General features: G+C 34.3%; 4 protein-coding genes and 1 long non-coding RNA gene across 5 annotated transcripts; 1 reads left to right on the top strand and 4 right to left on the bottom strand.

Annotated features, from left to right (window-relative positions):
- Positions 1-15774: 15774 nt before the first annotated feature.
- On the top strand, positions 15775-16706 carry LOC114412637 (protein MAIN-LIKE 2-like). Its single transcript, XM_028376639.1, has 2 exons — positions 15775-16356; positions 16437-16706. The coding sequence occupies exons 1-2, from the start codon at positions 15775-15777 to the stop codon at positions 16704-16706; spliced, it is 852 nt and encodes a 283-aa protein (XP_028232440.1).
- Positions 16707-35996: 19290 nt separating this feature from the next.
- LOC114404835 lies at positions 35997-36401 on the bottom strand. Its single transcript, XR_003665149.1, has 2 exons — positions 36359-36401; positions 35997-36277 (listed from the first exon to the last, which is right to left on the bottom strand). It is a non-coding gene; the product is annotated as an uncharacterized LOC114404835 (long non-coding RNA).
- A 736-nt stretch (positions 36402-37137) lies between these two features.
- On the bottom strand, positions 37138-38233 carry LOC114404824. The gene is made up of 2 exons (XM_028367583.1): positions 37461-38233; positions 37138-37371 (listed from the first exon to the last, which is right to left on the bottom strand). Exons 1-2 carry the CDS (start codon positions 37869-37871, stop codon positions 37210-37212), a joined length of 573 nt encoding a protein of 190 aa, XP_028223384.1. The 5' UTR covers positions 37872-38233; the 3' UTR covers positions 37138-37209.
- A 1810-nt stretch (positions 38234-40043) lies between these two features.
- On the bottom strand, positions 40044-42649 carry LOC114412559. The gene is made up of 3 exons (XM_028376530.1): positions 42642-42649; positions 41496-42115; positions 40044-40107 (listed from the first exon to the last, which is right to left on the bottom strand). The coding sequence occupies exons 2-3, from the start codon at positions 42113-42115 to the stop codon at positions 40044-40046; spliced, it is 684 nt and encodes a 227-aa protein (XP_028232331.1). The 5' UTR covers positions 42642-42649.
- Positions 42650-62368: 19719 nt separating this feature from the next.
- Positions 62369-68412, bottom strand: LOC114413015 (transcription factor UNE10-like). Its single transcript, XM_028377165.1, has 6 exons — positions 67961-68412; positions 67000-67636; positions 65827-65928; positions 65641-65706; positions 63598-63981; positions 62369-62745 (listed from the first exon to the last, which is right to left on the bottom strand). The coding sequence occupies exons 1-6, from the start codon at positions 68059-68061 to the stop codon at positions 62659-62661; spliced, it is 1377 nt and encodes a 458-aa protein (XP_028232966.1). The 5' UTR covers positions 68062-68412; the 3' UTR covers positions 62369-62658.
- Between the last annotated feature and the right edge of the window lie 3677 nt (positions 68413-72089).

Raw genomic sequence — 72089 nt, 5'->3', positions numbered from 1 at the left:
AGGTACTGACACCTCCTCAGGTAAGTGTTCCCTTCCTTTAAAGATTAAAAACAAGAGCGAGGAAAGACAGTTTGCTAGATTTCTAGAGATGCTTAAAAAGATGCATATTGATATCCCCTTTGCTAAGGTGATGTGTCATCATTTTCTCATATTTCTTAACCCTTTTTGTCACCATTTTAATTACTGATTAGCCTTAATTGTCAAATTAATTATGTAGTTTTATCATTTGGGCCTACTGGATTAATTTTGTGTTTTTAATTTAATTTAAGGAGAATTATAAGCAATTGGGCTTGAATCCAGAATTGGGCTTGGACTTGAAGAGAGCAGACTATTTTATTCTACCAAATTTTATCTTATCTAGATATTATTTAGATTTGATCTCATCTAGATATTATTTCATCTAGATCTTATCTTATCTTATCTTATCTTATCTAGATTTTATTTTATTTATGGGTTTGGATTTAAAACAGATTTGTAAGCTTTGGGGCTGAAAACTATATAACAACACCAAGGTTCTAGTTTAGGCTCTCTTCTCTCTTCTCTCTCTCCTCTCCTCTCTCTCTTTTTCGTTTTAGTTTTAGAGTGCTACTCTCAATTCGTTTTAGTTTCTTTTTCGTTTTGGAGAATAATTCTAGTTTTCTTCGTTTCTACTACAATTTTGTTTTCTATTGATTAATGGAAGGCTAAGTCTCCAGCGTTGTTTTCTCTTGAGGATCAAGCACAGCTCTCTTTGAAATTCTATTATTACTATTAAATTCTGATTAGTTTTTCCTCTTCACCAATTACTCTGTATTTGTTGCTATTAATTCATGCATGCTTAGAGCTTGATTAATTGTCTCTGCGCTTAATTTACATTCATGCTTAATGATTGTTCATGATTAATTGGTGTATGTGTTGCTTAATCACATAATGAATCCCTTATGTTAAATTTCGCTTAGTAATTTAATTTAGGGTTGGATTAAGTGGTTGAACTGATAAAGGATAAACTCTCGTAATCTAGGATAAGAGACTTGCTTGTGAATCAAGGGGAAGCAATGTGTTTTAATTCTAATATTTTCTAATTCACATCTATTCGCTGTTTAATTTACAAAAGCAAACAACTCTCCGAATTCGTTACTATTTTCCTACTATCTGTTATGAGCGTTTGGTTGACCATTGCTCAATGGGAGATGACCTAGGATCACTTCCTAGATATTGCATTTTTTTTTAATGTTTATTTGATTTGGGTACAGCCTCGATCATAAGGCAATTGCTCAAAGTATGCCAAATATTTAAGAGAAATTCTTTCAAATAAAGGAAATTAGGTTATGCCTCACCCAAGTGTGAGGAGTTTTCTACAATTGGTGTCAACGAAGAATACTCTGCTATAGTTTTAAGGAAGTTGCCACCTAAGCTTAGTAACCTAGGGAGTTTTTCAGTCCCTTATACTATTGTTAACATATAAATCAATAAAGCTCTATGTTATTTGGTTCCTTGCCTTATTCTATCTATAAGAAGTTGGGGTTACAAAAACCCCAATCCACTAACATTTCAGTTTTTCTAGCAAACATGACTCTTACTTATCCGCAAGGAATAGTGGAAAATTTACTAGTTAAAGTTAGGAAATTCATTTTTCCAACTGATTTTGTGATTCTAAATATCGAGGAGGATGAAGAAATCCCAATTATTTTGGAACAATCCTTCATATACGCAAGCGGGATTTGATTGATCTTCAACAAGGAAAAATAATTTGGAGGTTGGGTGATGAGGAGGAAGTGTTTAAAGTCTTTGATCCAGCAATTAATTCCTCCTCCTTCCCTGCATGTAATTTTGTGCAGGCCACTAACAAGATGAAGACTAGTGTGGTTAAGCCTCACCCAAGTGTGGGGAAGGAAGACCCTCCAAGGAAAGTCATTCCAAAAGACCCTGGATGGAATAAGAAGAAGGGAGATAGCATCACTATTCAAGCTCTTGGCTATGGAGTGGATGATTATACTAGAGGATCAATACAAAAAGGGAAAATCACCTTGTTTAAGGGTGGTTGATTTTCTTCCCTTTTCCATCCATGAGGCTCAAGAAGTTAAACAAGTGCTTCTTTGGAGGCAACCTTATTTATGTTACAATTTTTCTTTATCTTAGTCTTTTTTATTTTTATGCTTTTTTTTAGTGCATTATCTATTTTAAGTACATTTTTCCTTTTTATTTTAGATGCATTGAGGACACTACATGTTTTAAGTGTGGGGATGGGAATCATTGCTCCCCCAACTTTGAGCTCTTAGTATATACATGATCTCTTGCATTATTCTAGTTCCATCACTGTGTGAAAATCTCTTGGGTTTAGAATTTTGTGTTTTCAGTTATTCCCTTGATAAAAAAAAAATTGTGTGTGAATTGGGGTAATTTGAGTTTTCTTTAGGAGGGAACATTAACATGCATGATTGTGAATTGTTCTTAGAGCTTGTCATACCCTAATTTTGTCTAGGGACTATCGTTCATTGATCTTTTGATCCTTGGTAATCGACTTACGGTGTTAAACGCCAATTACCGCACAAGACGAAAGATCGTTCAATGTTTTGATCAAGAATGCAAAAAATACCAAAAAAAGAGAGGCAAAAGGGTCTTTTCATTGAATTTCCTGGACCCTAGCTCGCCCAGGCTAGCCTCTGGCTCGCCTGGGTCCCCAAAAGACTTTAGCCTGAAGGAACCAGCTCACTTGGGTGACAGTTACTTCAGGAGTAAGTCTTCATGGTCCCAAGTGCCCTTTTTTCTATGAATAGGTGTGAAGGGGAGCTGAGGAAAGGGTTACAAGGGTCAAAACTTGAGAGAATTAAGAGAGAAGAAGAAGAAAGAAGAGGAAATGAAGCCGAGGCACTGCCGAATCGCGACTGTTATCAATCTCTACGTCGTTACTCATTCGGTGTTTTTCGTATGCCCGTCGATTAGTTTTTATTTTTTAGGATTGAATGTGATCTATGTACCCTTAGGGGTCCCTCTTGCTGTTTTGTGCACAATCATCTTCTCCATCCATCATTGTCGATCTCTTTTTCTTTGTAAAGTTCAATCTTAATCGATCACTAGTGTTGTAAAGTTGTCTTTAAAAAGATTAAAAGTTAATAAACAAAACCAACTCATAACTAACTTCTTTTTATCAAATATCACTTGAGATCGTTTCAAGGTCCAACGCCTTAACGATTCTCTCTGCTTTTTCAAAGTTTAAAACATCGTTTCAAGGTCCAATGCCTTAAATGACTTTTTGTCCATAGTTAAAATGAATCTTTCAAAAACATAAAGAATCGATTTAACACATAAACATTCAAACATAAAGAACTACGTAGGTATGAATTTCTCATCGCACTTGAGGATACGTAGGAGCAAGAGCAACACCCTTGTCGACCCCAAAAAAATAAAAAATATAAAAAAGTAAAATAAATAATATTGAAGTTGCATTTTTGCACACTCAATTAAAGGTTGCCATCCCTTGAGACGGGCGCGTGGGGTGCTAATACCGTCCCTATCATAAACAACTCCTGAACCCTTATTTTCAAAATTCGCAAACCTCTTTTTGGTTATTCTAACGTTTTCCTTGAATAAATGTTGGTGGCGACTCCCATGCATTTTCATTTTTTGGGAGACACACCTTTACCTTTCGCCTCACCCTCCCATCGAAGGGTAGGTTGCGAAAGATGACGACTCCACTAGGGACGTGTTAGAGAGTTAAGTCATTCGATTAGTGTGCAATGTTTTATCGTGACTTCTTCTTTATTTATGTTCCCTTTTCTCTTTTATCTTTCGTTTTGTCCATATTTGTATATAACCGTTGCTATGTTATTGTGTTTGGTGTGTGTCTGCCTATCTATTACATTCATAGCCTGGAATGTTTTTGTTCTATGCACACATGGCACTTAAACCTTTGCACACACATTGAGATATTAGTCCCTATACTCGAGTCTATGTGAGCCATAAGGAGTGGAGGTCGATATGTGGTCATGCTGGGTCTCTGACTCGCTTGATAACAGTGAAGCCTTATCTAGAGTTTTCTTCTTTTAGTGATGCATTGTCAATGATAGTCCCTATCGCCACAATGTATTACCTAAGAAGATGATATCTCTAGAAGTATGTAAATTTACATGAAACCACCCTTGGGAGTTATCACTAGAAGTGGACTTTTGGATCCTTTCCACTAGGTTCCTGAATTAGGGGGCACATAGCAAACTTACTCGGGCTTGTTCCTTGATCACATCATGCATCTTTTCATGGTATCGTAATGGACATATCAACGTGGGTTGCTCGTCCTCGCCTTCAGAGGGTTTCTTGCCCTTCCCTTCAGAGGACTACATGCCCTCGCCTTCAGAGGGCTACATGTCCTCGCCTTCAGAGGACTACACATCCTCGCCTTTAGAGGGTTGCACACCCTCTCCTTCAGAGGGCTGCACGCCCTCACCTTAATAGGGCTACACGCCCTTACCTTTAGAGGGCTACACGCCCTCGCCTTTAGAGGGCTACATGCCCTTGCCTTCAGAGGGCTGCACGCCCTTGCCTTTAGAGGGTTGCACGCCCTCACCTTCAGAGGACTACACGTCCTCACCTTCAGAGGGCTACATGCCCTTGCCTTCAGAGGGCTACACGCCCTTGTCTTCAGAGGACTACACGCCCTCGCCTTTAGAGGGCTGCATGCCCTCGCCTTCAGATGGTTGCACGCCTTCGCCTTCAGAGGACTACACGTCCTTGCCTTTAGAGGGATACATGCCCTCACCGTCAGAGGGCTACACGCCCTTGTCTTCAGAGGGCTATGTTAGTCGATGAATACGACTAACTTTTGTGTATAAAACCTGTGTAAATTGTATCACACTTCCCCAGTTTATGGTTATTTTGTAGTGTTATAAGTACCTTCTGTTAAGTATAGGTAATAAATACTTCGTACTTCCATTTTGTGTGTTCAATAATCATTTTCTCTCAATTTCAGGTTAATTAGGCGACTTTGAAAAGTGTTGTTTTTCACCTTCTCGCTAAGCCAATTTGTTGGCTTAGCGAGCATCCGCTAAGCACAACACTCATTGGCTAAGCACGAGGAAGAATCTAGAAGAAGATGAGTTTGTACAAGTTCATTGAGTGCACCGCTCCATCTCACTAAGTGTGCCGCTTCAGTCCACCCGCTGAGCGAGAAAAGCACTCGCTAAGCCGAAATTCACTAATGTGCGCTAAGCGGTTCAGAATTGCGCTAAGCGCAGGAGCATGAACAAGGCCACCTATTTAAGCCAAAAATCAGATTTTGTGAAGGGAGTTTAGGTTGGGATTCAGAGGTTTGCATGTCTAGAGATTCTAGAGAGAGAAAGGTCCAAGTTCCAGAGAGTTTTGAGAGATTTTGTTGTGTGAAGATCTGCAGAGACTAGAGCTTGAAGCAGGAGCCGTTCTGAGAGCTTGAGATGAGTTTGTGAGTGATTGTGAAATCCTAGAGGTGAAGGAGACATCCTCACCACTTGGATTTTTGCAATATTTCATCTTGTTCTTCTCTTTGTTGTAAAGAAGGCTTCCTGGTTATTGAAAGCAAAATCCTCTGTTGGATCTTCCCTATAGGTACTTGATGTAAATATATTTCTATCTATTTAATGATGTTTTGTGTGTTCTCTGTGCTATCTACTTTTCACTCCTGTATTCCTTTACCTTGATCACATAGATGCATGCTTTGTTAGGGTCATTCAACAGTGGAAACTGGTCTGATTCTAAAGTCCTTGATAGTACAGGGCTAAGTTGTCATACTATCACGAGGAATTGGGGTGCGATAATTTAGTTGTGTATGTGTGTCTTAATGCAGTCCTAGTTGAGTTTAGTCCAACAAAAGGAATCTGCGGATGATGCTTGATCAGGATTAGGCTAAATTATCATGAGGAATCGGGGTTTAGTATCTCAGGAGACACCATAGGAACACATGAGCATTGTTAGATAGAGAATATCTTTTTAGCATCAGACACCTATTAGGAAGGCCAACTTGTTTTCTACCTGTTTTTACACATCATTTCTCTCGTGTGATTTTCCATTTTGCACAGATATTTTACACACCTGTTCATATTCACACTTATCTTTACACACCAGACACCTATTTGCCGAAATAGTTTACCAAATAACACAAGTTTCCCGAGAGTTCGATACTCGGTTCTTACCATTTTATACTACTTGTGCGATCCAGTGCACTTGCAGGAAGAGAACAGGCTACACGTCCTCGCCTTCGAAGGACTACACGTCCTCGCCTTCAGAGGACTACACGTCCTCACCATCAGAGGGTTGCACGCCCTCGCCTTTAGAGAACTACATGTCCTCACCATCAGACGGCTACACGCCCACGCCTTCAGAGGGCTGCACGCCCTCGCCTTTAGAGGGTCGCACATCCTCGCCTTCATAGGGCTACACGCCCTCACCTTCAGAGGACCGCATGCCCTCTGCTTCAAAGGACTATACATCCTTGCCTTCAAAGGACTACACGTCCTCGCCTTCAGAGGGCTACATGCCCTCACCTTTAGAGGGCTACACGTCCTCACCTTTTGAGGACTACACGCCCTCGCCTTCATAGGGCTGCATGCCCTCGCCTTCAAAGGGTTGCTTGCCCTCACCTTCAAAGGACTACACGTCCTTTCCTTTAGAGGACTACACGTCCTCGCCGTTAGAGGGCTACACGCCCTCACCTTAAGAGAACTACATGTCCTCACCATCAGACGGCTACACACCCTCGCCTTCAGAGGGTTGCACGCCCTCACCTTTAGAGGGTCGCACATCCTCGCCTTCATAGGGCTACATGCCCTCACCTTCAAAGGACCGCATGCCCTCGGCTTCAAAGGACTACGTGTCCTTGCCTTCAAAGGACTACACGTCCTTGCCTTCAAAGGACTACATGTCCTCGCATTAAGAGGGCTACATGCCCTCACCTTCAGAGGGCTACATGCCCTCACCTTCTGAGGGCTACACGTCCTCGCCTTCAGAGGACTACACGCCCTCGCCTTCAGAGGGCTGGACGCCCTCGCCTTCAGAGGGTTGCTTGCCCTCGCCTTCAAAGGACTACACGTCCTCGCCTTCAGAGGGCTACATGCCCTCACCTTTAGAGGGCTACACGCCCTCTCCTTCAGAGGGCTGCACGTCCTCGCCTTCAGAGAGCTTCACGCCCTCGCCTTTAGAGGGTCGCACACCCTCGCCTTCAGAGGGTTGCTTGCCCTCGCCTTTATAGGACTACACGTCCTCACTTTTAGAGGATTTGATTCTGCATCCACACTCTTTTAGACAAGATGAGTTGATTCCAATTAAAGCACATAGGAACCAACAACGTTGCTACTTCTATTACATGTGTCTTGCTCTATAGAAAATTCTCAATAATTAACATTAAAAGTATGGCAAGCAATGAATGGCTCCAAAAACCATTAAAAATGAAAATCTATCAAGGACACGACACTCTTACAATTCAATACAAGAGATTAGTTGATTGGTTCACAGATGAATAAATATAGAAAATGACACTTTTACAATACCAAATATCGGCAAAAACCATTTAAGACAATAAGCCAACAACAAAGATTCACCAATCTGAAAAGGTTGCCTTTGGTATAGGGAGGTAACTGCTTCACAACAAATTCCTACAAGGTCATATAACTAGGCATTGTCTAGCTAATTATGGTGTCTTGCGATCAATTACAAAAGTTTCACAACAGAGACAACTATATAGGTCCTCAAAAAAGGAAAAAAGACAAAGGGAATTGAGGAAGGAGCCTGGCAGAACATATCACAAAGAATTTCAGAGAAAAAAGATAAATTAACACACCTTTGTTCCATGTTTAGCAATGCACCCATTAGCGCCCAATGTTAAAACAACCCATTGGCAGTATTTGGAAAGAAATTCTACAAGAGCTATAGGATCATCTTTCAGTTTAACACTAAAATCCATGGTAAAGTAAATTGATATCACTTATTTATGGGACAAAATATATATTAAATGAAAATAAGATAGTCAATAACTAGGAAACTAAAGATAAATTTGTATTTTCAACAAATGCATCTTGATATAAAGCTGGGTCTGATCCAAATGACAGTCAACTTAAAAGTTTAGCTGCTTCATCCTCAATGGCAAAGCAGAGGTCTATGTTACTAGATTCCAATAGCTTGAGAAGCGGTAGTTTAAAATTCCTTACCATCTTGCCAAAGAGAACAGATCACGAGTAAGAAATAAAAATACAATACCTATATAAATTATGCAAGTGACTTCTTAAAAATAAAACTTTTATAATCCTATATAATATATTGGTAGGCATCTTGAGAACTTTTAAACAATCATTATTGAATTATGTAGAAAAAATATGATCTCTTATATGTATCAAATGATAAAAAGTGGCACCTTTGGAAAAAATTTCCATGATAAATTCTAATGCGTCACTTCTTTTAATCACACAAAGTAGCTTGCCAATCTCACACAAACCTTTGTTTTCGTTGAATGGTTTCAATTTGAAAAATATGAAGTGGCTAGAAGATTATGTTACTTCTGAAATACATGGAAACCAACTAGAACAATGCAATCCCTATATGTTACATTAGTGACATCATATTCCAAATATTTATGGACTTTGACCGATGAACAATGAAGGAGCATGATAAACCCTAACAAAAAACCCCAAAACTCTTACAAAAAAACCAGAAAACCCTTGAGAGAGAAAAAAACTTGGAAAGACTTGTAGAGAAGAGTACTAACGATGTGAATGTCAAGGAAACTGGAGAGAGTGAGGGTCATAAGAAGCTCATAGCTAATTCTGCCAGTGCCAACCATAAGCACCTTGGCATCCTGAAAATTTTCCAAAATGACATTAGAGGAGGCAGATATGAAAACAACAATGAAGCGAAAAACGACACAGAGAAAAAAAGGGATGTGTTGCATTGCATGTGTGTGTGTGTGTGTGTTGTGTGGGTTGTTTTACCTTAATAACAGAGGGAGAAGAAGAAGCCATTGGAAGTGTGACTGTGAGAGAAAGAAAGGGTGAACAAGAAAACATAGAGAAAAAGAAGAATCATTGAAAAATCACATGAGAGAGAGGCTTTGGGGGGCGACGGTGAGGCTTAGGGTTGAGAGAGAGAGAGAGAGAGAGAGAGAAAAGGTACCAAGAAGTAGAAGTGAGCTTGCAAGGGTCTTTTTTTAAAAACCTTAATATCAGTTTTTAAAAACTGATGTTAAGTGAGTATTTACAACATCGATTTTAGGTTTTTCTAAAACTGATGTTAACGATGACATTTTATTTACAAAAATGCTTGTTAACATCAATTTTCATAAAACTGATGTTAAATTGATGGTGTTAAAAGCTTTTTTATAGTAGTGAATATTTGATAGACTAGTTAATCTTTAATTAATCATCCCTAGAATTTATTTTATCCTTTGACTTAAATTGATAGATCCATGATCATTGGCGTATTGATTTAAGGTAAAGAGCATCTTCTGACCTTAATCATAGGCTTTAGTTGATTTTGGGAATCAATAGTTAACCGAGGAAGGAATTTTGTTACGATTGGGATTGTAGGAAATTTGGTACTAGTGAGTCATAACCCCTAGCCATTCCTATCATAACTCAACCTCTCTTTACATTCAATTATTTGTTTTCTTATGAAAACCAAAAACCATAAAAATATTTAAACTCCCTTTTTAATTATCTTAACTGTTAGTTAATTTAATAAACTTGACTAATTGGGAATAGAACTAGTCCTTTGAATTCAATATCTGGACTTTCGAGTCCACTGTTACTATTGTGTAGGGTACACATTCCCATGTGCAAGTCTTTTATATTTTATGTTTCATCATTCACCTCAATGGTATCACCATGAAATCGTCTTGTTCCAGATCCAGGGCATTAAAGTCTGCACTTGGGAACGTTATGTCAAGCATCTCTATTATGTTTCACATGGCTATCATATTGATAAACCATACATTACACAAATGCATCTTTCTTGCCGAGGAGAAGATCCTCCACCTACAAAACCTCATACTATGGTGTTTATAACTCTTCGTGGTTGATCAATTTTTTCTTCCCTCTCTCTGGAACGACTTCTTGGCTTTTCAACCCTACTCTGCCTGCTGGTGTTTGACCTATGTCCTCTATCATGATCTTGCTACCTATTAGAGCTTTGATGCTGGGTACATGATAAGTGTCATATTTTAGTTATTTTTGGATTAAAACGTTAGCACTTATTTTTCGATTGTAATAATTTTCTTATAAACTTCCCTTAAAATTGGTTGTTTTATATATATTGTACATTTACTAATGTTTTTGTTTAAATATGAAGGAGTCATCCATGATTATGTAGGTTTTGATGGTTGTTTGTTGGATCTAGAAACCAAGTTAAAAGGAAGAACAAAATGGTCATTTTTCCAAGATTTCAGGCATCCATTCACCTAGGCTAGCAACAAACTCGCCTGGGCTAATCTAGTTTCTCCATGCATAAGTAATCAACTCGCCTAGGCAAATCTATGCCTTCAGAGTTAAGCAACAAATTCACCTGGGCGAATTTGTCTATACCTCTTTGCTCTTTTCTATAAATAGCCATGCAAATGAAGATGAAAGGGACGAAAAAAACCAAAGAAAAATGTGAGGAATGCAGCAGAAGGAAGAAAAAAGTGGCAAGTGGAGCCCATGCACTGCAGAGTTGTGACCGTGGATCGCATCCTTCTTCATTTTCTCATGTTGACTAGTGCTCTACGTAATGATCAGTTAGTTTCTCGAAAGAATTGGATGTAATCTTCATACCCTTATGTATCTCTTTTAATATTATATATATTTATGAATCTTGTCTAATCATTATTGGTGATTTCATTTTTTTCGTAATGTTTGATTCTATTTGATCACTAGTTTCATGAAATTGGATTTTAAGTTTTACTAGAAAGTACTCTTTGAATTTGAACTGAATGAATTTACTCTTTATGTTACATTGCTAGAAATAGAGCATAATATTTTGATTGCAAATAGCACGAGATTATGATTGTAATTTTGGGATATTTACTTCATATGTGAGGGATCGATATTCGGTAAATATTCTTAGGATTCTCGAGTGTGAAGGATCAATTCGGGATAATTTAATGTGTGCATCAGTAACATTAGAAAATGATTCTTATATGTTAATCTTATTAGGATACTGAGGGTATGAATGATGAAATTCAATCCTATGTTTTTCTTGAGTGAGCTGTAGTGATTATACCGAGGACCTTGAGCCTCCCGTGGTTATCTTTGGGTTTATGGGCATCTCAATCTGCCTCCTTTTTAGAGCCAGATACTTTGTTTCTTAGCTTCCAAGTGTACTTTGTTAGTTCTTCTAATTGCATATACTTTGTTGCCCTGCATCCGAGTTCATCAAGGTTGGTTGTCGATTTCTTGCAAAGGCTACTAACAAAAGAATCTGGCCATAATGTTGATACTAGATGGTGCATGGCAACCATATGACCAATGTTTCAGATATCCAAGGCTACCTTTCCGAACCTTTCCATGAAGGACCTTAATGACCCTTTCGTTTCTTGTCGTATATTGACTAGGGTGACGGACGTGAGTTGATGAGGTCGGCTAGTGGTTAACTAGATCCCAAACTTCATGGTTAGAATTTTGAAATAGTCTATAGAGTTTGATGGAAGCTAAGTAAACCAACTCAATGCATGTCCTTCAAGAGAGGTGGGGAATACTTTTCACAAGATGACAACATCCATCGTGTATAGGCCTACTTGGGCAATATAAATGTTAATATGCTTAACAAGGTCGATAGTGCCATCAGACTTTTCCAAAGTCACATGTCTATGATCCTACCACAAAGGGATTCGTGAGTCCTAGAGCTAGTGAGGTGTTAGCGAGATTGGATGGATGAGGTGTTCCTCCCAAATGATTGGCTTGCAGTATGTTGGACACCTCCACCTGGGATGGTTGGGGATGTCATTTCGAGAAGGGTGTTGTAAGTGATGTTGTGATACAGACATGGAAATGGGACAGATCGCCTTGAAGAATTTAGATTTAGAAATTGGATTAGTTTTGTTTTAAGGAAAGGATATTGATGCCACATTCAATAAATAATTGAAATGGTGAGTGATAAGTCGTAGATTTGATCACCACAAGTTGCTTTAATAAGATCAAATTCAGTTCTTTGCCCAAGAACCAAGGGAAGCTCTCACAAAAGGGAGAAAACTCAAACTTTCATTCATTTATTTTTCTTGAATATCATCTTCTCTCATTTCATTTTCTTTTTCCCTCAACTTTTTTTCTCATCTCTTTTTCTTTTAACTCATTTGTTAATGTCTTCCACCTTGGGCATTGAGAGGTCATATGCCCTTTTTTCAGAACACATGAGACATTCAAGCTCCCTACTTCTAGTTGGATGAATAGGTATAGTGAGTTTAGCACCAATAGAGAGATCCTCCCTCTTCTGTTTTATCCTCCAACCTAACCTTTCATCTCTCTCATTAGCTCTTTCGTTTCTCCCTTCTTCTATTTGTCTTCTTTTATATTCTCTCGAAACATGCCTCTTTCTCGTCTAGGTCTTCCTCTCCAACCATGTTGCCTCGGGGGTTTCATTCATTCCCTTCCTATATTTCTTTTCTTGATCCCACCAAATTTAAGCATGATCTTTAAACTCTAAAGCTGCTACCTTAACCTTTTTTGCTTCATTATATTGGCAGCATGCAAATACTTGCTCTATTTTCATCTTCCATTTTAAGAGACATTGCAGGTTAAAATCGTTGGCATTGTAAACCTAGATTAGAAAATGAACACTTATTTGAATGCACTAAAAGGATAGAAGCCATTGTTTAAAGCTTTGCATTGAAATTAAGGTGTATAATTGATGAAATTAGTGATGAATGTACGTTTTGAAATGCAATGACAAGTGAAGAAAAACACACAATGTTACATGTAATATACATAGTATTATATAATGATTATCGGGTGAAGATGGGGTTCAAAATTAGAGTTTAAATAAGATTTTAGATAGGATTTAAAGAACAATAATGATAGGATGAAAATAAGACTAACAAATATGGGGGTGTAAGATAAGGGTATAAAAGGGTAAATCTGGTAGAAAATATAAAAAATGGTAATATTGTATCTTTTCCTTTGTGTGGCACTGTATTTCAAGGCACACTCATTACTAATTTAATCTACTATATACCTTAATTGCAAAGTAAAATTTTTGATAGTGGCTTCTCTCCTATAAGTGCATTCAAATAAGTGTTGATTTTCTAATCTAGGTTTATAATATCAAAGATTACAAGTTGCAATGACTCTTAAGTGATTTGGTTAAGGTATGTTTTTATTACTACTGGAAATGTCTTTTCAAAATAACATATATTGGAAATATATTTATGGAACTATATATGTATCATAGTTTTGCAAATACATTTCTAGAATAGGTATATGTTATTTTGAAAACGACATTTCTAGAAGATAAAAAAGAGGTTCCAAGGGGTGTAATAACCCTTTAAGGAAAAATGGTATAATGGACAATTAAAAGATAAAATGGGCTTTCTTCCGTTGGCACCCGCGGAAGAACCTGTCACCTTTCTTCCGCAGGAGCCCGCGGAAGAACACCTTCTTCCGCTGGCTCCATTTTATTCTCGCAGAAGAACCTGTGGAACCTTCTTCTGCAAGCTTTCAATCCTTCTCGTGGAAGAACCTGCCAAACTTCTTCCACAGGATACATTTTGCTGTATATTGGTTTTTTTTCTTGAAAATTATGTCTGAACCAGTAATTTATTGATATTATTAGTTATTTTTTTTTATTTATTAGGTGTTACAAAGTGTATATGGTATTTAAGTTACACAAACTCCCTAATTTTGTGTTTTTTAGTTGCTATTAGGATGTCTAAATTGAATTGTTATTTGCTATCATTTTGGTGTGATTGATTTATGCATTAGGATGTCTAAATTGAATTGTTATTTGCTGTCATTTGGTTAGGATGTGTAAATAACTGTATACACTGCATAAATTGAATTGTTATGTGGAACACAACATGAAAGAGCAAAATTAAATTGGTTATCCAATTCCTTTTCATAGGAAATATGACACTATGGTGAGGAACCTCAACTACAATTTAAAAGAAATGTTGTGCTATGTCTGTTACGGGACAGAGATCGAGCATGAGACGAGTCTAGCTAGTAGCATCATGTGTTAGTAGAAGATAATATTGTAAAATACAACATAAATAGCTAGTTAACAAATTGAACACGAAATGATGGAGCACCTTGATTCCTCTAATTTGATGTATTGAGAATTTTGAATACAAAATGATGTGTTGAGAATTTTGAATACAAAATGATGCACTTGGTGATTACAAATCCAAGCACCCACATTTGTATTAGTTACAAGTATTTGTATTAGTTACAAATCCAAGCCATTCCAAACCAAATGCATATACCTTGACATAATTAGCTTAATTAAAATTTAAAAAATAAAAATAAGGCTATAAATTGGCAGGAATTATGGGTAATTAGTATTACTAATACTCAATACAAACCAAATATCCTTATTTGCTGATAAAGCCTAGCTGTCTATTTCTGACCATTAAATCCCTTCCTTGACAAGGATGAAAAGCTCTTATTGAAAGAATAATAGACAACTAGGACACATTAAATGACACATGTGAGCTATGTATCTAGCCCTTCCTAGTAAGAACAAATGCTTTGTTCGGGTGCTTACTCTTTTCTCCATACCTTACCATATGAACTAGAATATTGTAATAGTTCACTTTCATTGTAACTAAGATTCATGTGCAGTTGGTGATTACAAATCCAAGCACCCACATGGATCCCCAAGCCTTGTTCCCTTTTTGAATATTTTACCATACTCTCTATTTTTATAAATTCTCAATTCACAATCAATCAAAGTGTTTGACTTCACAATCATATAATTTCTTTGATTTAACTTGAACTTAGAGATGAATTAAAGGAATTTATATGACAGTAATTGATTCTAATAGCAATGTATAAAGGAAAGAAAAATAAACCTTCTGGTTTAATAACTAGAATTGTGTCTTGAGAGAATCATAATGACAGGATTTGAGTTCTACTAATCAATTGAATTATATTTGGTGTGATTTATATATGCATTTGTTATATATGCATTTGTATGTCAATTATTTGGATAAATTATGTTGATCTAAATATATAATCTGTGGATTTGGATAAATTATGTGGATTAGTTAGGATTCCAAAGCTTTGTTACACAAATTATTTGAGTGTTTAATTTGACGAAAAAAAGTAAATGTTCTTCATGATTTCAGGTCATGGTTAGAACACGAGGTCTACGTCGTGTGGTAGGCACAGGTAGAGGCAGAGACCTTAGTCAGGATGTGCCTAAGGATGTTCCTCGACGTCGTAGGCCCACTACCTCAGCACGTAGGCAACGGGTTACCCAGAGAGTCGAGGATGTTCCTCAGTTGCCTGAGGATGTTCCTCAGTTGGCTGAGGATGTGCCTCATGCGTCTGATGGTAGCCCAGAGAGGACAGGAGCTGCCGATGGTGCTGAGATAGATCGATTGGCTAGTGATAGGACAGCTAATGATGATGAGGGGTTCCCCGGTGGGCCACGCGATCCATCTATTTTGATAGGATTTGCTGATCATGTGGCACACAGCATATGGAGTGGACAGGTACGTACTTATTTTATTCCAATAATTAGAAATTAGTTTCTTTTATTTTCAAATACACAAATTTATAAACTGTTATTCAATTTAGGAGCGACCCAATCTCAAGTTGGTCTCCCATGGTAAAAGTAGATAAATTTGGGAGACCGGCTGCTGAGATCGAAGGTATGATTGCGGCCACCGGATTGGATCCATTGATCAGGTGTTCTGTGATCACCTCTGATCCTGGACTCATATCCGCCTTTGTTGAGAGGTGGCATAGGGAGACGAGCAGCTTGCACCTCCCAGTAGGGGAGGTGACGATCACTCTAGACGACGTTTCGTCACTGCTGCACATTTCGACTACTGGCGTGCTGCATTCATTCGAGTTGCTGGTTACATCAGACGCAGTCGCCCTGTTGACGGAGCTACTTGAGGTCACCGCAGACAAGGCTACAGCTAAGACATGTCAGGCAGGTGGGCCTCATGTTCGGTTGTCCTGTCTTCAGGACATGTACCAGAGTAGGTGTCGGGCCAGGCAGTGGGTTGCTGCAGCTCGGACATACCTACTTCATTTGGTTGGTTGCACTCTTTTCGCTAACAAGAGTGCAACCCATGTCCATGTTGTGCACCTGCAGGCATTCAGAGACTTAGGTCAGGCAGGGGCATTCTCTTGGGGAGCGGCCGCTTTGGTCCACTTGTACGATCAGCTTAACGAGGCGTCCCAGGCCCCTACATGGCAGATGGTTGGTTACATTTCACTACTTCAGGTGAGTATCGCTGCTTGTAATTTAAATTAAAGTAAAATTCAACCCATGTTTGATTGCTGATGTTGACTTTGTGTTTGTAGTGCTGGATTTACGAGCACTTTCCATCAGTCCACAGGTCTGTTGTTGACGATGGTTATGTTGAGGCTAGCCCACATGCCTGTAGGTGGCTTACGGGTAAGGCCCAGATGACCGGGATTAAGGGAGCCCCTTACAGAGCACGTATTGATGCCCTGACAGTGACCGACCTCTGTTGGATGTCGTATGCTGAGCATCGGGGAGTTCGAGGCTATGACTTGATCTCCTCCTACACGGGGCAAGTCAGATGGGGTCCGATCATCGTCTACCTTTGACCAGAGAGGGTGGTTCAGCAGATGGGGTACATTCAGACCATTCCTCCGCCACCGGTTCGTGATTCGTTGACAGGTACTAATATAGACGACCGGTGGGTACACTTTTCAGATCATGTGGCGCCTACAGGGGAGCTCTGTGTAGTTCCTGGGCAGGTGGCCCCAGACTACATGGAGTGGTTTTTTCAGATTTCACACCTCTTTGTGACGCCGACGGAGGACACTACTGAGCTGAGACCTGCGCCTCCCCCTCCCACTCATGATGATGACTTCGTCGAGCCACCTGTCGCCGAGGTTCCAGTCGCGTCAGATCCCCCTACGCATTCTGTGGTAAGTTGTGCACTTTTTGTTAACTTAATTATTTTTTATAAATTTATACTGACTTGTTATTTTCATTGAGACAGGTTGATTGCACGGCATGTGTTAGGATGGGAAGGATTGGTGAGCATTTGGAGCACGTCATCAACCTCAGGATGGTGACTGTAGGGACTGACTTATATCATATCATGGATCTTTGTCTAAGGATAGCTAGAGATGACGACCCAGATGATAGTCTTAGGCCGCGACAGAGACCCCGCATAGATTAGGATTTATCTTTTTTATTGTATTTGTTTATGAATTTAAATTTTAGTATTTGTTTTTGTATTTGTTAAAACATATTGACTTAGATAATGTCTCTATTTCTTTATGTATTTAAATTATCTTTTTACTTAAATTGTTAATTTTAGTATTTGTTTATGTATATGATAAATATAAGTTAGAAATTTTTTAAAATAAGTTAGAAATTTTAAAAAATAAGTAAGACATTTTAAAAAGTAAGTTAGAAATTTTAAAAAAATAAGTTAGAAATTTTAATTGATTGAAACAAATAAGTTAGAAATTTCAATTGAATGTAATTGAATGGACAAAATAAGTTAGAAATTTTAATTTATACTGAAAATTATTATATAATTTAAACAACAATAAGTTAGAAATTTCAAAAAAATAAGTTACAAATTTTAAAAAAATAAGTTAGAAATTTAAAATAATAAGTTAGAAATTTTAAAAAAATAAGTTAGTCATTGAAACAAATAAGTTCCAAATTTTAATTGATTGAAACAAATAAGTTAGAAATTTTAATTGATTGAAACAAATAAGTTATAAATTTTAATTAAATGTAATTGATTGGACAAAATAAGTTACAAATTTTAATTTTTACTTAAAATTATTATATAATTTAATCAACAATAAGTTACCAATTTCAAAAAAAATAAGTTAGAAATTTAAAAAAAAAATAAGTTAGAGATTTAAAAAAATAAGTTAGAAATTTCAAAAAAATAAGTTAGAAATTTTAAAAAAATAAGTTAGTCATTGAAACAAATAAGTTAGAAATTTTAATCAAATGTAATTGATTGGAAAAAATAAGTTACAAATTTTAATTTTTACTTAAAATTATTATATTATTTAATCAACAATAAGTTACAAATTTCAAAAAAATAAGTTAAAGATTTCAAAAAATAAGTTACAAATTTTTTTAAAAAAATAAGTTAGAAGTTTTAATTAAATGTAATTTATTGGACAAAATAAGTTACAAATTTTAATTGTTTTTGGTTGTGTAATTTCTTTTCAATTGCTTGTAATGCAGTGGATAAAAGTACTGTTTGCACCTTTTTTTTCTCTTTGTAACTCCTTATAAAAAATTTTGATAAAATTTGATTATAAAACTTTTATTCCTTTTTGATACATACTACACATTACAAACGGGTCACAAACATAACAAATTGACACACTAAGACATATTGCATCGACTACAACATCATGGACACAAATTTAATTTGCACGAAACAGCCTAACATTTAACTAGCATTCAATCACGCAAGGACGTAACCACATCGTCCTCATTTTCCATAACCACTTTACTAAAGAGAGCCAAAATTTCTATTGGCACAAATTGTTTCCAGTAATTGGACTCTACCAGCACCTTCAGCACGTCGTCGTCACATTTCAGCTCAATAATTTCAAATTCTAAAACTTTCTCAGAATACTCCAAATGACTAGGTTTTCGATAAAACAAACACCTTAAAACTTGGGATTCGTGAATCCCATGAGGAGGATTCCCTTTAGGTGTTACTTGCTTGATCAAATCCTTCAGTTGATCTATGCTACATCCTTTTGGAATATCAATTTTTTTTGGATTTATTCCGGTGAATGCGTAACCCACAAAGTTGTTTTGGCATGGCATGTTCCACCTTCCGTTGTAATACAGAACCGCATCATGTGTAGGGATGCTGGGGCGTTCAAGTAAGTTTAAAATTGCATCTGTTGTTCTACCAACGGTACATAACAACTCAATCGGTCCAACAAATGAAAATTGATCATTATACATTAACATGGTGTTCACATCCATGTCATTTTTCAATTGCATACTTTCAAAGTGAATGTTGTTACCTGTATCTTCCACTGGTCGCCGGTAATGAATTTCATCCACAACTTGATTGTTGTTTTGTTGAAGGCTATTGTGTATTCTGCTTTTGAGAGTTGAAAAATCGCATAGGTTTGGTACTCGCATGGGCACTGGACTATAACTTTGAAAATAAACCCCACATTCATTGTGAATGACGGTTCCATTTGGAAAAATGAATGTCAACCTCGAGTTCACGATCCTCTGGGATGAAGTCTCTCCTAAGAATGTCATTGTTTATCGAAAATTAATTTGACAAACTCTAAATACCAGTTGTTCTTGAGTACCATGGACATCCCCATCTGTCATTTATATAGATGGCCCAGCCAGGCACATGGCTTCACTTTTACTAGACCCGTGACTATTTTACATTGTGAAGCGTAAAACTAAAGCAACCTTCAGCCACGTCATTCATTGTCAGGTCACGTCAGTCATTGTCGTCTGGCGTCATTAACTATTGTGTAACATCAAATCCAGTTCACAGAACTGCTTATTTCATCAAACCTTGCGTGGAAGAGTCAGTAGAAGGAAGGCCCAAAACTCAAAAAAGTTGGTTTCGGGCCATGTAAAGTTGCCTAAGTACCCCTGTTCGGGGATTTTTAAAAATTATCTGGGAAAGCCGTGAGACTCTCCAAAGGTGCTCTGCCTCATGTTTGCGCATCAACGAATCCAAAAATAATAATAGGAGACACCGGTTCATTCAAACAGGGCCTGCAACGGAAGGCCCAAAACTCAAAAAAGTTAGTTTCGGGCCATGTAAACTTGCCTAAGTACCCCTGTTTGGGGTTTTTTAAAATTATCTGGGGAAGCCGTGAGACTCTCCAAAGGTGGCCTACCTCATATTTGCACGGCAACGAATCCAAAACAAATAACAGCAGACACCGGTTCATTCGAAAAGGGCCTGCAACAGAAGGCCCAAAACTCAAAAAAGTTGGTTTCGGGCCATGTAAACTTGCCTAAGTACCCCTATTCGGGGTTTTTTTAAAATTATCTGGGAAAGCCTTGAAACTCTCCAAAGGTGGTCTGCCTCATGTTTGCACGTCAACGAATCCAAAAAAAAATAACAACAGACACCGATTCATTCAAAAAGGGCCTGTAACAGAAGGCCCAAAACTCAAAAAAGTTAGTTTCGGGCCATGTAAACTTGCCTAAGTACCCCTGTTCGGGGTTTTTTTAAAATTATCTGGGAAATCCATGAGACTCTCCAAAGGTGGCCTACCTTGTGTTTGCAAGTCAATGAATCCAAAAAAAAATAACAGCCGACGTTCATTCGAAAAGGGCCTGCAAAAGAAGGCCCAAAACTCAAAAAATTAGTTTCGGGCCAACATTTCCTCTTTAGGGACGACATGTGGCCTGCTACTCTGGCACTTATCTGGCATGTCCATCCTTCTTGGACACCTCACTTGTTTCTCTTTCGGCCGCCATCGGTCTTGTCGTCGTCGAAGGCGCCCTTGCGCTTGCCGGCAAAACCTTTTCCGGCGACCTCCTTGCCTTTTCCTTTGGCCTTGTTCGTCATTTCTACAGAGAATGCAATGAGACCAACGCCAATTGCATGGTCAGAGTTAGAGAAATGGAGAGAGGAAGAAGTGTGTGACTGGAGTGTGTATAACTATGAAGAACGAGGAGTCCAAAATGAATTTTACTTTAAAAAATTTCAGGAAAAATGTGACCGACACATATAATGCGGTGCGTAGAAGAATCGGCCATTGGTCAACTTCTCAGAGGAAAAAATCATTTAACTAGTACAAAATAATCTTAAAATTAACAAAATAATTTAACTAAGTAACCCACGGAAGAACCTTCTTCCGTGGGACTCCACGGAAGAACCTTCTTCTGTTGAGTCTCGCGGAAGAAGGTTCTTCCGTGGAGTCCCACGGAAGAAGGTTCTTTCGTAGTTCTTCTGCAGTTGACAGTGGCGGAAGAATTCTTCCGTGGGACTCCACGGAAGAACCTTCTTCCGCAGTTGACATTATAACTGCAGAAGAAGGTTCTTCTGTGGAGTCCCACGAAAGAATTCTTCCGCCCCTGTCAACGGAACAAGTTTGCAAAAAAGCATGAAGGGCATTTTTGGGATTTTTAAAATTTGCTGGGTGCCCCTAGCAAATCCCTTTCTTTCCCACAAATATCCCTCAAAATAGACTCTCGTTCAAGCCCTTTCCAAAAATTGCATTGAATCACCGTTGTTCCCTTCAACCAGTTTGGATTCATCAATTTTGGCTTCATTTTTTGCTCCCCAAATGCATTGAAGGATGGTGAAATTTGATGCTCCCTTTAACCTAATCTCATCAAGTCATTTCATACCTTCATATTTTCCACCTCAAAGACCCATTCAATAGAGAAATCAACACTAATCAATGCAACCTCGTATTTGCCTATTGTCTGCCACTCACAACTCAAAGTGACCCTAACCCTAACCAATGTCTAACTGCCAAGCCCAACATCGTGAATTAGTAGCAACCCTGACTAAGCTAGCGATCATTCACCCGCTTTAAGATGTTGATTCACATAATTGCATGTAGCAACCTCATCATGGAGTCGCAATGATTGGGTTACTTGAAACAAGTTTTCCTCCTTGTTGATGGTGTATTGTTGCTCTTTGCTCGCACTCACAGTAGGGATTTGACGAAAGAAAATTGCAAGGAGTGAACATTGGGAATGTATTTTTAGGGATATTTTGGAAAAATATAAATAAATAGGGATTGTATTATTATAAAGGAGGAGTGCAAATAGCAATTCCCTTTCATTTTAATGAATTGGTGTGACTCAGGCTCATTTCAATTAAATTTTCACCTACCAATCAAAATTTGAAGTGAAACCCCATTTCATGTCTACTTGGTGGGAGAAGAAAATAAACTCAAGGGACCATAGGAGAAGAGGATGGGTGCTTACCAACTAGAAATCAATCAAAAATCTCTTGAGAGGGACAAGAACCAAATCTCTTCAATGTAAAATCCAACTCTCTAGCTCTAGAGATGAAGAGAAAGCTTGTAGAAGGTGGAATGAGAAAAATGAGAAATCGAAGCCCTGTTTCAGATTTTGAAGCTTTTTAGGAAAGGATTTATGTAGTGGATTGGGTTTCTCCTAAGTTGCTACCTATTTCCTCTAATATTTATATTTATTTTAATTATAATATTTTATATAATTAAAATTTATAATAAATAAATAATTTTAAATATTTACTAATACTACAATTAGAATTTGTAATATATAAATATTTTAGAACTTATAAATTTATTTTAGATTTACAGTCAATAATTTATATTATGAAACAAGGTTATCTTGAACTATAATATTTTATTGGAATTAAATTTATGAATAAGGATAAAAATCATAGATTAAGAGATAAGAAGTTAAGAAAAAAATTTCCATTGAAGAAATATTCCTAAAAAACTCTGTTATGGAAGAATAACTCCTAAAAACTCTGTTATATACAGAGAATTGAATTTCAATATTATTTTAGTTATATAAAACAAAAATTTATCCTATGCATTAAACTCATATAGGCTTAAATCCAGATAAAATATGGAGATACAAAATAAAAAAACATACTAATAAAATGAGAAAAAGTAATTAAAGATGAGGAAAAATAAAATTTAAATTAAGAGATCTTTTCACTACTTTATTTATGTGTTTAGCTTGGTCGTATTTTATTGTACTAATTGACATTCTGTTTGCATTGATTCAATAATCCTTGGTACTTGCTTCATAAATTCACTTTGACAATAAAACTATTTTATTTATAATTTATGTAACGACATACAGGGATGATTAAATAGTCCATTATCTTCATTACTTTTTTTAATCGGTAAATTTAGTTATTAGAATGTTGGTTTCGTTGACAGAAGAAATTGAAGTCGCGACCTTTTCTCCGTTTTCCTTCTCCCTTAACATGTAATCCATCTTATATCTCCCATTTTCTTCATTACTACTAGAGTCCTGTACAATGCGAACTTCCTTTTCAGCTTGGAATTGTGTGAGGAATACAAGGAATCAATGTTTCTTTAGGAATGAGTCCTTCGACAGTGAAGATCTCATTATGTTTTTAGCTTGGAATTAGCTACACGATCTGTCGGATGGGTTTTGTTACTCCTACACACAGTGGTGTATTAACCCAGGAGCTTGCTTGTGCATTAAACAGAGGTCAGGTCCCACGTGAATGCTGATTTCGCAGGAGTATACTTGAGGATGGGGATAGAAATTTTTTCATAACAGAGTCGGGATGCTTACTACAGTCTCAACGAAGGATCCTTTTCGTAACTTGATTTCGATCTGTTATTTGGTATACTGTCCAGTTCAAATGGGAGGGTGCTTTCTTTGAATTTAGTGTTTGTTTTGCTCTAAATTCCTAGTAACCAGCTGTTCATATTCTATCATTGCTGATGTATGTGGGTTGGAGATTTGCCGTAGTTGGTGGGATTTTTATCATGGGCTAAGACAATTCTGTTTTAGTGTCCGAAGTTATGTTTTTTGGCTAGGTAGGAGGCTTTTCGTTTTCAATTACTTCCTTGGGGGTAGAATCTTCGGTTATTCAAGTTTTATGTTGTTTTGTAACTGCTTGTGTTTTATATATATACTAGTAGCTAACCGTGCATACGCACGGGTCGTTCGTCAATTGATTTTCGATTAATAAATATAGTATAAAAAAATACAGTAATATAGAGGATTACTACATAGGCAAATTGGTAAACAAAGAGAACTTACGCAAAAACAAAGCAGTGAAAGAAAAACAAAAACAAAAAGGAAGAAGGAAATACCTGAAGGTGAGTGTGTTGCACTCGAGAAAGAGAAATGCAAAAAGGAAGAAGGAAATACTTGAAGGTGAGTGTGTTGCGGTGGAGAAAGAGAAATGTGAATCCGAAAGGAGAAGAGGTAAATCTGACGATGGAGGCTGAGTTATATCCTACAGGAACAACAGAGAGATAAACCATGACTACCTAACCCATCCTCAAACCCTAACCAAAATCGTAAAAAATAGAATGAAGATGAGAAGAGAGCTATATCAAGAACAGAAAATGCAACACACACAGCATAATACCCACCATAACGTTTCTGGAACCCTCCTACAAAGATGAAGAGAGACGAAAAATCTCAGTCTGTCGCTGCCACATGTCAACAACTCTGCCACGCGTCAGCAAATTACGCAAAGGGCAAAATGACCAAAAAACCAACAAATGTGCCACGTGTCAAACTGCTAGGTAGGGGCACAACAGGGTTTTCCAGGGGCTTTTTTCCACCGTTTTTTGTTGACTTTTCCACGAGTCACTATCTGATTGGCAGATTTCAATTCCCCATTTAATTTCACTCAATCAGAGCTGCGCTTGCCACATGTTGCTTCCTGATTAGCGAATTTTAAATCCCAATTTAATTTCATTTGATAATCAAAACTGTAAATAACTAAAACAAAAGATGGATGAAAACTGGAGAAAGAAAATATTAACAAAGAGAGAGAGTAATAAGGGAGAGAAAGAGATAAACGGAGGAAGAAAAGATTCAGGATTTGAGCCAAATTATTATGTGAAATTAAATGGAAAGTTGAAATCCGCCAATTAGAGAATGACACACGCTAGGAACCTCAAAGAAAAATCTCAATGTTCACTCCTTGCATTACAACATAAAAAAGGGCCTTTAGCTAGAGCATACATAATAATAATAATAATAATAATAACAATAATAATAATAATAATAATAATAATAACAGCAACACTTGTTTTCCTCGTCGTGGTTGACCATCATCTCAAGGCTATACCTGACAATGTATATAAGAGTGTAAGAAAGTGATAAATGAAAGGCACACCAATCGAGCAGGAGTGCAATAACTGCTGCCAAGGTTAACATTAGTTTTTTTGTGGCATTGAATGCAATCTGGATAACACGATGAATGGTTATCCATAACAATTCTATTAATGGTGTTGATAGTAAGACAAACTATTTATGGCCAAAAACATAGGGATCCGATTTCGGGCCAACTGGTGGAGGAATTCAATAAACAACAACACTTTGATTAGAATTAATAGAGTTTGGTTGCCACTACTTTGGATTGGACTTTCTATTGCACAAAACAAATAGGAAACATAAATAACAGGTTTAGCTCATAAATGTAGTTAATCTCATAAATGGTCTTGGACTCAACTCTTGAAATAAATACATCCTTTGACAATAATTGACTTGAGAGAATTGCTAACTAATATAGGATTATTTTCTGACTTAACAAAGTAGTAAAACACTTGCATATCATCATCTTTTTCTCCTAAGCCAACATTTCCAAAACAACCTTTATCATAGGGTAATTCAGATTCAGATCGATTAATACAATCTATATAGGAGTTCACACAGATTGGAATTAGCTAGTCAAATAGAAGGGTAACAATAATTAAATCCAAATCTAGTAATTATTATTATAGGAATTAACATAAAAAGTTTGTATATAAAAAAAACACCTATTTGAAAGGTAAGACCTGAAAATGAAGAGAAGCAAAAATTTATTATAAAAGACATAGTGAAGCCAATACATATCACATTGTATAGAAGACATAGTATATGTTCACTAAATATAGTGTAGGAGTAGAAGGTCAACATATCCAAGGATATCAGAAGTACCTTGGAATATACCTGAAGTATTTGGGTATGCTAGCAGCTTAAAAACTAAATGAGAAATCTGCTACTTTCAACTGAGGCAAAAAATATAAGTTAGTCTCATTTGTGTCCCAAATCTGCTATGGTACCTCCCTTTTCCTGCTGCATCCCAAATCTCAAACATTTTTCATGCATATCCCGAACCAAAATTGATTATCTTTCCATCTTCCCCATAAGGAAATAGGAGAGGGTATTGCAAAGCTAGACAACTAGAATGTAATTCATGGATCCTTTGTAATTGTCCATGCTGAGTTTCAACAATAATATCTCTTTTTGAATTTGCATCAAAATCGCCTGGTCTGAAGGAGTCATACACATATGTTGTTCCTTAACACAAATTTTAGAATTAACTGTCATATTGAAGAGAAGCAAATAAGAAAATGATATCAGGTTTTCTAACACAACAAGTAATTTTATACCTTAGTTTTAGGGTACCACAGAAATATGAAAAACGCCAACTTAGCTTCACTATACATTGAGACCCTTCATGAAGAAAGTAATTCAAAAATAAGAAATCATAAACTTTTTTTTGGTAATAAGCAGATCTCAGTATAAACTTTTTTTATCAATAAGAAATCCCTATGGATTACATGCTTCCATGGCAATATATAAGGGATTGGGCCAATGATGCAACATACTGCCTCTATCACAAAAGAAACATTAATTTGTCAGTCACTATGGAATTTTGTAAGCCATAAACAATAACATATGGGTAGAGGAAAAGAAGGAATGTTGTTGTATGATATATACTTACAATAGTTACACACTTACATGCCTTTTTGATGAAATATTTGCATTTTTGCAATTCCTTGTAAACATCACCTTTGGGTGCATACTCTAAAATCAAATAAACTCGTTCCTGCAATAGATAATTCATAAATCATAAATAGGGAAGTATCCCAAAATCAGGACACGCATGGAGTTCCAAGATTAAAAACCAAAACTTCATTTAGGCATCTCACTAAACACATAACTTACAACCCATTTCACCAACAATGTAACCGCATGACCATTAATGCTTCCTAAAAGGAAAATGGTTTTCTTTGTTATCACCACCTACACACACCAGGAACCTCAAAGAAAAATCTCAATGTTCACTCCCGGCATTACAACATAAAAAAGAGTCTTCTGCTAGAGCATACATAATAATAACAACAACAACAACAACAACAACAACAACAACAACAATAATAATAGTAATAATAATTAAAGTAAACAAATAAACAACACAAACTAAGAGAGAGTAGGAAAAAAACCGTACATACTTACCAACAACCCCATGCTTTCTTAGCATTTGTGTAACAATCAACACCAAGTCAGTAGCTATGACACCATCTCGTAGTTTGCCTAATAATTTGAACCCAACAACACCTGGTAAGACCATGCTCGTGGGCTGCAAAAATATGAGATAAATAAATATTTCTTACAATAGCTCCTCCATTGGTCAAAACCACGCAGGTCTATACATCATTACAAACAACATGCATACTGTTAAAAGAAATTCGAAGATACTCAGAGAATAAATTAATTTCATTCTCTAATTTTAAAAATAACTCAAAGGGTTCTATAACAAATTAACATGTTAGTTTTACCTGGCCAAGCATTGTAACTTTTGCTTCTATTTCACCAACTCCCCATCCAGCAATACCCAGGCCATCAATCATAGTTGTGTGTGAATCAGTTCTCGTCATTTGTGTTGAACACAACTCTACCAAGGTATTATAAATTAACCTGCAAAATTAAAATCACAAAACTTGATTCAGAAGACAAATTTGAATCACGGGATGAATTTTTTTTCATTGCATGTAAAATTAAAATTATTCTAAATATAAAAGTATCACCAACTCTCTCACATACTGTCAAAACAGCCACCAAAATCCTGGAATAGAGAGAATATGAAAAAAATAGTCTTTAATATATCCCAACATTTTATTTTTATACGTGGTAGCATGAGAAATAATCAGAATCCAAACACAACTATTTTCCATGTTTGCTATGGTGGCACGCCAAAGACAGTTCACTCATGCCTTCCCCTGCATTGGTAAAAAGCAATTATCCAGGTAAATTCTCTAATTTTAAAAGTAACTCAGAGGGTTCTATAACAAATTAGCATGTTAGTTTTACCTACACAAATTAAGAGAGAGAAGAAAGAAGACATGTGTCATCACAACATACAAAAGGGCCTTCAGCTAGCGTCTACATAATAATAATAATAATAATAACAACAACAACAACAACAATAATTAAAAAAAACAAAAAATAACACAAAAATCACTGCACAACGAAATTAAAATGGAATATTGAATTAGGAAAAAAGATCACATGCCTTAAAAATCACCGTACAACAAAATTAAAATGAAATATTGAATTAGGCAAAAAAAAAAATAAACCTGACTCTCTAAGACCACAGGTTCTACCAACGAGATTGCTCAAACCTGAAATTACAATCAACAAATTAGCTAGATTGAATTACTATGATAGCACACTTTTACAAATTACAAAGCAAGACGGGTGCCATTAATCATTGCATCAAAATAATCTTCAACACACCAAACGAAAGAAGATATCAGCAATGAGCATCCCATGTATTCCCACAATTAGTTTAAACTTTATCACAATTTAAAATACAAAATTTAGATACATTCAAAAGATCTTAGTAGCACAAAACATAATGTTTTCCTATGTTACAGGTTTTGCCTTAAAATTGATATAGTTCATAGTTACAATCTAGGAATCACACCGTCAAAAAGTTAGCACATAATACCTATTATATAATCGATTGATCATGACAAAACTTTAACGAATAAAATAAGATGTGTTACTGTGTCGGAGATTAAAGTATATAATACCTATTATATAATTATGTATACTATAAAATTTAATTTAACAATTGACTAAAAGATATGCAGACATCCTGGAGATATATATTATGTTGACCAACAAGGGAGAAAAAAATACCTCAATTTCAAAAACTCCATGTGCAGCATCCCCAGCTCCATCTTGCCCAGCTCCATCTTGTTGAGGTATATATCCACCAGCATTATATTGAGAAGTCAAATCATTGCGTGTTCGCTTCCCTGACGGCCTCGTGAAGAAGTCCTGCATCTTTTTAAAGCATCAATAACATCTAAATGTAATGGATTTAAGCTCAGGTTTGACATTCTAGACCAAAATACCTATAAAATGTTTTGCAACAACAGTAACAATGTTTGTTGGCTTTATAAAATAACTCTACCATGATGAGGTCTCTTCAAATTTTGACAACAGAGGAAGCATTCTTCTATCAGACCTAACTGACTTGTTTACCTGTGTATTAGAAGTTCCTTTGTCTGCCTCATCCCTCCCTTCCACATAAGCTACAGTTCCACACCATCATTACATTACTGCAAAGCGATTTGATTAAACACTTTATCTTGAATTTAAATAAAACTCACCAACATTGACATCAAGTGGAGACCTTTGGTTCATCCAAGGAGAAGGAGGTTGTTGTAGAAGATTATAAAGACAATATCAATGTACACTTAAACATGGTTATCAAATAATTTAAACAGAAGAGTTTGGGCACTGTAGAATAGCTACAGATTCAGATTAAATCAATTGCATAAGCCAATAATGGCATTTTAGAAACTTAAACATAGTTATCAATAGCACACTATAGAGCAATCATGGGCCACTACAAAGTGTATGAGATGAGAACGTAGTAATGTCTTGGAACATAATACCTGCAGTAGCAAAAAATAAAATTAAAAACATTAGGGTGTGTTTGGTTTGTATTTTCATATTCTATTTTCATTTCTTGTTTTCATTTTTTGAAAACTATTTTCATTTTCAAAAGATTAGAATTCTGAAAATATGGTTGGTTTGACTTCTTGTTTTCTGTTTTTAGGAAATAAAAACATTGAAAATTTATGATATATTGACTTCTTGTCTTTTTTGTATTTTTAAATTTGCTTAAAATTACATTCATTGTCATCTCATTTTCATTTTACCCAAAATGAGGTTCCTGTTTTCAACTGAAAGCATTGAAAGCGAAATTTTATTGTTTTCATTTTCTGGTTGTTTTCTGTTTTCATTTTCACTTAAAATGTTTTCAAAAATCCAATCAAACACATTTTCATCATCATTTTCTGTTTTCAGTGAAAATGAAAACAGAAAACAGGCAAACCAAACACCCCCTTAGCTACCAAGCTGCGTTGAAAATGTTCATATCCTTCTTATTGTCATGCTAGAAAAAAACAGCAACAGTACCGACAACAGAAATGTTTTTGCCCTTGTACCGCTTAATGAACAAATCTATTGTGTCCTTAAATGCTTAGGATCAAGCAATAGAGTAGTAATGTCTTGGAACATAATACCTGTTGTAGCAAAAAATAAAATAAAAAACATTAGATACCAAGCTGCAATGTAAATGAAATAAAAAAATGAAACCTTCATAATTTTTTTATAAAATAAATTACTTAGCCACACTTTAGAGTAGTAATGTCTTGGAACATAATACCTACCGTAGCAAAAAAATAAAATAAAAAACATTAGATACCAAGCTACAGTGAAAATGAAATACAAAATGAAACCTCCGAAGAAGACTTTCAGAAGAAAAAGAAAGCCACTAAATAGGCAACATAAAACTATCATCAAATTTTATTTGCTCTATCAGATGTGTTTTATCAATAGAAAAGAAGATGTATAATGAGGAAACATAATTAAACAAAGCAAATCTTAGGACCTTCATAAATTGAATAAATCTTATCTAACAATCACATAGTGAGAGCATCACTTAAATAACGAAATTGTAGTTAAAGGACATCCCATCAAAGATATTCAATTGGTTTGGAAATTTTGGAGATTGCATAATTTAGTTTCCAGTAGCCAAATCACCATGTCAAGAAGAGGTCCAAGGCGATCCCCAAAGCTAAGCTACATAATTGTTGCTTCACAATCTGATTCTTGATCTATTAGAACTATTGGCATAGGAACACTATTAGGATTGTCACCAGATTGCTGCATAGTAAGAATTATCCAATCAAACATCACAAAAATATATCTACATAAAAGCATGGCATACATAAAAGCATGGTATATGTAATGAATAATTAACAAAAGCTCAGATTGTTGCCAAATACATTTGTCAATTATAGCAGTCACTATCTTAGACCAGCATAACTATTGGCATAGGAACACTATCAGGATTGTCACCAGAATGTTGCGCAGTAAGAATTATCCAGTCAAACATCACAAAAATATATGAACATAAAAGCATGGCATACATAAAAGCAGGGCATATGTAATGAATAATTAACAAAAGCTCAGGTTGTTGGCAAATACATTTATCAATTATAGCAGTCACTATCTTAGACCAGCATAAACACCACCACCAACAATAGGGGTGAAAATATCAACCAAGAAAAAGAAAAGCGAGATATTATTGAAAAAGTAAAGCATGCATAGTTCCATTCTTAAATACCATATCAGGCAGCCAAGATCAATGTCACCACCGGAAAAAATGACTATTGGTTAAGAAGAAAACATGCATAACAACAGACAAAAATAAAACCTTGCAAATAGAGACAAACAGTAATGAAACAAACATGCATAACAGCAAAAGGGAAAAAAACTTGCCTGTTGGATGCTTCTTCGTCGATAGCCTGGTAAGCGGGAAAATAAAAAAGGAACGAAAAATAAAGTGGAAAAAATCAGTAAGAAAAAATAACTATTAGTTAAGAAGAAAACATGCATAACAATAAACAAAATTAAAACCTTGCAAATAGAGACAAATAGTAACGAAACAAACATGCACAACAACAAAAGGAGAAAAAACTTGCCTGCTAGATGCTTCTTCGTCGATAGTGCCTACTGGATGCTTCTTCGTCGATAGCCTGGTAAGCGGGAAAATACAAAAGGAACCAAAAACAAAGTGGAAAAATCAGTAAGAAAAAATAACTATCAGTTAAGAAGAAAACATGCATAACAACAAAAACTCAATAGAAAACCAAAGCAAAACTGGAAGAGATGGACCACAAAAATGAAGAAGAAAGAATGCACGGAGGAAACCTCGTGTAGCAAACAGAAAATGAAAAACCTCAGCAAGTGGAAAACTCAACAGGAAATAAAAGCAAAAACTGGAAATGAAGCTGGAAGAAGAAAGAAAGAAAACGAAGGAAGCATATTGAAGTTGGTGAGGAGATCACGCAAACAGAGGTAGCAGGAGTTGGTGAGGACACGACGGGTGAAGGGTGAAGGTTGAAAAAGAAGGCACATGGAGCAACCAACAGAGGTGGAAGTGTGACGCGGAAATGACTAAAAAACCAACAAAAGTGCCATGTGTCACAGCCTTATATAGGGGCATTTTTGGCTTTTCTAAGTATTTTTCTTTTATTAGATAGTATATAGATATATAAATATAGGGATCCCACACATTTTTTTTTAGAGCTAGCAAGTTACACCAAAAATATTTAACAGAAAAATCAATAAACTCTTTGTTTTAACAGATTTAATATAATGATATTACTGTTGATCTCCGTGCGTGCATGGCAACATGTTGATGACTTCAACATTCAACAACATCATTCCTTACTCGTGCAGGGGTGGAACTGTGTATTGTCGCCCCCCCTGAGAATTTTTTTTACTTAATATCTACAAAGAAAAAAACCACTGCCCCGCTTCTAATATATGTATAGGGTATGCAGAGTATGCAACTTTTATCTTTTACTAAGAAACAATCCGATTTATTTATTTGTTTCATTATAAGAAACAAAAGTTTTTCTTTTTAGGGAAAAAAGCTTTTATCTTAAAAGTTTTTTATATTTAAAAAAATATATCTTTTTTTATTTTATCTTTAAAACACAAAATAGCTTTTATCTAATAAATATTATCCAAAGGATTTCACCGATAAGCAGAAGGTTAACTTGAAGATTCAATTACAACATTATGAAATTGATTATATATTAAAATATTCTAAATTTCTAGATATATCCACACTTTCTGAGTTATGAAAAGTATTATCATCTTCAAGAAGATCCACAATTTATCGTATAATTGATAGAGTAATTAGTCTTGTGTTAACTCTTCTAATTTCAATTACTTTCATAGAACCTGCTTTTTCACCTATGATGCTTGTGAAAACAAGGCTTCACAATAAAATGGAAGATGAATTTCTTGCTAATACTTTAACAATTTATTAAAAATATATTCCAAAGACATTCACAACCGAATAAATCATGAAAGAGTTTTTAAAAAAAAATCAAGAATTGAAAAGAAATTGTTGTAGAATTGTTGTAATTTTTCAAAAGTATAGTATGCTGATTAAAAATAAAAATATAGATGTAGAATTGTTGTAATCAAGAATCAAAAATTACAGTATAATATGCTGATTAAAAATAAAAATATAGATGTAGAATTGTTGTAATTTTTTTACATATTTTGTATATTTTAAATTGCAATAAATTATTTTTAAAGAAATTAAATTAAAAAATGACTTTGACAAATAGCCACAAATTATAACATTATTAGCATAAAGAATGACAGGAATTAAAAATAGTTTTTCAAAAATTTGAAGGACTAATAGAAATAAATTCTTTTTTGAAGGACTAAGATAAATAATTATCCAACTTTAAAGGAATAAAAACATATTTAAATCCTCTTTATTTTGTCTACCATGTGAAATATTTTCCTGATTTCGTCCCTGTACTCGTGGTTCTAGAATTGTCATCTCAAAGTGAAATAAGGAAATAGGCATAATGTAGTTCTTGGGATTTTAATATTTTGGGACATTCAGGATTTGTTCCCTCCCTCATTCCATCACATGTATCCTCTATTCCCCATTCATCTTCTACCATTCCTGTCGCGAATTCATCGCAATAAGAACTCCATCTCGACAACCTGAAACCATCGCCAATGACACCTCGTCCTCGGCATCATCGTCGCGATCACTGTGCGAGGATGTGGGAAGATGAATGAAAAATTCATTCTAGTGATGTGTGAGAGAAGAAATAGGAGAGAGAGAAATAAGTGGGAAAGATAGAAATATAGTTTCTTATTTAAATTAAAAGTAAATTACAATACACACACATATTTAAGTATATGTTTGTTTGCCAAAAAAAGGAACCCTTTTGTATTTTAATTGCTTAAATATGTGGTATATCTCTCCCAAATCAAAGACAATTTTGGTGGAAAATCTCTCCCAAATAATGAAGACCATTCAAAGACAATTTTGGCGGAAAATCTCTCCCAAATCGCACATCGTACAATTGCCACAAACATATCACCGCCCTTGGATTCTAATCACTCCTGAACTTTCATCACATCATTGGCATCATTTACGACCACATTAAGCGCATGATAAAAATCTAGAAAATGGACTTTAAACCCCTTTGAATGTGTGAAGGCACGTTAAGCATGAACAATGTGACACTGAATGCCAAAACTAAATAGTTAGAGTTTGAATTTGTTGACCTATAACAATAAAATCTTCTATGTTACTTTCTATGTTAAATTAATTTTTAGGTCTCTAAATTATTTGGCAATTTTTAATTAGGTTTTAAAATTATTTTCTTATTTCAATGGGGTTCCTAAACTTGTATTTGCTTTTTTAATTAGGTCCCTGGTGGGATCTAATTAAAAAACAAATACAAGTTTTAAGACCCAACTATGGACCTAATTTAAAAAACACATGCAACTTCAAGATCCAATTAAAAAAATGGTTTAGGGGCATATTTAAGTATGACAAATAATTTAGTAACCTAGTTAAAAATTCTCAAAGTCTATGCAAGATAGTATTATCACCTGGCAAGTTGAGAATACTTAGTTTTAACTGATAGAGTTTCATAAATGAGAATAATGGCTTGGAAAGCTAAAAATACTAGCATGCATGTTAAGTCAAAAGACATTTATGTCTTAAGATGAATCAGGAGCCTTAAAATTTTGATTAAATGCAAATAAATACAAAGGTTAAAAATTGTGTCTTATGCGATATCAGACTATGTGATGGAAGCTTGCTTGTGGGGCTTTTATGGAGGCTGGATCTTTGAGCTTCAATGAGGTCCTTTAATGGTGATTTTCCACCATGGAGATGCAGCGGAAGACAAAGGAGAAGAGGTGAGAGGAGGCGCCATCCACTAGGGAATAAGCCATGGAAGAAGAAGCTTCACCACCAAGATGAGCCTTGGATAAGAAGCTTGGAAGGATGCTTCAATGGAGGAAAAGAAAGAGGGAGAGAAAGAGAGAGGGGGGAGCATGAAATTGAAGGAAAAAAAGGGAGAGAAGTTGAACTTTGAGTTGTGTCTCACAAGACTCTCATTCATCAAAGTTACAACAAGTGTTACACATGCTTCTATTTATAGACTAGGTAGCTTCCTTGAGAAGCTTTCTTGAGAAAACTTCCTTGAGAAGCTTCTTTGAGAAAACTTCCTTGAGAAGCTAGAGCTTAGCTACACACACCCCTCTCATAACTAAGCTCACCTCCTTGAGAAGCTTCCTTAAGAAGATTCCTTAAGAAGCACTATTAGAAAATATGCTTTCTACATTGGTTATTTATGACTTTCAACATCGGTTTTTCAACCGATGTTGAAAGTACCGACGTTGATAGTATTATCGTTAACATCGGTTTTTCAAAAACCGATGTTAACGTAAAATTACCAACATCGGTTATATAAATAACCGATGTGGCTAATATGAATTACACCCAGAAAATGTATATTAATGTTGAAAGTTAACATCGGTTTTTACAAAAAACCGATGTTAACGAATGTGTTACTGTTGACAGTTAACATCGGTTTTTTAAAAAAACCGATGTAAACCCACGTTAACATCGGTTGTTAACATCGGTTTTTTATAAAAAAACCGATGTTAACGAATGTGTTATTATTGACAGTTAACATCGGTTTTTTATAAAAACCGATGTTAACGAATGTGTTACTATTGACAGTTAACATCGGTTTTTATAAAAAACCGATGTTAACGAATGTGTTACTATTGAATTTTAACATCGGTTTTTTACAGAAAACCGATGTTAACGAATGTGTTATTATTGACAGTTAACATCGGTTTTTTCAAAAAACCGATGTTAACGAATGTGTTGCTATTGACAGTTAACATCGGTTTTTCTATAAAAAAACCGATGTTAACCCACGTTAACATCGGTTTTTATAAAAAACCGATGTTGTTTTCAGGAATTTTTTTATATAATGTCTTTGTTTTTACAAAAAAACCAAAATTTAACCTATAAATTTAAAATCAGACCACACAGCACACAACATATATCATTTGCATTCAGTTTTCAAATAGATTTTAGCAAAAAACTAGCTATCAACAAAGGTTGTTTAATGTTAAGATGAAACAACAATTGTAAAAAATGTAATGCAAAGTACGTAAACTAATTAATTAACCTAAAGTTACATAGTTGCCTAACATCCTATGTTTGATTTCTAACTTTTAGATAATACTGTGCCCACTGTATGCGAAGTGCCTTGAATCTCTCTGCTTCCAATGGTCTAACTTCATTAAAATACTGCATGATCAAATAAAAAAATAAATTAATAATGTAATAACAATTATAAAAAAACCAAATTTGTTTGTAATAAACAATTACCGTCTCCCAATTATTCCTGAAAGATCCTAAGATTATCGTGGACATGCAGTGCATCACGTAGTAGCCACATTCAGTGATTCCTTTTTGTCTATTACACTAAATACATAATGAAATTTGGATATTAATTAAACGTTAACTACAATTAGTGTACACACACATAAAATATATATAAGTAAAACTTTTATTTAAATCACGTACCTTAACAACAATTCACCTAGCAGCAGCCTTGGATTTCGGTTGTGGAGTATCATCAAGTCCTTTCAAAGCACTAGTGTTGAATATAAGGAACATTAAAATATTGATGTTATTGAGTTATGCCAATGAAAATGTATTGAAAACAATACGGACCTGTTAATTATTCCCTTAAGGTAGTTGTCTGGCCTGTTATGCAAAGAACAAAACCAGACAACTAGGTTTTCCTTAGGTAGAATGACGACCATTTGCCAGTGTCCACTGCAGTAGAGACGAATATGGGTTATTGTAGTAGTATAGATTATTTAAATTCAATTATTGTGTTTAACTTACCTATTCAGATAGGCTCCAAGGTAAACATCTCGTTTTGAACTCTGTATCCAACTCTTGATGTAACTTTCGGATTCAAATTGTGATTGCCCAGATCTCTGAATGGACTGTGGCTCGAGGAATCCATACACATCAGAATTCCCCGCTCGCACACTTGTGTCAGTCAGATGGCTGTGTTGTTAAGTCAAAGTTAATTATGTATGAATTTAAAACAATTACTTTGGTAATTAATAGTAATCTAAAATGACTTACAGAATCCACAACTGTATAACAGATATGCTGAGACATTGACCACCATGTGCAATTTCAGAGAGATCTTCGTGCTTTATTTACAACGGGAAGTTTTGATTAAACACCCCGAATATGGTAGCATCCCACATAACCTGGAGCGGCTTCAAAAACAGTTGTGGGATGGTCAATGTCATCAGGTACAGGGGATCATCGACCTCTTCATCCGGGCTCTCTGGAGGTTTTGTTGGAGACACAGCTGCCTATTGATAAAACATAGTTAATTAGAAAGTTTTGATTACAGTGAACAAATTAATTGAAAAAAAATAAATATATAATCAGAGTAAAATACTTGTTCTGATAAACGCTTCACAAGATGTGTTGGCCAAGCAAGGAAAGTGTTAAGTGTCTGTCCCACTAAGGTAACCTCGTCAGTGGGTACAGGAACGAGAGCCTCTGTATCTTTAACCTCCTCAACACCAACCTTGACTTGGCCATGCAACAAAGGGATGTTGTGAACTGTTGTGGATCCCTCGTAAAGTCTTCCTAGGGCAACCAAGCGGGAAGGATTTTCTTCAATATATAGGCCGCATTTGTCTGAGTCACCCGTCCCTGGATCGTTCCCTGAGGGAACAACACAACTCTCCTTTGTGCTAACACGAGGACCTGAGGGACCAACCTCTGGCTCTAGAGGTAGTGCAATTCCCTGTGATTGCATCTGAGACTGAAACTGGGACTGCATCAGGCTGAAGGATTCCATCATCTTTCGAGTCACTTTTTATGTGATTGACTCCTCCAGTTGGTCTCTGATTTGTTGGGTCAGCTGTTCTAGGTCTTCAAGAGGCATGGAGGAAGAACTGCGGGATGTTCGTGAAGCTGATCCAAAGTATTGCTTTATGGTGACACCGGCTCCAATAGCACGAACACGGCCAGGGTGCTCTGGTCGCCCAATGGCAGCAGTCAGGATATCCTGACGTCCATGAGGGACGAACGATCCCTGTGACGCCTGCTCGTCCAAAGAATCCTGTACCGAACACATATTTGTCCAAGGAATTCACAAAATACACAAAGATAATTACAATTATTAATTAAAAATGACTTACAATCCTGTCAGCTATTTCCTTTGCTGCCTCAAACGTCATCTGTCCAGTTTTCTTCGTGCGGGCCATCTTCCATTTCACGTGGCGTCTGATGGGAGATGGAGGGTCAATGATTCCCTCAGTGCTTCCAGACTGGGCAGCTTCTTCCAGTCTTTTCTTTGTCTTCTCAGCCATGAGCTTTTCTTCTAAATATTCATAACCCCCACGAGACAATACGTGGGGGGCAGTGTTTTGCTTCTGGGAGGCCTATGCCTTTTTCCGTACATCCTGCAAAAGTATAACATTAATGAAAATGATTATTACAATAAATTATAAGAAGTGATTTTGTTGTGGAAAACAACTAAAATGACAAAGTACATACCTCTCACGAGGGGTCTCTGCGAGTCTGACAAAACTGAGTCCATTTCTCCTTGCTAATGCCATATTTTTCACAGACAATGTCGTTCGCACCGTCCTTGTCGACTGCAAGTGCCCATTTCCTAGTCAAGTCAGATTTAAACTGCCTCCAGCGCTCGCCGACAATCTGAATAATTTTCTTCTTTGTCCTACTATCAGAAGCTTCAGGGATTTGAAATTCCGCCTGACAGACAATAAATTAGGTTTTATTGTAAGTAAATAACAAATTTAGACTATTAAAGAAAATCAACGAAGAAAACTCAAATACCTGAATATCCTCCCATATCAAATCCTTCTAAGTAGTAGGGACTTCCTTCCAGGTGTCATATGTCACGTCGACCTTATCACGAGCGACAATCCCCAAATATGTTCTTAATTTCTTCTTGTGGGGACCGTCGGCCTTGCCGGTAGCAGGATCGACGTTGACCACAGGTCTTTCTGCCCCAGGTGGTCTAGTGGCCAATGATCGTAGCCGTGTCGCCTTGCGTGTCCGCTTCAACGTAGATGGAGACGCATCAGCGTCTGCAGGAGGAGGAGGAAGAGGAGGAGGAGGTGAGGCAGGTGGAGTAGCCATGGTCCTTTAAAGAGAAAAAGTTGAGTTAGTTAATATTATCAAAAAACACTGTAGAGTTATGTAAATGAATGTACCGAAATGAAATATTATATTAGAAAATTACGTTAGACGATGTAAATTAATTCTCCTTCATCATGATCATTACGATTAGCATGAACGTCGTCAGCTTCTTCTTCTCCGACGTTGTTAGAAGTCATTTGCATAGACAAAGGACTAACATAAGTGTCCATGTATGAATCATCATCTTCTACATTAACACCAATTGTTTTCCCGTTTAGAACCACAGACCACCTTTCATCACAAGGGTCTTGCACATAAAATACTTGCTTAGCTTGTTCTGCCATGATGAAAGGGTCATTCTGGTAAGCTAGTTTCTTTAAGTCTACTAATGTAAATCCTACATCATCAGTTCGCACACCGGTGTTGCTGTCAACCCACTTACATTTGAAAACACAAACAGTAAATGTTCATGCTGAACTATGTATGGCAAAACTTCATTACTGTTATTCAATACATACAAGTGAGCTTGTAACAAATCTTCTACACTTGGAGTGATAACATGCAGTCCTCTTGAACCCTTACCGCCCACTCTGTCATCATGGAGAGACTCAGGAAGGCCAACAGGTTTAGCCTTTTCAATGTACTCTGAACAAAATTCAACGGCTTCTTCTGCGATGTACCTTTCAACAATAGATGCTTCTGGACGATGTAGATTCTTGGTATACCCTTTTAAGATCTTCATGTAGTGCTCAACCAGGTACATCCAGCGCAGATAAATAGGACCACAACATTTGATTTCTCTGACCAAGTGAACAATTAAGTGGACCATGATGTCAAAGAAAGCAGGAGGAAAATACATCTCCAACTAGCACAGTATAATTACAGCCTCGTTTTCCAAGTCATCAAACTTGACCGGATCAAGGACTTTGCTACATATGGCATTGAAGAAAAAGCACAGGCGAGTTATGGCTAACCTGACTTTGTTAGGCAAAATGTCTCGTATGGCCACGGCTAACAATTGTTGCATCAACACGTGACAATCATGAGACTTTAACCCCACCAGTTTAAGCTCCTTGTACTGCACAAGGCTCTTAATATTTGAAGAGTATCCTTGTGGTACTTTAACCTGGCGCAGACACTGGCACAAACTGATCTTCTCCTTTCTGGATAAAGTATGACAAGCTGGAGGCAAGTATATTTTTTTACCATCAGACCTTGGATGCAACTGCGATCGTATGCCCATGTCAGCTAGATCTTGACGGGTATTTAGACCATCTTTCGTCTTGCCCTGAATGTTAAGGAGTGTCCTAATGACACTGTCACATACATTTTTCTCTACATGCATAACATCAATACAATGTCTAACATCTAGATCAGACCAGTACGGAAGATCAAAGAAAATGGACCTTTTCTTCCATATGCAACTCTTACTTTTATCCTTCTTTTGGGTCTTTCCAAATACAGTATTTAGGTGTTCAACCCGCTGGAAGACCTGCTCACCAGTTAACGGTGTCCGCGCTCTTAACTTCCATTAAAAGCTTTTTTCAATCTTCTGTAAGGGTGATGAGCTTTTAGAAAACGGCGATGTCTAGTGTACACTGTTTTTCTACCATGTTTCAGTTGTATGTAGCTTGTGTCTTCTTCACAGATGGGGCATGCAAGATGACCCTTAACACTGTAACCGTTGAGATTCCCATATGCTGGAAAGTCATTAATGGTACAAAATAGCATTGCACGCATTTGAAAAGTCTCCTTGCGAAACCCATCAAACACTAAAACCCCCTCATCCCACAACTTTCTCAGGTCTTCAATCAACGGACTTAGATAAATATCAATGTCATTTCCTGGTTGTCTTGGGCCTGATATCATCATAGACAACATCATGTATTTTCGCTTCATGCACAACCAAGGCGGAAAATTGTAAATTACTAGTAGAACTGGCCATGAACTGTGTTGAGTGTTTAAATTGCCATATGGATTCATTCCATCACTGGCTAGTCCAAGTCTAAGATTTCTTGCCTCTTTGCCGAAATTCAGATACAAACTATCAATCTTCCTCCACTGGGAGCAATCAGCTGGATGACGGACCATTCCATCAGATTTTCTCCCATTTGCATGCCAGGTAAGATCTTTTGCGTCGTCCTCATTAGCAAATAAATGCTTAAACCTTGGAATGATGGGAAGATACCACAACACCTTCGCTGGAGGGCCCTTCTTTGAGTTTTCATCAGAACTGCAGTCCTCATCATCCTTCACCTTGTACCGTGACGCCCCACACCTAGGGCATTTTGACATTTCTTCAAATTCATGTTTGTACAGTATGCAATCATTAGGGCAAGCATGAATCTTCTGATACTCCATACCCATCGGACACAATATCTTCTTTGCCTGATAGTAGCTTTTAGGCAATGTGTTATCCTGTGGAAGCAGATCGTGCACTATTTGAAGCAATGAAGTAAAGCTTTTGTCACTCCATCCATATCTGGCCTTGACATTAACCAGACTTAACACCGCCGACAATAGCGTCAAGGAATTGTTGCACCCCGAATACAAAGGCTTCTTTGAGTCACCCTGCAATCTTTCATACACAGGGGCATGTGCTTGCTGGAAAGACTCTTGTCCAAGGTCACGAATCATATCCTCCAAGCGATCTCCCATTTCTACATCAAACGGTTCGGATTGTTGCCCACTCTGAATGTCTGTCATTTCACCATGCCATATCCACGTCGTATAATTTCTCTTAATTCCATCACACAACAGATGCTCTCGTATGTCATCCAGTATTTGTCGTCTTCCGTTCAAACAATTGATGCAAGGACAATAATATTTTCCATCTTCATCCGGTTGACCTCTTTGTGAAGCAAATTGTAAGAATTGCTCGACGCCTTCCTCATATTCTGGGCTGATGCGACTTTCATTCATCCAACTTCGATCCATCTAAGTAATAACTCGGTCATACTCTCAAAGTTATTCAATGCATGAAAATCTCACTTTTTTATTAAAGGTGTGACCCTATCCCATTCAGGAAGATCGTCTTTTATGGTAGCTTCATACATCAGGGTTAATTCTATTTTGTTAAATTTGACAAAATTTTGGCAGCATTTCGCATTGGTCTCCAAGTACACGACATGAAATCGGTGAAATTAACTTCCCGATAATCAAGTATGCACTCAGAGAACAACTAGAAATGCATTACCAAAATTTCATCAAATTAAACAAAATAATTTTAACCTTAACACATGAATCTACTATAAAAATATCAGTCTCCCCAAACTTTCCAAACGGACAATTCAAGATTGAATACAATGATTAATGCAAACTATCCGCAAGAATCATTGCATCCAATCTCAAACGGGAATCTAAGGTTCACTCATCATGAACACAATTTGTATAGCATATATCAATTGTCATTAATGGCAGTGAACACGTAATAAAAATATTCATTGGTAACAAACATTTGTACCTGTGATGATGAGTAGCACGGTCCAAAATGAAAGCAAGAATCAAAGAAATAATTGAATGAACACCTACATAAGACAATCTTGCGTATGATAAAAAAAAGAGTAAGATTAAGTATAATAAGCGCTCAGAAGATATGAGAACAATTTATTCTAAATTATATTAAATTTATTCTAGAAAGGAGAGTTCTTAAATTTAACACAATTTGACTCGAGATTCTGAAATTCGCATAACATGGGATATCGTGTTCATTTTGTACTTAATTTTGTTTTTGTTACTCGCAGGTGTCTTATGTTGGGTCAGTGGAAGGATTTCCAGTCTTGGACTGCTCTTCAGAAGTATCATGTATTACACTCATATTTACTTAGTTCTTACTATTAGTTTGTGGTTCATACTTAATGAATTCTCTTTCATTGGAAGGGAGTCATAAAATGATATTGGATACCAAGAACTATCTTTGAACTCTTAATTTCATAAAATTAAAAGAATTTTTCTCATCAGAGAAATGTGCTTTACTGTAGACATGTACTGACATTTGTTAAATACTGAAATGTATATGGCCATGCTGGGTTTTCAAGTGGTATCTTGGGGTGAAAGTTATTGATTGTGTATGGCTCTATTTATTGTGACATTTTCATGAATAATGACGTGAAATTCAAATCATCATATCTTATTCTAATGGAACTTTAAGGCTGATGTGACGTGAACTTCAAATCGATCTACTCGTGAATTAATTTTTTTTGTGATGTTTAAGTGCCTGAAGCAAATCATATAATAATATCATAAATCCAGTTCTATAAGTTATAAACTAAGTTCTTAGTTAAACTAAAATACCATAAATATATATATATATATATATATATATATTCATTAATGTGCGGGAAAAAAAAATCAAGCTAGTAATTTGGTGTGAATTAGAAGGAATACCAGGACTCCGTTTCAGTATAGCTGCATGGAGTGGAGAGTTTCCAAAGCACAGTGGAAGCTAGCTTCTCAACAGATAGCCTGTTTAACCAAGTATGATTAATTAATTAATTAATTAATTAATCAATTTATGTTCGTTGGAATAACTATAAAAAATAAAATAAAAAATTGTTACAGAGCAATCGTGAGCCAATAGCTATTTATTTATTATTTATTACTTTGGTGAGAGCGTAAAGAGGATTGTTTAGGAAATGAATTTCAGTTTTTCAAATGACATTGATGAAATTAAATAAAGTTAACTAACATTTTTTACTATTGTGAATTTATATTTTTTGGTTTATATTCGAGGCCAAACTAATAATTTTTTTATTGAAAAATATTTTAATTAAATTCAAAATTAAATAAGATTTTTTCTAATTTCAAAAAATCATGGTTCAACCATCCTAAAACTAACTAACAAAGAAACATAACAGTAGTTTAATTAAATTCATTAATTATATACTTATCGTGATGGGCATACACTAAAGTTATTTACTGCATCAAAATATATATATATATATATATATATATATATATATATATATATATATATATATATATATATATATATATATAAATTAATACATTAAGATCAAATAAGCAGTATTCAATCAACGTTAATTAAGGGACGATAAAATGATACTTTTATTATTAAATATTAAACGTTTACTATTATTTATCTTAGGATACTGATTTAAAAATAAAAAAAAGTGTGAGTCTTTTTTTTTAAAACAGAAGTGGAGTTTTTTAATTAAGCTAAATAGACATGAAAAATAAAGAAATAAAGAAATAAAGAAATTTCTCCCTGTTTCTTTAGAGGTAGATGCAGAGTAAGTCAAACATAAATAAATTTTATAAAATGGTTGTTATACTAGTTAAAAAATTCAATTAACTAAAAAATAAAATGGAAAGGTAATTGATAATCATGGCTTAATAGAAAATGATAGTATGTCACTATATATCACCTTATCCATATAAAATTTAACGACATAGCATCACTTTGGCAAATAATTATGTATAAATTAATTTTAAATTATCGTAGCATCACAATGTTATATTTAATTTATGTATAAATTAATTTTAATTTATATAAAAAGGCAGTCCAGGTGTATTCTGTCATTTGATGAGAATATCTAATTAGCATCACTCTGGCAAATAATTTAGTTAACTAGTAAAGATAAATTATATAAATGTGGTTATATTAACAAATAGAAATAGCATTGAAATGGAGTTCAATTGTTCAATTCGTAGATACTTACTTGATTATAGGGAAAACAACGAACTTGAGGAGGTGGGACCAACGGGCATCCACATGCACCTGAAACATCAAGTTAGTAAAAATTAAATGGCATCTACAATTTTTACCTAACAGACCACAAAGCAAACTGCATCAAGTTCAATAATTAGTTGTCAAACATTCCACTTTCCTAAACCCAATAGCTAGGCCCAAAAGCCTATATCAAGAATATCCTAATAAAGGATGAACCTTGTTACAACCACGAAGCACCGGATGATAACCTAAGATTTGCCAGAGGTAGTGATTGTTATGAGAATCGCCTTTAGAGGAATTTCCCACCTCACCGTGTGTAAGAAACACCAAAATAACAAAATTGAGAGTGGTATAAATAGGACGAAAATGCCTAAGTATAATCTCTTTTGGTATTTTACATTATACTTATATCTATTTCACACACCATTCGTAGCACCAGCAAGTGGAACCAACAAATAAGCATTTTGATGGCTGTTAATTTTAAACAAGTAGCACACATATTATCAGGGAGCACTGATATATCTTGGGAAATTAAATTGCTAATTTCAGAGGCAAGGAGCCCTGGAACCTTCGCTATCACATATTTAACAAAACACATCAGTTATTTTAGTTTTACTTTTGTAGTTTGTTAACTTAGGAGCATCATCGGGTTAACATTGTAAGAGATAACGAACAAACCTGCTTCGTGGTGTTGTATTTGTTGGCAAACTCTTTGTCAATATTATCTGACTCCAGATCAATGGCTAAATCAATTTTGAATTTTGAATTTTTAGGTTTCAACCTTACCTACGCAATAATAAAAAAAATAAACACAAAAGACGGACTTAACATGATTCCTTCTTTTTCCTCCAAAAAAAATACTATTCAACAAACATACCTCTTCGCATTGTTCATCCAACGGGTACGGTCGCCGACAAGGTCCCGAGGAAAGCTGCAGCAAAACGTATAGCTAAAAGCAACAAAGAAATGTTAGTTTGAAAAGAAAAAAAATGCAGAATCGATTCGAACAAGCATTATATACACGTGACAAAAGCGTAACAAAATTCGGTTAGCGTTATCGACCCTCACCCGCGGCCACTCCTTGTCCTCGTGGTCCCTGCTACGCGTGGTCCCTGCTATGCTTCCAACACAAAATCAATATAAGAATGGTAGAAAAATGAAACTGCACAGCAAAACAAGGAAGAGATAAAACCGCATTTCACTTACCTAGGTTTCACCAAGTTTCAAGGAAGCACCATTTTTGTGGTGGCGAGAGCATGAGAGAGAGAGACTGCGTGAAAAGATTTGGGGTTTAGGTTTTGCTAAAACATCAATTTTACTAAATCACAGGTTATTTTATTTTTTTTAGTAATAAAGGATTTTTTTTTTACAAAATATATAAGAATCCTTTAATTTAATATGAATATTTCTATAATTATTCAATCAAGCATGGGGAAATGATTCAATCGAGGATACACGACAGTGCTATATATTTTATCACATAAATGATCCACAAAATGCCTTTTTTTTATTTGTGGGGATTTTTTTATGCATTTGAAACTATATGTTTATTTCTGAAAGTTTTGGGGAAAAATATTGTCCTTGGTATATGTTACTTTAAGTAATAAAAGTTATATATTTAAATTTTATTATTCGACATATACTTTATATGATTTTTTCTTCTAAATAATAATAAGAAACATAAATATTTTCATATATTAAATGTTATAATAATATTTTAAAAAAATTATAAAAAATGAAAAGTCATACATGTAATTAAAGTCCAACAATGAATATATCATTTATCATATTATTTAAGTTGATTATATATTATTTTAATAAATATAATATTTCATATTTTCTTTTTGAAGTCTTTTCTTTGGGTAACGTTTTATTTAGTGAACTTGACATATATTTCATATTTGTTAGTAACCCTGCGGCAAATTGCTCAAACTAGGTCCCTTTTAGAAACTAATTCCCAAAAAGGGGCTGTTTTGAAACTTTTTCCAGGGGGTCTGTTTTTGAGGGGGACTCGCCAGTGGAGTTGGCGAGTTGCTGTCCATGTGGCGGTTCCCGCCACTCGTACTGGCAAAATGCTTTTTTACGGAAAAACTCTAAATTTAAAGACTTAAAACATAATTTTCGTGTCTCATGAAAATATTTTTATTTTTGTTCTGAAAATTTTGTTTAGAAATAATGAAAATATCATTTTTTTTTAAATCCTACAAATATATGAGATAACTATAATTATTTAAATTAAACCACTGTAACATATATTTTCAATAAATCAAATTAATATATACAAATATTTTAATTTATTTTTAATTTAAAGATAATACGATAACATAAATATAGTAGGATTTCATAGAATTTTTAAACAATATTCTCCATTTACCTTTTTATGAAGATTTTTTTGAATTCATTTTAAAAATTTATTTTAATTTTTAAATGTTTACCTTTTGAATTTATTATTGTTTATTAATTATTATTTTTTTAATTAAAATATAATTAATAACGCAATATATGTTTTTTTTTAAATATATAAATAATTAAAAAAAAGTTTATATTAACATCGGTTTTTTCAAAAACCGATGTTAACTAATGTTAACATCGGTTTTTGAAAAACGGATGTTAACGTGTATACATTAACATCGGTTTTTTTGGAAAACCAATGTTAACGTATCACATGTTAACATCGGTTTTTCAAAAAACCGATGTTAACGTGTATGCATTAACATCGGTTTTCCAAAAAACCGATGTTAACGTGTATGCATTAACATCGGTTTTTTGAAAAACCGATGTTAACATATCATACGTTAACATCGGTTTTTGAAAAACCGATGTTAACTAATGATGTTAACATCGATTTTTCAAAAACCGATGTTAATGTGTATGCATTAACATCGATTTTTTGGAAAACTGATGTTAAGAATAATACTTTATTTACAAATATGCCACCGCGTTTAACTTAACATCGGTTTTGTCCAAAACCGATGTTAATAAACTGATGTTAAAACTGCTTTTTGTAGTAGTGAAGCTAGAGCTTAGCTACACATGTGACACCCTCTACCCCTCATCTATATACTAACAAAGGAATAAAAATTCAAATATTAATTAAAAGTATTTTTTTTTTACATTTTTAAATACAAGTCTTTCAAAGGGATAAAAGGTTCACAATCACTTTCTTCTACATCATTTTTAAAATTGTCCAAATAAATAATAAAGTCATCGGCTCAAACAAGGCCGTCTGAGACTTCATAGAATTAATATAAAACCTTATATCCCAATGTCACATCCTATCAGAGTGTTGTGTCTCGACGTCCTTCAGCACAATATTCCTTAAAGCAGTTCACCTAGTCATCTGCTCCCCCGAACACAAAGTTCAAGATCATCACAGGATCCAAACACAAACAACAAACCGGGAGTGAGTTATCACATTCCTAACTAATAGAGAAACAAGACAACTAGATATACATATCATATAAACCAAATAAAACTTACTTACACGTAATTCATGTAATTCTACCACTTTGTCATTCAAAGTTCACTTTTCATCCATCAATCACACTTTTCAATCATCAATCACATTACACAAGAATCACACGCTCTGATCAAGACATAATAACACCTCAATTTCATAATAAATAATTAGCAAGCGCATGAGACAGTTATGCTAAGACTCAAGCCTATATGCAATGTGGTACCATGTCAGTGAAAAACCACCCTGGGGCGCTTAGGAGTACATAACAAGACACACCACACAATGAGTTTGTCAGGTCACTCTCACTAAGTAAGATCATAGGGAGACCAGTCAGGGTCATGATGTTTTGCGAGAATGCTCCAACCATATGGGATCAACATAGGCTTAAAGGAGCACTCAAACCCGGTGACCCCCAAGGCCTACACTCCGAAGAGTCCGTCAGGGCCTCTCCCTCCTGATTCAGGTCCAACCCCTAAAATCATTTTAGCACACAGACACTGCTAGTGAATTATACAATACCCACGGCCTCACACTCGTGTCTTAAGCACGTACAACATATTGCGCTACAATTTAGCACTGGTTCCTAAATAGGAACCTACACTTTCTCTTTAACATTGGTTCCTAAATAGGAAACCTACACTTTCTCTTTAACACTGCGCATTTACACTTTTCTCAAGATAACACTGGTCGGGTTATTGTACAATTCATAGCTTACAACATAAATAATGTCACATCAAGAGTTAATCACACACTTATTCACAACCAAAACTCATTCACAATTTCACATCTCATAATGTCACAATCCACCATCACATGTTTTCACGTATTTCACAATTCAACACATGTTCTACTTTACACTTTTACTCAATCTCAATAACAATATTATAATCTCAAGGCAACATATCATTTCATAATTCATCACATATTTCATTTATAAGCACTGCTCATGAATTATACAATACCACGACCTCACACTCATGTTTCAAACATGTTTAACACAATTGCACTATAATTTAACACTGGTTCCTAACTAGGAACCTACACTTTCTCTTTAACACTGCGCATAAACACTGGTCGGGTTATTGTATAATTCATAGCTCACGATATAATTAATGTAACATCAAGTATTAACACATCCACTTATTCACAATCGAATATCATGTCCACACTTTAACATCTCATAACATCACATCAAGCATCTCATAACATTCCCAATGATATTCATAAGGTACAACATACACATGTTCATCAAATTTGACCATAATATTCTCAAACTCCAACACTTAATAATTTTTGGAATCATACTATAACACTCTAGAATATTATTTACATAAATTATTAATATAAATAACTACCTCTATATATATATATATATATATATAAACTAGCGTACATCATATTGAATAACAAATTACAAAGTAAGCTTTCAATGCATAAATTCTAAATAATTATATGAACACATTGGTCGGTTTCAATTATGATATTAATTTTTTTAAATTATATATAAAAATCTAAACAGCAAGAAAAAGAGAAAATACAAAATCAATATCTCTCTCTAAATTTCTCCTTACTTTATTTCATCAATTCATATTAATTATAAAAAGTACTCAATTTATAGGGTTCACGCTCAACACAATAGCATATCAATTTCACAACAATTGATCTGTCAAACATATATAATTCACTGTAATAATTATAAGGATAAAATGAAATTGCAAAAACACCCAAAAACTCGTTCCAATTGATATCTCTAAGGATCCCTACACATGTTCTCACTAGTTCCCAATTGTGAATAACTCATCCCTTACCTCTAAGCAGACTCATGTGTCTTCAGCCAGCGATAGCAGCATCTCTAGCGGTTCCCTGATATCCCTCCAGTTATTCTCTCGACTGCTCCGATAGAATTCTCAAACGTTAGAGAGACGGAGAAGAGATTGAAGCCTCCACTTGTACTGTCTTCATGCGATTCCTTTTTCTCCCTTTACGAAGCAAATCCCAACGGTGAACATGTACGAAATTGAATTTCAAACAACATATCTAAATTTCATGAAAATCCAACGGTTAACGAAATCGGGATCATAATTTTACTGAGACCGTTCTGGGTTTCTGCGGGAAAGGAAAAGGCTACAATGCGAAAGGTACTTCTCTCAGCTCAAACATGATATCAAAATTCCCAACGGTGAGAATTCTCAAAAATGGGCTTCGAACATAGTGTTCAAATTTCACGACGATCCAACAGTGAACAAGTCCAAGATCGTCATTTTTCTAAGACAGGTTAGGTGGCCTGCGGAAAAAAGAGAGGGTTTTGGGAGAAGAAAGAAAAACGAAATTGTGAGGCAGAGGAGACTGAGGAGTCAGTCTGAAAACTGACCTATCATGTTGTTATTTATCGCTAGGGGCATTTACGACCTATTATTTACTCTATTTATTTATTATTTTATAAAAACAAACTTTATTTTATTCTCTATCAAACAAATAAATAAAATACCCTTTTTATTTTCTCTCAAATCATTATTTTAATTAATAATTATATCTCCTTATTTATTTATTTATAAAATCTCATCATTTTTTTAAAACTCTATTTATTTATAAATAACAATCTTTTTTAATCTAGTTTACGAAAATTGGGATATTTACAAAGATAAGCGGGTTCATACTTAGCCCATGGGCTCAAAATCTACCCTAAGGCTCATGAGAACCCTAGGGCCTTCCCTTAGATCTGTAGCTCAATCTACTAGGAGTCTTCTAGCCAATGCCCTTGCGGGGTAGGATTGCATCACTATGCCTCATACATATGTGTTTGTGTTATCAGACGATAAAAGAGTCATGTCATGATCTGATACAACATTAAATCAATGGCGTTTAAGAATTCATTTATTGCACCGTGTCTTAGATTCATTTTTCAAGGACATTCTCCTAGGATCTGTCAAATCCTATAAAGAATAAATGAACCTCAAGATCTTGAAGTTGTCAAAAATCACTAAAAGATGCACACTACTAGTGTCAGACCTGCTATGACTTAAAGCAAGTGGTTTTCTGGTGAATTTATCAACACAAAAGCTTACAAGAATGGTTTTCCAACATGAAGGAGTATCTGCATTTAATGCAAGCATTAAATGCTCTAACGAATACAATCTTCAAAAGCAAGCTCAAGTGAAGAAATCTATCCGTTTAGAGACAATGAACACTTGCTGAAGAAGGCCTATAAATACCAGAAGATTTGAAGACATGGACACGAACTTATGCATTCACTCAAATTCTTATGAGAAAAGATATTTGTATATTTCTGTATAGTTCTAAAAAACTCTCAAAACACATAGAACACATTAAGAGCAAAGATTAAGTGTTGAGATTATATGTTTGTCTTAAAGACGATTAAGAGTTAGCCATTGTGAAAACAATCAACAAATTTGTATGATTTGTATAGAGTCAATAGTGACTTCGTAGGACAAACAATACTAGAACAATGTTGGTGTAGAGCTCATGTTATAGAGCTAGAAGTGGTAGTGGTTAATACTTGCAACTTGTTGAAGTTAATGGAACTTAGTGGTTTGCCAAGAACTGGACGTAGTCTCAGTGGTAGAGACGAACCAGTGTAAATTTTTATGACTTATATGCTTTCTTTCTTTTTTTGCATTAAACAAACCAAGGGTTTGAATTTGATTTTGATTTGAAAAACTTTGTCTATTTTGTAAAATTTGTTTCCATTGTCTAAAAGTTTTTTTGTGAAAAACTATTATTTGTCTTACTATGTTTCTCTTCAGACAATAACTTTATTTTCTATAAAAAATGATTTAAAGTTTCTAAAATCACAATTCAAACTCCCTTCTTGTGATATTTGTCTTTATAGTTTTGTATTAGAGCTTAGCCTCTAAGGGTTAAGCACTTAACAATGTCTAGAGGGAAAAGAACCTAATGGTAGATAATAACCAGTTCATTGATAAGGAAGCATTCCTCACGAGGCCACCTGGCTTCATAAGAGAGGATTACCTCTACTGGAAGGGCAAAATGGAGATGTGCATCAAGTCCACTCAATACAAACTCTAGCTAATCATCACAAATGGAGACATACCTATTTCTAGACCAAAAGCAAAATGGGTAGACACAAACTTTGCTATAATGGAGCTAAACACAAAAGCTCTTTATACTTTTACATGTGCCTTGTCTAGGAATGAGTACAATAATATTTGTAGATTGAAGGCAGTCAAAGAGATTTAGGATTAGTTAGGCATCAACTGTGAAGGAACCGAAGATGTTCAACTGAGAAAAGTTTCCACTCGGATAAGGCACTATGAGAGCTTCTCCAAGAAAGAATAAGAACTTATGGATGATATGTTTCAAAGAATTCAAGTGCTTATAAATAGGCTTGAAGCTCTAGGACACATCTTCACCAAAGCTCAAGTAAACCTAAAGATCCTAGACAACATTCCGAAGGTGTGGTAACCAAAAACAACAATCATCCAAGATGCTACAAATTTAAAAACTCTAGCATAGGATGAATTTTTAGGCATCCTAAGAGTTCATGAAGTCCATCTTCAAAATTGAGGTCATCTACCAAAGAAATATTCCACGACCCTCCAGTTTTGAGAGACTAACTCCAAAAGATAAAAAAAAAGTAATAGCTCCTCTAAAGCTCTAAAAGTGCGGATGGTTGAATCTGATGGTTTAGACAATAGTTACGAAGAATCCATAAATGATGAAGTGGCTCTCATGTCCAAAAAGTTCAAGCAGATGATGATAAAGAAAGGAAAGTTTTGGCATTCCTCCAAAAGAAAAACACAAGATTCAAAAAGAAATACAAGGAAGAAAACAACAAGATCATCTACTCTGAATGTAGAAAGCATGAACATATGGAGGTTGAGTGTCCCCAGCTAAAGAAAAGAAGGTACTCTGGTGATAAGAAAAAGAAAAGTCTAATGGTCACCTATGACAACTCAGATAGTGAGAATAGTACTAGTTCAAACAATGAACAAGCCAACATTTATTTGATGGCAGACATAGACGAAAATTTTGTGGTAGAAAATTGTTCTAGGTCTGATACCTCTTCTTATGCTTCATCAAACAATGAGAAAGATATGCCTATGATGTTCTTCTTCAAAACTCATATGGTTTCTCTATGGTGTAAAAAGTATAAAGAAAAATATAAGACATTTGTTTTTGAAAACACTGAACTAAAGAAATCAAATGATGTTCTAGAAAAGAAAATCTAGACTCTAAAAGAGAGTTTGATTCAGGTCAGTAAGACAGACGGATCCCCTATAGCAAAAAAAACTGAGAGAGGAAGAATTTTGTCTTACGAAATACATTAGGAAGTTTTTGGAAAGTTCAAACACATTAACTATGCTTTTAAAATTCCATTAATATCCCCATGATAAGTTTGGCTTAGGACTAGAAAAAGGGACATCATCTTCCAAGTCACAATCTGATTCAAACAAATGTGACTTTTGTGGAAAGTCTGGAAACTCCAAGTTCATATGTATTCTTAAGAAGAAGAAAATGTCCAAGGATACTAATTCTACTGAACCCAAAAAGATTTAGGTACCAAAATCTCATATTGTTCCTATTGTAGATATCCTTGGAAAGAAAAGGCTATGGTTCAAGTTGGTATCCTTAAGTAGATATCCTTGGAAGGAAAGGTCTATTTTCCACTACCTAAGGCCAATTGAAGGAGGCACGATTGCCTTTGGAGGCATGGGCAAAAGGAAGACCATTAGTATATGTAAAATTGGTATTCCTTCTCTAGACTCCATAGACAACATCTTATATGTTGAAGGACTATAATATAATTTGTTGAGCATAAGTCAATTTTGCGACAATGGTTATATTGTGTCTTTCAACAAAGACCATTGTATAGTCAAGACAAAATTAAAGATGGTAAGTCCTTCTTTACTGTCAGATGACATAACAATTTGTATGAGATTGATCTGATAGGTCTTAGCAAACAGAATGTAACGTGTCTGCTATCCAAAGAAGATGAAAGTTGGATTTGTTCTAAAAAAAACACAGGCATGTCAGTCTAAAACATATTTCAAAATTATCCAAAAAGGATTGCCTAAGAATTGTTGGAAACCCATCTTTTTGAAGCATGCCAATAAAGGAAACAAATCAAAATCTCTTTTAAATCTAAAGATGTTGTTTCCACTTTCAAACTATTATAACCATTGCATATGGATCTGTTAAGATTAAATAGAACGTTGAGTTTGGGAGGAAAGAAATATGGCTTTGTCACAGTTGATGACTATTCAAGATATACGTGGGTATACTTCCTTGCACATAAACATGAGTCTTTCAAGGTCTTCGAAATATTCTATAAGAGAATTCAAATGAAAAAGATTTTTGCATCTCTTCTATCAGAAGTGAACATGAATTGAGTTTGAGAATGCTGAGTTTAAATCATTGTGTTAAAAGAATGGTATTTTTCACAACTTCTCTTCACCAAGAACACCTCAACAAAATGGGATAATTGAAAGGAAAAATAGAACTCTACAAGAAACTGTTAGGACCATGCTTTGCAAAAACTCAATTCCTAAGTACTTTTGGGCAAAAGCAGTGAACACAACTTGTTATGTTCAAAATAGAATATTGATAAGAGCATTGATCAAAAGACTCCTTATGAGCTATGAAAAGGAAGAATACCCAATATTTCATACTTTCATCCTTACGTATGTGAGTGTTTTATTCAAAACACCACAGATCAACTTGCAAAATTTGATTCAAAAATGGATAAAGGATCCTCATAGGGTATTCTAATACATATAAAGCATATAGAGTGTTTCAACTCAAGAACTTCAACTATAGAAGAATGCATCCATGATAAGTTCAATGATGGTCTAACAACTGATAGAAAGCTATTAGATCTTGAGGATAATTTTGGATATATGCAGATTGGTTTGTCTATTCATCTAACATTGATGAAGCCAAGTGGTATGCTAAAATTATTCCTCATACTAGAGAGTCATCTAGCTTGCAACCTCAAACGAAGGATAAGAAATTTGTTAACTACCACCCTTAAGATCAGATTATTGAAGATCAGACTGAAGGAGTCAAAACCAGATCATCATTTTAAAGATCTTATGTCTTATGCTTTCATGTTTGAAATAGAACCTAAGATGATAAATGAAATAATCACATATAATAATTGGATTATTGCAATGGAAGAAGAACTCCACTAGTTCACTGGAAATGATGTCAAGATGCTTGTTCCCAAGCCTGAGAACAAAAGCATCTTGGGAACAAGATGGGCATTTAGAAATAAATTGGATGAACAAGATAAGGTAGTAAGGAACAAAGCTATGTTAGTAGCTCAAGGCTTTAACCCACAAGAAGACATAGATTTCACATAAACCCTTGTTAATGTTTCTAGACTTGAAGCTATGATCAGGTATTGAATAGACGACCCTTGAAATAAAGTAATTGGTCCTGAAAACTAAAGTTCTCCTTCATAGATGAGTCTGTGATAAGCTTCTTATTAACTTTTTGCCCTTTTAATGTGAGAAATAAAACTACTGCAAAATGCTCACACAACTCAAGGATAGGAGATGAGAGAGAAACATATATGGTGGGTCATCAAAATACTTCTTGGAAAGAGCATCAACAACTAGATTGGTTTTTCCAGGTTTGTAAAATATTTCAAACTGAAACCCTTGAAGCTTGGCTGTCCATTTCTGTTGTTCTAGAGTTTGGATTGTTTAAGTTAACAATGTGTTTAGGCTTTTCTAATCTATGTATATGTGAAAATGTCTTCTGAGCAAATATTGATGCCATTTTCTCACTGCTTTAGTGATGGCATACATTTCCCAGACATACACTAAGGAGGCCTGAAGGCAGGGACACATCTTCTTGCTAAAGAAAGCCAGTGGGTGGTGATTCTAAGTCAAAATGGCCCCAATAGCTATTGTAGTGGCATCTGTCTCTAGAACAAAAATTTGAGAGAAATCTGGTAAGGCAAGGACTAGGAGAATTGTCATTCTTTTTCTTCTTCTTTTTTATTTATTCTGTAAGCACTCTTGAAGCATTTGTATTCCAAGAAAACTTAGTGGAACCAAGTAAATCAGTGAGGGGAGCGACGAGAGTGGCATAGTGACACACAAATTTTCTGTAAAAACTAGTAAGGCCAAAACAACTGTGTAAAGCTATGAGAGAATGTGGCTCCAGACAATCTAGAATAGCCTGCACTTTGTCGGAATCAGGGGCAACCCCTTGAGCAGAGATTGCGTGTCCTAAATAATTAACAATAGGAACAACAAATATACACTTAGATAACTTAGCAACAAAATGATGAGTAGTAAGTAAGTAATCTAAGTGGATAGAAATTGTAGGGCTAAAAATCAGAATATCATAAAAATAACTAACACAAACCGACGTAGGTACAGCTAGTGTAAGTCATTCATGGCTGACTGAAATGTAGATGGGGCATTAGTCAAGCCAAATGGAAATACTAGAAACTCATAATGGCAATCAAAAGTCAGAAAAGCAATCTTGTGGGTGTCTTTAGGAACTACCTGAATCTAGTGGTAACCCGAGCGCAAATCAATCTTAGTAAAATTAGTAGCAACACCTAACTCATCAATTGTGGGAATGGAGAAACGGTCTATAATTGTAACAACATTAAGAAAGCAATAATCCACACAGAATCGCCATGACCAATCTTTTTTTTATCAATAGAAATAGGGAGGAGAAAATTGCTATTGTTGGGTTTGATGATACCCTCTTCTAGCATCTCATTGATAATTTTTTTTGTTGCTTCTTTTTTAGAGTAAGGGTAACAATAAGCTTTAACATTGATAGGTGGGGTGTTTGGAATTAAGGGTATGTGGTGATCATGGGATCTAGGTGGTGGTAGTCCATGTGGGGGTTGGAATATAGAAGAGTAGTTGTGAATGATATTTTGAATTTCTAAGGGTAGAGTGTGTATAGGTGAATCTAGCTCAAGTAAGGGTTGGGAAGTTTATGTTGTGAGAGAGGGTGTAGGTTAGAAGGTGAGTAGATGGAAGGAAGCAATGGAGTTAGTTTGTACCAATTGGAAAATTAGAGGATAAGTAGATGGGGTGGGGTTAGAGTGTGGGTTGCCAAGCAAGGTAAATGGGGCATTCTGACAGGTAAATAAAATGCAAGGAATAGCAAAATCAGTTGTAATGGGTCTTATGGTATGCAACCATTCAATAGCCAAAACGATGTCATCCAATTCAATAGGTAAGAGATAAAGTGGGATGGCGAAGGTAATGTCTTGCAATCTCAGTTTAATATTTGGACAGAATCCCTGGCATTGGTTGTGATCATCATTGCCAACCATGACAAAGAGAGGAGTGGTGGGAGTGATGGATAAGTGAAGATGGTGGGTAATTCTAAGTTGCAGTATGTTATGTGAGCTACCCGAATCAACTAGCACAGTGAGAGGTAAATTTCCAATAAATCCTTGGAATTTGAGTGTTTGAGGGGAAGGGGATCCAGTAAAGGCTTATGGGGAAAAATGGAAATGTATAGGTTCTGACTGGTCATCAAGGGGGGTGGGTTAGGAGTTGCTGGGTCAATGGTTTTAGAATCAGCATCATCCTCGACCAACAACAGGAGAAAATGCTTCGCACTACACCTATGGCCAAGCACATACTTTTCATCGCAGTTGTAGAATAAACTTAGTGTTTTATGGTCTTGCATTTAGGTTGATTTCATTGTAGGTATGGGAAGTTAGGGGGTGGCTGGTTTAGGGATTGTAACTTGGGAAGGGGTGGGGATGAAAGTTGAGTAGTAGAAGTATGATGCAAAATGGACGGTTGGGTTTTGGTTTAGAATCTTTGATTTTAGATTCAACAAGCTTAGCTAAACCAATGGCTTGGGAAATGGAAGAGGGTTGTTGAATAGCCATTTCGTGGTATTAAAAAAAAGCTAAGGATCACATCTTGAGGTAACCTCAGAATCTGATTGTAGATTCTCTCACAATTGTTCTGATAGTTAATAACAAAACCATATTGTCTTAGTTTAAATAATTCTTCCTGATAATTTTTATATGAAGAAGGACCAAAACACAATTCCAAAACCCTTTTAAAAGAACCCCAATTTGTAAACTGAGCATTTTGATGCATCCACTTAAACCAACTAAGAGCATCAATTTTCATATTAAAAGAAGCCAAGTAGAGTCGTTGTTCAACTTGAAATAACCAATCAAGAGGGTAAGATCCGCAAAAAATGGCTAGCTGCAATTTGGGTGGGCGTTTAGGGTTGGGTGATGAAAAGGGAAAGGAGAAATGGGGAGTAGATGGGGTTGTGGTAGGTGTTGTGATTGTGGTAAAGATAGGGTGTGGGAAAAGAGGACGAGTGTGAGGAAGGGAAGATGAATTGTGAGGAAAGTGGGGTTGGGATGTTGAAAAGGAAATTGCTTCAGTAGGAAACATAGAAGGAACATTGGGAAAAGATAGGGTGAGAGAAGGGTTAATGCTAGGGGGGCTGCCATATGGGTATGAAGTGACAAGGGTTTGAGGTGTTATAGCTAGTGGGGAGGAACCAAGGATTTGGGTACTAGTTAGAGTTAAAGGAACAATTAATGGTTGAGTAGCAAATGTAGAAATGGGGAGTGAACCTAGTGGAGGTGAGGTAAGGGGCAAAACTTGGTCCTAGATGTTGGACATGACTATGGTGAGGTTCTCATGACGAGTGCCCCATGTTTTACTCCAACAGTTGCTAACAAATGTCTTGAGAAACCATTTTAGACTGCATGGTGGTGAGGAGCTCATGGATGGCCTTGAAAGGGTCACCCTCATCCTTTTGACAAGTGGGATGCATGGGAACAATGGACGAAAGCTCCAATTTGTTAGGATCTTAAGCTACTACTACTAAAACTAAGAACAATAAATGCAAGGGAAACTTAAATAGATAAAAGAAAGATTGTTGTGCTTATTTTCAATAACCCTAATCTTCAACATAACTATATATAGTGAGATAAAAAAGACCGAATCAATAAGGCCCAACAGAGGTTACAACTAGAAAACAATAACATAAGAGTGTGAACTTAAAAGGCCCCTAAAGGCTACACCAAAAAGAAAAGAACAAGGTCGTTGCTTTGGGCACCCAGTGTTTTTGCTAGGACACCCAACAACAAAGGTGAAAGGGCTAAAATGCCCTTCACCTTTTGCCTATAAAAAACAAGAGTGACTCATCTGTAAGAGTCGTTGATCATGCACGGTTTTTGTTCTTCTTCTTTCCTTCTTCTTCCTCCACTTCCTGCACCACTGTGGTTCTTCTTCTTCCTCTTCCCTGTGTCATTTCACTCTGTTGGTACTTCTTCTTCTTCCTTCGTGGGTGTTGGTCCTCTGTTTGTGGTTTTTCTTATTGGTGGCTCCTGATCCTTTGTTGTTGGCCTTATTATACTTATTTTTTATGCATTGTGTTGCTACTCCTTCGTTGTTGTTGTTGTTCCTTTCATGTTGTTGTTTGAAGCAATGTCAAAGACAAAAATGACATTTTTCTGAAAAAATCACATACAAATCATCAATCCATATGACCGCTAATCCGTATGGGTTTTTTTTGTTAAATATTTTTTTTTTCAATTCTTTTTTTCTAAATTTTCTTTTTTGAAATTTTTGTTTACATTGTAAATATATATTTGTCAATTATTATTTAAATTGTTTCGTGGTGTAATGTTGTTTTGTAATGTTGGTGAAATTTTATAATGTTTTCTTATTTATATGTTAAGTATTGATTTTATTTATAAAAAAAAATATATTAGTTATTACTAAGATTAGATTGATAAAACTAAGATTAGATTATATTGCTAAAATTAAGATTATATTGGTGAAACAATTAATTTTCAATATTGTTATATTATATTTGTTTAACTTTTAAAAATATCGAAACAAATATTTAAAAGATATTAAATTTGTTACTTATGAATAATATTGAAATCATAATTAAAAATATTTTAAATTTTTTAGTTACAAAAAATATTTAAACGAAAATTTTAAATAATTAAATTTTTTTTATAAAAATATTAAAACATAATTTTTAATTGTCCAATAAATCTGTTAGTTACAAAATTATAAAACCAAAATTTAAAATTTAAAATATGATAAGATTGTTAGTTTACGATAATGATTGAAATCAAATTTAAAAATATATTAAATTTGGTAGTCATATAAAATATTGAAACCAAAATTTAAAATTTAAAGTATGATAAGATTTTTAGTTTAAGATAATGACTGAAATCAAATTTAAAAATATATTAAATTTGGTAGTTATAAAAAATATTGAAACTAAAATTTAAAATTTAAGATATGATAAGATTGTTAGTTTAAGATAATCATTGAAATCAAATTTAAAAATATATTAAATTTGATAGTTATAAAAAATATTGAAACTAAAATTTAAAATATGATAAGATTGTTAGTTTAAGATAATGATTCAAATCAAATTTAAAAATATAAATTAATTTGGCAATTATAAAAAATATTGAAATCAAAATTTAAAATTTAAAATATGATAAGAATGTTAGTTTAAGATAATGATTGAAATCAAATTTAATAATATATTAAATTTGATAGTTATAAAAAATATTGAAACCAAAATTTAAAATTTAATTATTAATCATTGTATAAAAATTTAAATTTTTTTAAGAAACATACAGATTGTCAATCCGTATGACTCAACGATCCGTATGGGTCATATGGATTGCTGATCCGTATGAACCATACGTCCGTATGAGTCATACGAATTGACAATCCTTATGTTTCTAAAATTTTTTACATACCTCTTCTTCTCCTGCGACAAATAACCACCCAACTTCAATTTATCCTCTTGATCAACGCACGTATACTACCGGAGACAAAAAAACAACGCTCAGAAAAGAAGACTAACAAAAGCTAACGAAAACAACTTATACTAATTAAGGGTGTGAGATTTTACGGAAAAAAAGGCGCTGCAGAAATGAAAAATCAAACCTTCTATTTGTAACCTAGGTATTTTTGGCATTTCCAAAAACTACTGGGTGCCCCAAGCAGTTACCAAAGAGCAATAACAAAGGCCCACGTAGAGATAGTTATGGCCCATATTGAATAAAATTATTCAACCAAACAAATTTTGGAGTGTTTCTCTTGGGTCTTGCTTCGTCCAATAGTTGTGGCCCATTAACATGTTGACTTTTTGTTTTCAACCACCGAAATTGTCTCCGACACAACACCTTCTCAGCCTCTGCCTTCCACTTTTTTGATAGACTTCAACGATACTCGGTTCCCACTCTAGCATTGGCACATTGACAATGTTGAACCATCAATAATAACTTGCTCTGTCGTGGAGGCATTCTTGGTTTCAACAAAGGCACGACGTGATCGGTAATACGTTGCGACAACCCACACATATTAGTTTAGTAGAACAAATTTCTAATTAGTTTCAACGAAGCTAATCATATAATTCATATTATAGTATATTTTGAAATGTTTATATTACGTCGATTTTAATCTATATGAACGAGGTAGCAGATGATTTTGGATTAATATGAAATTTTACATATGTAATTTATGTGGAAAAAACTTTCAATCCAACAGTGAGTTTTAAGAAAATATTATTTAGTTTATAGTTATAGAATGATGTAATAGTTGTTAAAGTTTTACCAATATCATTTAATCTCTCATCTCCATGTGTGTGTATATATCTAAATTGATTGGTAATGTTAATTTTAATTATCAACGAAATGTTTTAGTAGGAAAAAAAAACAAGTGAAAAAAGTGAGATGTTAGGAAAAGAAAAACAATAAGATTTGAATGAGGCCAAACTCATTATTCAATAAAATAGCAAAGCATGTTATGCAAGTGTAAATTTTTTTATTAATATAAAATTTTACATATGTGAAAAATATTATTTAGTTGAAAGTTATAAAATGATGTAATAATTGTCAAAGTTATACCAGTATAATTTAATCTCTGTTCTTCGGGTATATATATATATATATATTTTGATTGATTGGTAATGTTAATTTTAATTATCAACACAAAGTTTTAGTAGGGGAAAAAACTCAAGTGAAAAAAAGTGAGATGTAGGGAAAAGAAAAACAATAAGATTTGAATGAGGCCAAACCCGTCGTCATTCAATAGAATAGCAAAACACGTTATGCAAGTTGCAAATTCAATGAACATAGATATGAAGGTAAAGTAACCAAGAAAGCCACCTAATCTTAAGAAGTTACTAACTCCAATAACAAATGAGTATATATATTCTGGTATTGTTTCTCATCACTTGCTTTGGAGCTAATAATATACGCATTTCTCACAAAGAGTAAGTATGGACATTCTTGTTTGTAGCTCAACACTATCACAACATAAGAATACTGCCCAGCATCTAGCTATCTCAGTTCTTGGAACCAGAAGCAGGAGGAGGTTGGTGCAGTTGTTGATACATGGCAGCAAGTCTACTGTAGGCATCGATGGTCATGGGCTGCAAATAATTATTACATTTTATTAGTTATTAATTATATAATTTTATAGATTTAAGAAATCATCATTGTTTTCTCTGTACATAATAATTAAAAAAATAACATAACTAAAGAGGAATTACCTCTGAACTAAACAAAGAATTTATGACCATGTATCTAAGTGGAGAGAGGAACAAAAATTTCAAAATGCCAAATAAAGGTGTATTCTAAATAGCTTAGAGTCTTCGATCAATACAAAGCCATCAATGATAATGATGTATCTTGTTTAATAATCAAGGGGTGAAGATAATTTTAAATTTATAATTGAAATGCTATTTTGAGGAATTTCTTTGGAAGCTCACGATGACGATGCTCTTTATTCTATTAAAACCCAGGAGAGTGATGAGGTATAAGCTATTTAAATTTATTAATTAATAATTAATTTTGTGCAGTGCTAAAAACCAGTACGCAATATTAATGCTGCAATGAATTCGATTTGACTGATTTCTACAACCTTATCACTTGTGCCTCACAAATTCAGTACCCAGCCAATTCAGCAAAATCCTGTTGCTTTCGATAATTATAAGAAAATTGAACTTCTTACCTTATCCGCAATAAATATGAGTCAAACAAATATACAATAGGATCAACCCAGGGTTTGGATAAATATAGGTTCAAACATTAGAGTGTCGTCATTGTATAAAACAAGAAGACCAAAGACGATTGTTTAGTGAAAAATAAAATATGATTTTTTTTTGGTAATGAAAGTATATGATATTTTAAAACTATATATTTTTTATTTAATATCTTTCATTTGAGAATTCTTAATAAATGTAATTAAACACTCGTTAGCATTTAGCTAAATATTTGCTTACCTGTGATTGGCATCCAAAAAATGTCGACAAGGGGTCAGGCATCACGTTGGCCGGAGTCCCTTGAAGTCGGTCGCCGCCACCAGCTGCGGCCGCGGCATCCCACGAGGCTGCCATGGGCATGAAGGCAGAAGGGTGGAGGACTGGAGGGATGCCAGGGATGTGAGCACGGTTCATGGAGTTCATATCCATCCCCATTCCCATACCCATCCCCATACCCATCCCTAATCCCATGCCCATTGGAGACATCATCGACATTTGAAGCTGTTGCTGCATGGTCAATGGCAGCATCATCGATGACATGTTGATTCTATTTATCATCTGCAACTGTGCTTGCAACTGCTTCAAATATTCTATCACCTCATCCAACATTGAAGCTTTATCACTCTGTAACAAAAAAATTTAAAGAAAATTCATATATATGAAAACCATAAATATATAATGAATCGTAAATTAATGTCCCATATATATGAAATTCCATATAGCAATGTCACATATATAAAAGCAATTAATTCTATTGTTAAATATATTTTTCTACTAGAAATTGGTTTAATTTAATTAGGTAGCTAATTGAATTCATAAATAAACTATAAAATATATACTAAACATTGCATGTTGCTGTTGAAATGTTTCTTTCTTGTTTTTTTCCCCTTGTCTACTATGGTTAAGTGTGGGTTCTTTTTCTTTCGCCTTTCTCCTTCTTTTCCCTCTCTGATTTGTACTTTTGTGTTTTTGGCGAAAACGTTAGTTGTTTTAGTGTTTATGGCATAATGGACATGTACCACTGGAAACGATTTCCTGTGGGAGCAGTTGGGTGCCTCTTCACCAAACAGCCTCCTGTCAGAGTATGACAATAAGTAATTGGACTTTATGTGGACTCTATAACTGCACATACTACCCTAAAATTCTCACTTCCATAGCCATATATATGATATGATTGGAAAAGGTTCAAGAGCACAATTATCCCCACCGGCCAGTATATCTAACTAATTAGAATCTTTATGCCTTTACAACTATAATATCACATGGATTAATTATCTAAAAGAATAGTAATCATGTAATACTATTAAATTAATTATACTTTTAGATGTTCTAATAGTAATTATAAAAAATTAAAACTAAATTGATGACACAAAATGTGTAAGACATTTTTAGATGTTTATTTAACATTAGTATTTTTCCAATAATGTTGGGACCATATGTGAAGGGACAAATTAAGGTAGTAGGATATCATGTAAAGAATTTGCATATCAAAATTTTACATGAAGTGTATAATAAATGGTATGAAAGTAGATACCTTATCTACAAGGACGGTTCCATAAATAAGAAAAGCCAAAATGAACAAACAATAACATATCATATATATTAAAATGTAAGTACATGCATAAAAGTCAAACAAATAGATCTTAAAGTTGAAAATCAAGTTAAAATAATAATAAAATTAATATCAACCTAAAAAAAATAAATTAATATCAATAACAACAGTTATGAATAATATTTTTATCATTAATTATTATTATGAATAGTATTAGTTCAACGAATGTATATAATCCTCAGAAAAATATCTTGAGAGGGGAGAGGGTCCATATTCACCCCCTTTATTTGTCCACAGCTGCCAATCATTTAGGCCTTGGATACAAGTTTAAAGAAGTCACATTCAAATTAAAATGTAATTTACGTGAAATTCTGTTTCTTTTTTAAGAAAATAATTTATTTTACTTCTGGGAAGAACTAGCGAATAACATAAAAAGAAAAAACATGAGGAGGGAAATCAGTCTGAAACGGTATTTATAACTATAGTGGCTATCGAATCCTCAGGGGACCGCTAAAGTCTACGAAAGTGAATATAGCAAAGAAAGATGTTACGTCAGTATATAGCAACTGTTTCTCTCAAGGATTTGGGACCAATAGATACTAAATAATTGGCTCTGATACCACATATACAATATCATGATGATTTCAATAATAATAAAAAAAGAAAGCAATATCATGATTACCTCAGCAAAACCCCACCCTACTAGTTGCAACTATATGCTATATACTTACCTTGCTGGAATTTGGGACCAACTTTTGCAATGTCTTCATTCTTTGGTTTATCTTATCCCTCCTTTTCTGAAAAGTCAATGCATAAAAAAATGAACCAATGAACAATAAAATCTTGATTTTGTACATGTTGTTAGAATATCATCATAGCAACTTGCAACTAATTTGCAAAGTTTATTCAACGCTCACCCTTTCAGATTGGTTGTGTATAGCCGCAGCTCTGCTCCTTTTAGTGGACACCGATGATTTTCCGTTTGCTCTCTTTTTCTTCCCTTCATCCTGGTCTTCTCCCTATACGACAAAACACATCATAAAATTAATGTAACATATAAAAAAATAAAATTTAGTTAATTAAGATAGACTTATATTAATTTTCTGAATTTTTCCTTAAATTAATCAATTAAAAATTAAAAATTTTATAATATTTAATTTTATAGAGGATTATTATGTTTTAAATATTTTTTAAAAAAAAACTATTGCGGGACAATCAATTCCGTAAAAAAAATAAAAGATTAACTTAAATATTTACTGAAACATATATATATATATATATATATATATATATATATATATATATATATATATAGACACACACACATCAGTTAGTGTTATAAACTAAAGGAATTTTATTTGTACAATACTTTTGTAATAAGCTAAGTGAGGTCAATGTTAAAATAAACAACATGATAAAAATTTATTAAGAGAATAAATTATAAAAAAATATTGTAGAAAATGTATAGTTTTACAATCAGTTTGCAATTATGAAAATTGCGACAAAGGAACCAGAGTACAAAATATTGCCAAAGAGAAAATGTTCCGATAAAAATAAATTCAAAGAAAATTTGTATTTATATAATTCTTCTTATAAAACAAAGAAAAATATTGTAGAGGAAAAGGAAGTGTGAAATAAAATAATGATACAAGGTCGTAAGGGTGTTATAAAAAGTTTTATAAAGTCATATATAAATAAAAAAAATAAAGCATGAACACCCTCATGTTAGTATACATCAATATAGAAAAAATATACATATAATTGATAATATGACATACAAAATAGATAAATAAATAAGATAGACATCAATGAAAAAAATTTGCACTATTGAGATAGTTGCTTATATGAATAATATCAAGAGATGGTATTAGAGAAATCATTAGTAAATGACCAATGCACATTTGGGGGTGGATAGGATATATGGAAGAGAGAGAGAGAGATAGAAAGTGATAAATAAAAAATGTATAAGAAAATGAAAAGAGATATAAGATATTAAGATGAAATGAAAGAGAAAAATAGCATATTATTAATAATAAGCATAGTATTTTAGGTTCACAAAAAAAATAATAAAAACGGTAATTAATTATCACCACTGGTTTACTGTGGGAAACAGAATCGTGGTCGTCTACGGTGGTGGTCTTGGTGCAGTGCTTAGCGGAGCTGGTGTTTTCGAGCGAGTTGATGGAGGTGGAAGTGAAACCCACGCCAAACTCCCTGTCGCACGTGTCTAGGGTCACGTGCTTGCTATCCCTCCCAAACGTGGCACTCCCACTCACGCTCTGATCCCTCCCAGTCGCCTCATGCCCCTTCGCCCCCTTCCCCCCGCAGCATGACCCCACACGCGTGGAGCACCCCACCATGCACGTGCCGCCGGGGACCGACTCCATGCCCTGCTTGCTCTGCTCCCGGTTCGAGCAGGGCACCAATGCGTCCATCGTCACGGTGTTCGTGGTGGTGGCAGTGGCATGAGGGTCGAACCACGGCACCCTGAAGTTCCCGTAAACGCCGCCGCCCCCACCGCCGTTTAATGGTGTCGGCTTTCCTCGGTGAGGAAAGCTCGTGACTTGGTTCACTATGGACTCCAAGGTGCCACTTGCGCGAGGCTTCTCCCATGTGTACTTATTCGTGACGGCTGTTGGGGGTTTTACCGGCACACGCGGTAGCCCTAAGCCATGCATAGAAAGTTGCCCATTTTCCCATGTCAGCTCAGCAACCTCGTAGTCCAACCTGAACTCATCAAGTCACACAAACCAGTCATTAACACCCATGATGTAGTAGTAGGAGAAATTATTACATGGTCGTCACTAATTTCTTCTATTAACTTGTTTTAATTAAAAAAATATGATTGTGTGTATAATTTTTTTTATTGGTAGGAACAATGAAAGAATGGTACTACGTAATTTATAACATTTCTCATCAGTTGAGTTAGACTTTTTTTATTGTCGTACAAAAATTAATTACATAAAAATTGATCACACTAGCTATAGTCTCGAATTATAAAATAATTTCTCGTATGATACAGAGACAAAAGAAGAAGAAAAGAGAGCTAACATGGGAACATCAGGGGCAGTTGAATTAGAGTTGGAGCGAAGTGAGACTCTTGAGGGTGGTGGGTTGTCTTCGACATCCCAACTGGGAACACACTGGCTCATTTTTTTGGGGGAAGAATTGAGGCAGTGCTATGGATGGAACTGCGATTTTGTTTTGTGCTTGCTATGTTTGATGTTTGTTCACATGGCAGAAGAGAAGTGAATGTGAAGAATATTGGGAATTAAGAGAAAGAGGGAAAAGATTGATTGTTGTTAAATGAAACGACGTGATTTGGTTGTTTGGTGTGTGTGACCCCCCTTCTAATATCAGAGAAATGAGGGGAAACAAGCTTGTGGATTTGGTTTCACTACGGGAAAGAGAGAATCTAGTCCATACGTATTGGAGTGAGAAGGTGGGGAAGTTTTTTTGCGGAGTAGTCAGTTCTGTTTTGTCGTTCCAACGATTCTGATGTGTTAATTTGGTGTTGGTGTTGTGTATCATACTCTTCAATTATAAATAAATATACCGTGTATCTGATGAGTTATCATTAGCGATCACCAGTACACCCTATTTTAGAATAGAGGAAAAATATATTAAATAGTCTCGTATTATTTTTTATCAGTAAATAAAAATTTAAAAATTTATTAATTTTTATTAAAAATGAGTTATGAGATTTATACTTGTCATCCCTCCTTTCTTTTCTAATCATTAGATTTGTGATCCCTCCTTTCTTTTTTCATTTTTTTTTCTAATCATTAGATTAATCTTATATGTATATTTAGTCTCATATCATATTGATTCATGTTAATATTCAACACATGCATAATTAAATAATTAAATGTTATTACTTATTTTTATAATTAAGCTGGAAATTTTGAGCATGTGTGCAAATTAGTGGGACTATTAGCTAGTAAAAGTGTTAAACTATCTAATAATTCTTGAAATATCACGTACGTGAATCTATTTATCTCTTTGTTTATTTTTTTTTTATCTTTGTTTTGACCCATACTTTCTATTTTAATATGGGTTGTGTGTTTCTAATTTTTCTTTTGGGATATAAGTTAGGGTTAGGAACAGAAATTGGAAAAAAATTAATAAGTATAAAAAATTATGTAATTAAAAAAAAATTGACTAAAATATATTTCTCTTAATATACATTTTCTAAGATAAATTAACACCTAATATATAAAAGGTTGGAATAGAGAGAGAAAAAATAATAGCACTTTCTAATGAGTGTAGAGGATGAATTTAAAAGGAAATTAATAAATGGAAAATACATGAGCTTAACAAAACATGAGGGGGTCAGCAATATTATATATATATATATATATATATATATATATATATATATATATATATATATATATATATATATATATATATATATATATATATATATATATATATATATATGAATGAATGAATGAATGATGAAATTTAAAGTATATTACGACAAAATATTGTTGTTACCGTAGATGAAGTCTTAGCAAATGTTGAAATTTCAAGGTCTAATTATGATTTAAATTATTTAATTTGATGTTTAAATTTTTAAAAGGTTTAATTTGGTTCTTAATTTTTTAAAAATAAATCTATTTGATTCCAAATTTTTAAAAGGTTCAATTGAATTCTCAAATTTTTAAAAATGAATTAATTTGATCTTCAAATTATTTTAAATGGTTCAATTTAGTCCTCAAATTCTTAAAATTTTGATATTAATTAATTGGTTTTAAAGTATTTGAGCACCAAATTAAAACTTTTTAAAAATTTGAGAACCAAATTGATTCATTTTTAAAATTTTGAAAACCAAATTGAACATTTTTAAAATTTGAAGATCCAATTAAATCATTTAAAATAATTTGAGAACCAAATTTATAATTAAACCAAATTTAAACTTGTAGTATGCACGTATAGGTTAATATCGATTATGTCATACACATTTTAGTTGGTTTGATATACTGGGTTTTTTAATAATAAGCGGCATAAATGTAAACCCGTGGCATTTTAAATTGTAAAAAATAATTCTAAATCCTCCTACAATTTTTTTACTTCTTTTATGAGAAGTTTTAAATGTGTTTTATACTTCTAATTTCTGCGTTATGTAGTTTATGCGGATTGTAAATTTTAGGCAAGCCGGGCCTAATACCTTTTTCTTTATATTTTATTTTTACCAAATAATTTTTGGATATATGTATCTTATTTTTCCATAGACGCATTTTCTATAAGAGACAATTTATTTTGAGTCAAATAAAATTATAGGTGATATAACTCTTTCTAGTTAGACATGAAAATGATTTTATAATTTTATTTTTTATTTCAATTTCTATTCTTATTTTAGACTTTTTTTTATCAGGTTATTCATTATATTTATCATCTTCTCTCTATATGTTAATTTTTTTTTCTTATTTCTTAAATAATTTACCAAGTAAATATCAAATACTCAACTTAATTTAATCATTTAAACAATTATGGTCATTGAATAAGTTTTCAAAATTATAAATCTGAGAAATTTTAATTCTTCATTTACTATTTTATAATACTAGTACGTAGACATGTGGAATGCATGGGAAATTAGTATTTTATTATTATTATTCTAATTGATATGTAATATTATTTTTTAAGATAAATATTTTTTATTAGTTTATAAGTTTTTTTATTATATTCATTCTAATACTTAATATAAAAATGACTATAAATTTTAATAATATTAATGAAATTAAGTGTAATGATATTTTTTAAAGAATAATCATGTTTATTTTATGTTAATGCTTGATATGATTCTGCAAAGGTCTAATTACTTCAAGTATTTTTTTTTCAATGGATGAAAGGTCCAATGACTAAAACAAGAATTAAAAGAATCAAGAAGACTTTTCAAAGTTTAGTTATGCAAATGTCCAAATCAAGAATTGTTTCATTTTTAGAATTTGAAGAAAAATTCAACAAACTTAAAGACTATAATTTGAAAAACACAACGAGCCCAAGAGTTTATATTCAAGATGTAGCCGTTGGTTGGAATATATTTGGATGGATCACATAGCTTTTGGACATTAGAACTAATTAAGACTCATTTTTTTTTATTTTTTCTTCGAATTTTCATATTTTATTTTCATGTATTAAGTTTAGATGACTCTTGACATCTTTTGGATAAGTTGTTATGTTTTTTAGGGTTCCCAAGTTATTATAGTGACTAGTGGGATTTTATTTTTATTGGAAATTTAATGTAAGTTGAAATTTAATTATGAGTGTGAATTAATTCCTAGTGGGAATTTTAGAGGAAAGCCTAGTCTATAAATAGAAAAAACTTTTTATAGTTTTGAGGCAAAATGAATTTAAATGAAATCTAAATTTTTTTTTCCTTTGTAAGAGTTTCCCTTGGTTCTTCGACGATGGCTCTTTAGGGTCTTTCATGACGGTTTTCACCATCATGCATCAAATCCACCATCATAGAACGTGGTTAGTTTTCCATGATAATTTTATACGTTTTTACAATAAAAGTCTTTTTACATGTGGTTTGTCATAAAAGATGGACTTTCTGAGATAATTTTCTTGAAAATCATCATTAATGTTAAGCTTTCTATCATGGTTTCCAAAATACCGTCATAATTTTTAATTTTTTTAATATTTATTTTTTTATAGCCAATCTAACCTGTAATTAAAAAAAAAAAAAAAATTCATGCAGTCCAGACCATAGGTAAGGAAACATCGTATAAAAACGACAATTAAATTGTATTGAATCTCTATCCACTTAAGAGGGTTATTCTCAAGATATTCTATTTTAATTATATTTCTTTTGCTTAAAAACATAAATAAATAAAAACGTATTGAATGACTATAATGTATGCATTTTATTACTAAAGAACCAAATAGTAATTACAGCTAGAAGAGTTACTTTTACCATGATATACCTTTTTTCACTAGACCTTAATTTATAATTTTTCCTTTCGAGCAACGTACATAAATACATATATACATACATAAACATATGATATATATAGTATCTTAGACATGACACATTTTAATTTCACCTATACAAACATCCTCTATATGTTGGTGTCCTGTAATCTGGTCCGCTGCTTTCTCTGTAAACTAGAGGAGTACATGAAATAGGAGCTAAACACATACCTCTGGTTCTAAGGTTTAACTTTGTGTCCTC

This window comes from Glycine soja, chromosome 1, assembly GCF_004193775.1.
Source record: "Glycine soja cultivar W05 chromosome 1, ASM419377v2, whole genome shotgun sequence".
NCBI lineage: Eukaryota > Viridiplantae > Streptophyta > Magnoliopsida > Fabales > Fabaceae > Glycine > Glycine soja.
This window is presented reverse-complemented; position numbering and strand designations above follow the sequence as displayed.

Bases quoted from the DNA above. Each gene is read 5' to 3' on its own strand.
- LOC114413015 (XM_028377165.1), bottom strand. From the start codon at position 68,061: ATGAGCCAGTGTGTTCCCAGTTGGGATGTCGAAGACAACCCACCACCC. The intron at 65,707-65,826 runs GTGAGCGTTGAA...TTGACTTTTCAG, and splicing joins TACACAACCAATCTGAAAGG to AAAAGGAGGGATAAGATAAA. The intron at 63,982-65,640 runs GTAAGTATATAG...TTTTTGTTACAG, and splicing joins TGGTCCCAAATTCCAGCAAG to AGTGATAAAGCTTCAATGTT.
- LOC114412559 (XM_028376530.1), bottom strand. From the start codon at position 42,115: ATGGATCGAAGTTGGATGAATGAAAGTCGCATCAGCCCAGAATATGAG. The intron at 40,108-41,495 runs GTACAAACATGA...TGCCATATGTAG, and splicing joins TGCCCTAATGATTGCATACT to CAAAGTCCTTGATCCGGTCA.
- LOC114404824 (XM_028367583.1), bottom strand. From the start codon at position 37,871: ATGATGGAATCCTTCAGCCTGATGCAGTCCCAGTTTCAGTCTCAGATG. The intron at 37,372-37,460 runs GTATTTTACTCT...TTTTATCAATAG, and splicing joins TGAAGCGTTTATCAGAACAA to GCAGCTGTGTCTCCAACAAA.
- LOC114412637 (XM_028376639.1), top strand. From the start codon at position 15,775: ATGATTGCGGCCACCGGATTGGATCCATTGATCAGGTGTTCTGTGATC. The intron at 16,357-16,436 runs GTGAGTATCGCT...TTGTGTTTGTAG, and splicing joins GTTACATTTCACTACTTCAG to TGCTGGATTTACGAGCACTT.